Raw genomic sequence first — 60948 nt, 5'->3', positions numbered from 1 at the left:
TACACTATCTTCGTATTTTTGGATTCTTTTTTCATTTTGCTTTTCCAGTTGGGTATTTTTTTGTTTCTTCATATTTCAAATCTTTGACTTGATTCTTGTTATCCTCTTGTCTGCTGTTGGATCTCTGTATATTATTCTTTATTTCAGTCAGTGTATGCTTAATTTCTAGTTGGTCTTTTTTCATATCCTCCAGGGTCTCACTAAATTTATCGGCGGTTTCTAGAAAATTCTTGAAAAACCTTATAACCATGGTTTTGAACTCTATATCCAGTCGTTTGCTTTCCCCCATTTCTGTCATTTGTGACCTGTTTCTTTGTCTCCACATTTTTTATGCTTCCCTGTGTTGGGAGAGTGGCTTTGTGTACTAGGTGTCCTATAGGGCCCAGGGGCTCAGTCTCCCCAATTACCTGAGGTGGACACTCTTGGTGCACCCCTTTGTGGGCTTTGTGCACAGTCTTGTTGTAGCTAAGCCTTGATTGTTGAAGGGATCACTGGGAGGAATTGACCTCCAGGCCAATTGGCTGTGAGAATCAGCTGTGTCTGCAGTGGGAGAACTTCTGTGCTGAAGATACCCTTCTGAGGCAAGACTTGCTTCAGTGGGGCTTTGGTGCTCTCTGAGTCTGCCCCCTGAGTGTGTCCCTTATGGATCTGAGGAGTTGTAATCTGGATGGTCCCACTCTGAACACTGGGTACACTGGCTCTTGGGTTTAAGGAGGTGCTAATTTAGCCTCTTCCTGAGGCTACCCAGCAGGAGCTACAAAGAGATCTGCAGATTCCCCTTCCTTTTTTGGGGTTTGGAGGTGCCTAGAGGAGGCCCAGCTGTGAAGCAATGCAAGCTGCTGTGTGGCCTTGGGCCTTCTTTTGGAAGTTCTGGGTCTGTTTGGCCCAGCTTCAGTTTGTTAGGTACTTTTCAGATTGCAAAGGGCCAGGACATTCATATGCAAAAGCCTCTGCTAGCAGCCTGGGTGGGGTGGGGTCTCAGGGAATCAACAGGGCAGAGCAAGCAGCTATGGCTGATCCTCAGCCCTGCCCTAAGGGGCCCCATGTCTCAGTGTCCCGGTAATCGCTGCAAGCACCTCTGAGAGAAAGCCACCCGCGAGTTCCAAGTTCTGCCCGCTGCCAGACTGTCCAGTTTCTCCCCGTATGATCCTGGGTCCCCAGAGACCTCCTGGAACCAGAGTTCAGAGCAGTCGGGAGCTTGTGACTCCCTCCCGATTCAAAAAGACAGCCGCATCCTCAGGTGCCAGCCCCTTGCCGCGCGCTCGAGCCTCCGTACCTCTGCACTTCCGCTGCTCCTCTGAGTCTCAGTGTGCTTTTCTCTTTCCTTCTGGTTGTAGAATTTCCACTCAGCCAGCCTTCCTTTGGTTCTGGATGATATCCGTTTGTCTTTTAGTTGTATTTTTGAATTTGTTGTGGGAGGCAGCAATTTCCGATGTTTACCTATGCCGCCATCTTGATTTCTCCTTGTTATTCCTCCACTATGCTTTAATTATGTTCAATTTGTAACAATGAAAATACATCCTGCATATTAGATATTTACATTATGATTCGTAACAGTAGCAAAATTACAGTTATGAAGTAACAACGAAAATAATTTTATGGTTGGGGGTCACCACAACATGAGGAACTGTATTAAAGGGTCGCGGCATTAAGAAGGTTGAGAACCATTGGCTTAGGAGGAAGAAAGCAAAGATATGTGCCTGAGTACAGAAGTGGGGCGACCCCTAGCTGGTTTGGTTCAGTGCTAAGAGCATTTGTCTTTGGATTGAGGGTCTCAAGTTCGATTCCAGTCAAGGACACATACCTCAGTTGCAGGCTTGATGGGGTCAACCAATCAATGTATCTCTCTCTGTCTCTCCACCTCAGTTCCACTCTTTCTAAAATAAATGGAAAAAATATCCTTGGGTGAGGATTAACAAAAAAATAAATTAGTTAATAAAAAAAGTGGAGAGGGGAAGAAGGCACAGGTGTGCTCCTTTGTCTTTATGCGTTTTTACCTGTTTTCCAAAGGCTGGAATTTTAGGGATGGTCTCAAGGGAGGATCTCAATAGAATATTCATTAGCTTTCCAGGCGTGTCCTTGAATATGCTCATGCGTCAAAATTAGCATGTAACTAGGATATTCTCTGGTCATCTTCAAAGAATGCCACCCAAGGGGGACTGGGACTGAGGCAGGTCGCCCCAGCACAGTAGTGTGTAAGCTGAGACCTTGCAATTTATTATCTGGCCATAAATTGCTCAGCCAGTTTGTTCAGCTGTCTGCCCAGGTTTCCCCATTCCACTAGTCAAGGAATTTCCCGAGCTTCTTACAATCCTGCCTCAGACTCGCGGTGGCGAATGGTCTCCCTCATAACCACAAGTTCTGATTGAGAGACTGAAAATTCACTCTGATGTCTGCTTTGGGTTGCGTTCTCGCTCCCATTCCGCACTTTTTCATCCTCAATTTCACACTCTAGAAATCAGGAAACTATAAGGTAAACCGATGGTCGTCGCTGGGCTTCTGTGGGGGCCCGGACTTCAATGGTCGCTCTTGCAGAGGGGCAGACCGCTGACACACCTAATGTTTGGGGACTTCTTTATCTTCCCATCCCTTATCACCATTTATTGTTCCCACATGCATTAGTAGGGTTGGGGGACAGGAGAAGAGCTGAAAGTGCTCCCCAAAACCTCAAAGACCCCCCCGCACGATCTGACCTGACGCCCGGAGCATCCAGGGAAGAACAGCATCGCTCTGGCTCCTCCCTTTGGCTCCGCCCCTTCGTTCCCAACTCCGCCCACCGCCCTCGGGGTCACGTGGCCTCCGGGGGCGGGGCGGAGGGGGAGTGGGCGGCTCAGCGCCGCCATCTTCTGGGCCTGGAGGCGGGGCGTGCGGAGTGCAGGTCGCGCGCTTCGTGTCCCCTCCCCTCGCCCTTCCTCGCGCCCGCTCCCGCGCTCCTCCCCACTTCTGGCTCCTGTGGCCGCTCCCTGAGTGAAGAAGCGGGGAGACGGCGGGGGGTGTGTCCGGCGTGTGCTCGCGCCCTCCAACCGCCAGCCGCGGCCGCGCGCTCGGCCGGCCCCCCCTGGACCGTGCGGGGCGGAGGGGAGGGGGCGGCTCCGGCTGAGGGGGCGGCGCGCGGCGGCCGTGGCGGCCGAGGCTGCAGCTGCGGCGGTGCGCAGGGTCCGCGCGTCTGGGGCGCCCGCGCGTCAGACCCGCCGCCGCGGCCGCCGCCGCCGGAACCATGTACCGCAGCGGCTCCCGCTCCTCCGCCTCCTCGCACCGGCCTAAGGAGAGCGGCGGGGGCTGCCCGCGCTCCGGCCGCAGCTCCGGCGCTTCCTCGGGCCCGGGTCGCCGCACCTCGCCGCCGCCGCCCTCCGGCTCCTCTTCGCGGACCCCGGCGCGCCGGCCCCGCTCGCCTTCAGGGCACCGCGGCCGCCGGGCCTCGCCTTCCCCGCCCCGGGGTCGCCGAGGCTCCGCGTCCCCGCCCCGCGGCCGCCGGGCCTCGCCGTCCCCGCCGCGGGGTCGTCGCGGCTCCCCTTCACCGCCGAGAACTCGTCGCGGCTCCCCGTCGTCGCCGCGGGGCCGACGGCTCTTCCCGCCGGGCCCGGCGGGTTACCGAGGCAGCAGCCGGGGGGAGTCCCGCTCCGACTTCGCCCGGGACGGCCGCGGAGACCATCCAGGAGACAGCGGCAGCCGGGTAATCCCACCCCTCGACCGGGACTCTCGCTGCCCCAGCCCCGTCACCCCGGGTTCTCGCTGCCCAGACGCCCTCCACCCCGGCGCCGCCAGGCCTCCAGGCCAGGTCCCCGAGTCGGGGGTCCTCCATCCCCTGGGCGGCGCCGGACCCGAGGCTCCCTGCCCGCCGGAGCTTCTGTGCGCCGTGAGGACTCGGGACCCGCTGGGCGCCGGGCGGGCGGGCGGGAGGAGCGCCGTCCCCGGGGAGGAGGCGGCGGGCCGCGCTCGGGGCGGGGGGAAAGTTTGCCAGCGGGGCCTGTCTGCCGCCCGTGCCGGTGCTCTCCCCGGAGCCGGTGCTTCCTCGGAGCTCCGCGCTTTTGTGTCCCCTCGGACAGGAGCTGCCCCCCGGGCGCAGGAGGGAGGCGGTGATGTCTCTGGCGCTAGGGTCGCCGGAGCGGCCCGGTGGACCCCGGCGTGGAGCGGCGGGCGTCTGAGCGGGGGGCGCTCCGAGGGGGTGCGGCCCGCCCGCCCCTGGCTGTGCGGTGGGGACTCGGCCGAGCCCCTACCCTCACCTCCTCGGAGCGCTCCCAGCCTTCGAGGCGAGGGAGGCGTTCACGGTGGTTCCCTCCGAGGAGCCGCTGCGGAACCCCGGGCTCCGCTCGGAGGGGGCGATGCTGTGATGCGGTCCCCGCTGCCCGGCGCCCGTGCTTTCCGCCGCCCTGTTCCCCGGCGAGGGGGCCGGGCGCGGGGGACAGAGTTTAGGGCGGACACAGCGTCGCGCTTCCACGCGAGCACCAGCTCGGGAGCCGCCGGGCAGGGTCCGGTCTCTGGTAAAACCCCGCCGCGGGCCTGCTCTGTTTTGTCGGGGTTGGGGGGGGCCCTGGCCGGATGCGCTCGGCACCCCCGTCGCAGGTGAATGGACTGGCCACCGCGTTGAGGTGCTCACAGATGGGCAGCCGTGGTCCGGGTGTTAGTTACTGCAGGGCAAGCGAGGACAACGGGACCCTTTTCCAAACTGCCCCCTTCTCCGTGCACCGCCTCGGCGGAGCACACTGGGTTTGCTGGGGCTTTTCTGTGTCAGTAAGTGCCCTCGCTCACCCATGGCTCGCCCGCCATCTCCCTCCTCCCAAGCGAATCTGTCAGATTAACTCCATCTGGCCCACCTGGCCGCTCTCCCTCCGAAACGCATCCCCCAAACTGTCCTCCTGCGATGACTCTCGTCTAAACCCTACCGTGTCCTGCCTGGAGTATTACACTCGGCTCCTTACACGCCGTTCTTACTACCTTCCAGTTTATTCTCTACCCGACAATCAACATGATTTTTAAAACTTTATTTTATACGTTTGAGAAGTATTTATTGAACATCTACCATGTGTTAGGCGCTGTTCCGAGTACTAGGGGCATAACTGAGCAAACCAGTTAAAAACTCTGCCTTTGTAGAGTTTATATGCTAGCAGAGGGAGTTGAGTAAATAAAATAGAGAAAATGTTTGGCATGTAAAATGCTTAAGAAAACAGAAAAACAGAGAAGGGAGTTAATAATTTTTGATAGGGTAGCCAGGGAAGGCTTCTGGGAAGGTGATTTTTTAGTAAATACCTGAAGGAGGTGAGGGTATGAGCAGTGTGAGCATCTGGGGGAAGAATGTAGTCAGATCATATCACTTTCCTGCTTGAAACTCTTCTGTGGCTTCACATAAATCCAGCTCTGGTCAGTGTTGGTCAGTGGTTAGAGCGTCGACCTGAGCACAGAAGGGTCACAAATTTCATTATTGGTCAAGGGCACTTACCTGGATTGCAGGTTTGATCCCCTGCTCCAGGGACCTGTCACCTTGATGTGTCTCTCTTTCTCCCTCTCTCCCTCTCTCCCTCTCTCCCTCTCTCCCCCTTTCAATCTATAAAAAAAATCAATGGAAAAAATATCTTTGGGTGAGGATTAACCACAAAAAAGGAATAAAATCCAAATTTCATGACTGGTTTCTCCTATCTTCTGTCACTCTTATGTAGTCACAGTGGTCGCCTTTCTGTTGTTGCCCAAAACATGGTGAGCTCATTACAGAGCTTGTTCTTTTTGCCTGAAACATCCTTCCATCTGTTCTTTGCAAGACTGGCATCTCATCACTCAGGCCTCATCTTAAATGGTATCACCTCAGAAAACTCTGTAACCATCCTATCAGAAGCAGCTCCCTTTCTCCAATCTCTCTTGTGTTGTGTTTAAATGACTTTATAGCACTTACTGCAATCAGAAGTACTTTTCAACTTGCCTTGCCTCCTTCACTAGAAATGTATAGGTTCTGTGAGCAGATGTAATTCACTTCTCTAGTCCCATGCCCAGTACCAGTAAATGAAAGAATGAGAAGTCACTGATTGGGAGGGTTGGAAGTGTGGGCTTTCATTTAAGAAAATGATATTTTTTTGAAGTGCTTTACTTTTATTTATTTATTTATTTAAATATATTTTATTGATTTTTTACAGAGAGGAAGGGAGAGAGATAGAGAGTTAGAAACATCGATGAGAGAGAAACATCGATCAGCCGCCTCTTGCACATCTCCCACTGGGGATGTGCCCGCAACCCAGGCACATGCCCTTGACCGGAATCGAACCTAGGACCTTTCAGTCCGCAGTCCGACGCTCTATCCACTGAGCCAAACCGGCCTCGGCTAAAGTGCTTTATTTTTAGAGTGGTATCTTACTATAGCCATTTCTCACCTTGTTGATTCACAACTTTGTGACTAAGCAGAACATTTTTGGGCATAGGGATGTATTGACCTAACTGTTATATTATCTTTTACTTTTGTAGAGACGATCTCCTGGTCTTCGTTCTGACTCTTCTTTGGAACAGAGCTTAAGAATCACTGTTGGCAATGATCACTTCTGTGTCGGCATACCAGAACGGCGGCGGCTTAGTGATAGATTGGGTTCACCAGTGGATAACCTGGAGGACGTGGACAGGTGGGCTTCATCTGAGGCAGTGTTATAATAGTGGTGGAAGGTAGAAACGTTGATGTTTTCTGAATGGTATATTTGACAGAGTGATGCCAGAAGTCAAGTTAAGCTTGATAACTTTCCTCTATGAGTGGGGAAAGAATACTCATGTAGACTCTGTTGTTGAAAGAATTATATAAAAAAAAAAGACTTTAAAGGTCATCTTGGTCCAACTGGAAAGGGGAAGGCTGAGGGGACATAAACAGTCCCCTAAATTTAAAAACAGATGAGAGGATATGGATTCTAAAATACTGGTACTAGGGGTCTCTTCTGCAAAAGGAAAGTTCTGGACAAAATAGGAAATCATTGATAGTGTTATTTTTCTGCTTTTCCAGGCTGAACTATAGATTCAGAAAGCATTTAGATAAATTCATGTGTAATATATGTATTTATGTTAAATATATAAGCATGAATAGAAAGCTACGGATCTTTAACAATGTTATTATTTTACAACTATTAAGTGCTGAGGAAGGGCAAGTACACTCCACAGAGTTTTAAATATAGATCTCAGGTACTAGGAACTTAACTATATATGGGAAATAAATAATCATATTAGGTGTTTTTCGCCTCACAAAAGTAAAAAAGTAAGGACAGGAGTGCAGGGAAAGCACTCAGTTTCTGAGATCTGAGAACCAGATCTGATTCCCCAATCAGATCAAGCATTTTGGGGAATCTGTGATGGTCTCTACCCAGCACATTGGGAGTTTTCACAAATGATTAGCTGTAGCAATAAATCAATGTAATGTTCTTTCAAACTAGACTTCCATGCAGTGATATACAGAGCATGGGCAGGCAGGTGGAGGACAGCTGGCAGGAAGTCTGAGGACCAGAGCTGCCCTTTGGTAATATTTACTTCAAAGTTCCAGTGGCTATTTGATGCACTGAAGCAAGGCAGTCCAGTCCAGTGTCATATAACACTGAAGCTTCTGAAGATAGGGCTTCAGGGTATGTGACTATATCACTTAATTGAGGAAACAGCCCTTGCCCCTCTGTAATTTCTATTTTAGGAGATGATTGAGTGGGTGGTGCATAATGTGATTGTCTTCCTTCCTTGCTGAGGTTTTGAAGTAACTTTAGCATTTCCTCTTGTTAGGCCTAGGCTGTCACCTCCTTTTCTATGAGCGTCATTATCCATGTGTTCTTCAGATAGCCAATTGTCTGTTTTTAAATTATAAAAATTAAAAATTTCCTCTTAGGGAGTTTGGGGCAGTAATCTTTCCAGAATCATATATTTCATAGAGAAAAGTCTATTTTAGAGAAAATGAGATTAAGGTGCTAAAAGGAGGCTATTCTTTCGACTTTTGCCCCTGCACTCTTGCGTAATATGGTTTGTGTGAATAATTACTGTCCACTAAAACCAGGCTATAGGACCATTGGCAATCTCAGGATATCTCCTGAAAGTGAGTCCAATTTTCAGCTAATGAAACAGGCCATGTCCATCCTTTGTATGTAGGTTTTTAGTTATTTTTTTTCCTGAGATCCCAAAATTCTTTCTCTTCCCTTATTGAAGCTGTTAAATTTTTATCAGGTTTGGGTTACAGATTGCCAGGGTTATCAGTATCTTCACCCTTGGCGGCTCTGTATGTAGGACTGTAACTTATTCTGAAAAGGGAACATGATCAAGTTGTGTGAAGACAGTTTCTAAAGACTTGTGGATGTGAGGTTGATTTCCCCTGGTTATCAAAGTACTCTGCATGTTGTAAGTTCCATTCTTGAAATTACTATACCCTAATTCCTCCTTGCTCTGACATACTTTGAAAGAGTAGGGTTTTTTCTCCCTCTGATTTGCCTTAGGGAATGACAGAAGCAAACAGCTTTCTTTAGGCATTTTGGGGAATCAGAAGAAAAAAGGAATGGAAAGTTTGGGCTCTGAAGAGCCTCTTTTTTTTTTTTTTTTTTACTTATAGCTTTATTGAGCCATAATTCATGTACCATACAGTTCACCTATTTAAAGTTTCCAGTTCAGTGACTTTTAGTATATTCACAGAGTTGTGCATCCACACCACTATGATTAATTTGAGAACATTTTTATTACCTGCATCCTTAGCTACTAGTCCTCCATACCTTCTGCCCTAGCCTATCACCAATCTACTTTCTATTTTTATGGATTTGCCCATTCTGGATATTTCATATAAATAGAATCATATAACATATGGTCCTTTGTGACTGCCTTTTTCACTTAGCATAGCAGTTTTTCTCATTATTACTGTTTTTTAATTCTCACCCAAGGATATGTTTCCTCATTGATTTTTTTAGAGAGAGAGGAAGGGAGAGAGAAACATTAAACGGTTGCCTCCTGTACATACCAACCAGGGACTGAACCGACAACCTAGGTATGTGCCCTGACTGGGAATCTAAACCACAGTCTTTTGGTGCATGGGATGACGCTCCAACCAACTGAGCCACCTGGCCAGGGCAGCATAGCAGTTTTTCAAGATTTAGTCATGTTGCAGCATAAAATTGTACTTCATTCATTTTTATTGCAGATAATATTTCATTGTAGGTGTTTTGTTTATCCATTTAGTAGAGATGAATGCATGGATAACATTTGGGTTGTTTTTACTTTTTGGCTATTATGAACAACTAGAGGCCTGGTGCACGGATTCGTGCACTGGTGGGGTCCCTCAGCCTGGCCTGCACCCTCTCGCAATCCAAGACCCCTCAGGGGATGTCGGACTGCTGGTTTTGGCCAGATTCCCGCTGGCCACCTGCAGGGAACAGGTGAAAACCGGCAGTCCAACATCCCCCAAGGGGTGTAGTAGTGCGCCAAGTGGCAGGCGGCAAGGGAGGAGGCCGGGAGCCTGAGCTCCAGCTCATCCCTGCCCCACTGCACCTGCCGCTGCTTGGTAGGCTCACTGTGGTTCCGCTGCAGTCTCCGGGCTGCAGCTGTGTGGAGCATCTGCCCCCTGGTGGTCAGTGTGCATCATAGTGACCAGTTGTTTGGTCACTTAGGCTTTTGTATATATAGATAGTGCTGTGAACATTGGTGTACAAATTTATTTGTGGACATAAATATGTTTTTATTGATTTTTAGAGAGAAAGGAATGGAGAGAGATAGAGAGGTAGTAACATCAATGAGAGAGCAACATCATTGATTGGCTGCCTCTTGCATGCCCCCTCTGGGTATTGAACCCACAACCCGGGCATGTGCCCTGACCAGGAATTGAACTGCAGTCTCTTGGCTCCTGGGTGGATGCTCTACCACTGAGCCATATTGGCTGAGCTGTATATGATTTTTAAAAATATATATATTTTATTGATTTTTTACAGAGAGGAAGAGAGAAGGATAGAGAGTTAGAAACATTGATGAGAGAGAAACATCGATCAGCTGCCTCCTGCACACCCTCTACTGGGGATGTGCCTGCAACCAAAGTACATGCCCTTGACCGGAATCGAACCTAGACCCTTCAGTCCGCAGGCTGACGCTCTGTCCACTGAGCCAAACCGGATAGGGCTGAATTTTAATTTGTTTAATGGAATTTGTAAATGCAAAAATAAGTAGAGAGCCCTGGCTGGTTTGGCTCAGTGGATAGAGCGTCGGCCTGCGGATGCAAGGGTCCCAGGTTCGATTCTGGTCAAGGGCATGTACTTTGGTTGCAGGCACATACCCAGTGGGGCGTGTGCAGGAGGCAGCTGATCGATACTCCTAACTCTCTATCCCTCTCCCTTCTTCTCTGTAAAAAATCAATAAAATATATATTTTAAAAAAACCAAAAACAAGTAGAGAGAATAGTACAGTGAGCCCCATGTGTTCATCACCCACACCCAACAATCAATTTTTTTAAATAGGTAGAACTTACTTTAGGAAAGAATTGGCCTTAACCAAAGCTTTTATAGAGAGTATGTCACTGGACTATCTGAGCTATAGGGCTCACTTTTATTGCAGCCAGTTTTTTTTCACTTATCCTTTGGGAGATCTAGGGAAGGAGGATAGGAACGTCTAATAAGCAACTTGATTTCTGCCTATATTTACATGAAAAATTTTTTTACTCTTTCTGTGCCTTCATTCATTGTTTTTTGCCTCCTTTTGCTGGAGATTCCAAGTCTTGACTGAGACTTTCTGAGAGTCATCTCATTATTTCTAGTTTCTTGGTATTTAGTGCTGGATTAGATCTTGGGTTAGTATGCCATTTGATGGTGACATGTAATAGTTCTAGTGGGGAGCTGAATGTGGGAGCATGGATGGCCTTGCTACTACTCATGGAGCCTGTGTTTTTTCCCCCTTCACTAATATTATCAGAGACTTTTTTGTATGAGGTGGTAACTCACCTCATGGACAATACTTTCTGGAAATAGGGGGTTCATGGCTGACAAACCTACAAAGTAAAATATTTTACTTTAGTTAAATTTGATTTCAGAGATTGTCCTTGGTTTATTCCCATCCTTCCCTATTTCATTCTATATTGAGAATTAAAAATTCCTCAGATTATTGTGGAGGAGGTGAATAACAGGAACCTGTATTCCCACAGGTGACACTCTTTTAGAGGAGGTGATAAAGTTATTTATAGCTGTTAACCAGGTCTAAAACCTTGAATAAAGGCTGGGCTGGTGAATAAGAAAAGTCAGCTCTTAGAATGATATTCTAACTTAGTCCCAGAGGCAGGAAAGCAACTATTAAAAAAAGAAAAAGAAAAAGTAAGTCATTTCTAGAAACACAAAAAACAAGAGCAGCTACCAGAAACTATAGAAGACACCAATAATTAACATCCTTTGGATGGTAATTCACTCTGGAAATGTGAGTGAAGTAAATTTTTCAGTCAGATTACTTAAAAGTCATATGCTTAAAGTGCTAGGGGATCTTTATTTCCATCTGTGATTTAAATCATAAACTTTTTTTTTTTTGGACAGTAGAAACTCTGTGACCATAATGCCTAAAAAGGTTAGGACTCGTGTGGTATAGAGCTCTGAGTTGAAAGGACAGATGTCCCCTCCTGTATTTCGTACCTTTATGTCACAAAGTTTATTTCTATGAAATAAAAATATATAGTGAGCCAAACCATCACAAACTCTTTCCTGGGCCCAAGATTGGCAGAGTGCTTGTGGCTGTCCAGGCAAGGCAGGGAAGAGGATAACGAAACAGGCTGTGAGGGAATTTTATGAGCCAGCAAAACAAAGCATTGGAGAGCCTTCTAAAACTCATGAGAAAATCATGCCAATTAGATAGATCAGTAGTTAAAAATGTTTTGTTTTTTCCTTCTCACAGTGAAATCTTTCTTTTCCAAGTGAAATATACAGAACTTTACTAGGTAAACAGATAAAGTTGGGGCTAGTATGATTCAATGAGGTGAGGCCTAGACTCTGTTTTCCTAGTATGTCCTTTTTTTGGGTAGCTCCTGAGCACTGTTCAGAATCTCTGTGGAGCACAACTTAAAAATCAATGATCTGAACTGGTGTGTTTTTTTAAATTTTAAGGTGCATATAAATCACCTGGAGATCTTGTTAAATGCAGATTCTGATTTAGTAGGCCTCAAAGGAGCCTGAGAATTTGTATTTCTAAAAAGTTCTCAGGTAATACTGATGCTGCTAATTCAGACCACACTTTTAGTAGCAAGGAGCTAGAATTTACCTGTTGTGGAGTTTTGTAATCCAGGGCTTTTTGTAGTCTGGTAGTGGTGTTTTCACGTTACCCAAAACCTAGCATGATACTCTGCACCCCCAAAGTCAAGTTAAAGAAATCAGCCTAAGAGCTCTGTTTACATAGATTAGTAATATCTTGCCTGGCCAGTGTTGCTAAGTGGTTGAGCCTTGACCCATAAACCATGAGGTCACAATTCGATTCCCATTCAGGGCACATGTCTGGGTTGCAGGCTTAATCCCCAGTAGGGGGCATGCAGGAGGCAGCTGATCAGTGATTCTCTCTCATCATTGATGTTTCTATTCCTCTTCCCCTCTTCTGTCCTCTCTGAAATCAATAATACCCTCCCCCCCCCGCCCACACACACATATTTAGATTAGTAATATATCCCCTTGGTTAGAGGCTGAAGTTTCTTGTGTCTGCCTCAGGGGAAAGGGAGGGAAAATGTTCCATGTATATATAGAGATTTGTTCTTGGACTTCATGATTACAGTGGGGCCTTGACTTACCTGTTTAATTCATTCTGAGACCGAGCTTGTTGAGGAGCTCGTTAACTCAAATTACTCTGTCAACTCAATGCAAAAAATCTGCCGGAGAGATAGCTGGCATCTCAAAAAACTCATTAGTTGGGACACTCGTAAGCCAAGGCCCCACTGTATTGTCTTTTGTCCTAAGCATTCTGTAGCATCCTTGTGGAATCTCAGTTTCTTAGCCTTGTCTGGTCTTGCTCTTTCCAAGTCTATTGTATTTAGTAAGTCTTGTCTCTTTCCTCAGGGATGACTTGACTGATGATTCTGTCTTCACTGGAAGCTCCCAATGCACTCGAGGTCTTGAACGATATATTTCCCAGGAGGAGGGGCCTCTCAGTCCCTTCTTGGGACAGCTTGATGAGGACTACCGAACAAGAGAAACTTTCCTGCATCGTTCTGATTATAGTCCCCATATCAGTTGTCATGATGAGATGTTGCATGGAACAGAACGGAGTAGAGACAAATTCAAAAGCTCCTATTCTATGCGACCTGAGGAAAGGAACCGGGAAGCCAAAAGGCCCCGTTATGATGATACAGAGAAGAAGCACAGCATGGGAAATGATCACCCAAATTTTACATCAGGGACCCGCAGCTATCGACAGCATAGACAGAGCCCAAGCCCTAAGTTTCTAGACCCTGAGTTTCGAGAGCTGGATCTTGCCAGGCGAAAACGAGAGGAAGAGGAGGAACGAAGTAGGAACTTGAGTCAGGAGCTGGTGGGAGTTGATGGTGGTGGCACAAGCTGTCCCATCCCTGGATTGTCAGGTGTCCTAACAGCATCAGAGCCAGGATATTCTTTACATCGGCCTGAGGAAGTATCTGTGATGCCCAAGAAGTCGATTCTGAAGAAGCGGATTGAGATGGACATGGAGTCTTCTATGCAGGTCTCTGCTGCGTTTCTTCTATGGCCTCTTGCTAGTTACTTTATATCTTAAAGCCTGGTTACTTAGGTGGGGGCTCTGTCCCTAGGCATCTTTGTATGTGCTGGACCAACATTGTTATGCCTATGGGCTGCATCTTCCAGAACTCTCCAAAGGAAACTGTATGTCTCATAGCGCATCAGTAGAGCGCTCTATTGTTATATATTTCTAAACAGACATTTTGGAGACTATCCATTGTATCTATTTCTCTAAATTGGGTAGCCCTCTAAGAATCTTTTAACTTTTTTTTTGGAAATGAAGTTTGAGGCAAAGGGAGGAGGTGATCTGAATTTTCCTTATGTTTTTTATTTTTTAATTGATTTTAGAGGGAGGAAGGAAGAGGGATAGAGAGAAACATTGATGAGAGAGAGAGAAAGAGAGAGAGAGAGACATTGATTGGCTGCCTCCTGCATGCCCCCTACTGGAGATCAAGCTCTCAACCTAGGCATGTGCCCTTATTCAGAATCTAACCGTGACCTCCTGGTTCATGGGTCAGTGCTCAACCACACCAGCCAGGCATCTCATCTCTGTTTAGAGAGAAGACAAAATACATGAGTGGTAGGACACTAAGCCAAAAATCAGGTGATTCTGAACCCACCTCTGCCACCAATTTGCTGTGTGATTTTTAGACAAGTTCTTCTCACCATTCTGGGCCTTGATATTTTTTCTTCACTTATAAAAAGATGGTCAGGCATAAGCACTAGCTTTTAGCTGTCAATTTAAGAACTAAAGGTTTTTGAAGAGGTGCCTAAGGGCACTTAGGGAAGCAAGGGAGGCTGATCAGTTAGTGTCTCAAAGTTTCCTAACTCCACTTAAACCAAAGCAGCTCTACTTTTATGTGTTTTTTCTTTAGGAATTCATAGAAAACAAGTAAGCTAGGATATCTCTAAAGTTTTTTTGAATTCAAATTCCTTGATAACAAATGAGCAAAAGGGAGAATTCAATCCAATCTGCCTTATTTCCTATTTCTCCTTGTCATAACAAACATCTGGAGAGATGGGGACCCAAATCTTGAACCTGGCTAAGGATACTGTACCTCCCTCATCCCCTATTAATTCAGGAATAACCAAGCATCTGAGCATTTCCCTCGATTGCTGGTTCTCTGAGTTTCTGCATATTGGCCAAATTCATTGTGTTTGTCTTTGCAGCTTGAAAGCTTTTCGAGCAGTACCGGCTCTAGCGAGGATCATCCTCTCTTCTCTGGACACCCATCTGTTCCACTGAGTGGTGCTATTGCTGCTTTTGCTTCAGAGATTGAAAACAACAAGGGGACTATGGTAGAGACAACCCTGAAGGAACCTCAGGGCAATCTTCACCAATGGGGTCCTCTTCCTGGGATGTCCAAGGACAACAGTCCTCTCAGAGAGAAGTTTGGAAGTTTTCTGTGCCACAAAGAGAAATTGGATATGAAGGCTGAGGGACCTGAGCGACACACAGACTTCTTGCTGCCCCATGAGAGAGCTAGCCAGGATGGCAGTGGTTTTTCCCGCATTCTGGGCATGTTGGCAGATTCTACCAGTACACAGGAAAAAAGGCGACATAGCTTCCCTGACATTGAGGATGAGGAGAAATTTCTCTATGGAGATGAAGAAGAGGATTTAAAGGCAGAATCTCCACCAAAGCCCCTTGGGAGCTCTGATAGTGAAGTTATGAGGCAGAAGGCAAGCTCCCTGCCCTCTTCAGCTCCAGCTGTAAAGCTGGAATCAGTAGAAGAGACCAATCCAGAATATGCCAAGATTCATGACTTGCTCAAGACCATAGGCCTGGATATTGGGGTAACAGAGATTAGTCAACTGGCTGCACGCACCCAGGAACGACTTCATGGCAAGAAACCATCACGTTCCTCCACTGACCGCCGTTCCTCAGTTGACCGGCACTTTTCAGCAGACCGCTGTTCCTCAGTTGACCGTTGTTTTTCAGCTGATCAGTGTTCTTCAGAACCTCACAAATTGGGGAGTAGGGAGGCACACCATAGCAATACTCATTCCCCAGAGGTGTCCTATCCACATCCAGTCTCCCCTGTGGATCCTTACCTGTTTACACAAAACAGTCCCCCATTCCTAAAGTCTGACCATCCAATGGGTCATATTGCAGGACCAGAGGTGGTTGGCAGTGGGTTTCAGTCATCTGTTGCAGTCAGGTGCCTGTTGTCATCAGCCCCGTCTCCCCCAATTAGACTTCCACACTCTGCTTCTTTATCTCAGTTTCATGTGCCAAGGACCTCTCAGTTTGCTGCAACTCGGATACCTTCAAACTACCAGGGTCCTGCCATCGCCCCTGCTTCCTTTGATGCCTATAGGCATTACATGGCATATGCAACCTCAAGGTGGCCCATGTACCCCACCTCTCAACCATTAAAGCACCTTCTACCTGAGCCACACAGAGTAATGCCAGTTACCAAACAAGCTACTCGTAGCCGTCCCAATCTCCGTGTGATCCCTACTGTGACTCCTGCTAAGCCCAAGAAGGAAAAGTCAGTGTTAGGCTCACTTCCTGTTGCCCAAGTGCCTGTCCAGGTGTCCATCCCACCGCTCATAAGATATAATCCGGAAAAGATCTCTGATGAGAAGAATCGTGCTTCCCAGAAGCAGAAGGTGAATATTAGCTTTGGGGAACCTGTGCCTGAGTCTTTTATTTTAATATAAATTTGTATTTGTCTTTTAGAAGGAGCTGAAAAAAACATAAGGCCCTTTTACTTTAAGTTCTTTGGAGACTGCTGTCATCACCCTGAGTAATGTATATATCCCCTCTGTTTTTCTCACATGTTTTCTCAGTAAGACTCAACTAAAGTCTGGTCCTAGGTCTCACTGTAATTGCTAGACTACTTTTTTCTATTTTAAATTTATTTATTTCTTCAAATTATTTGCCTTAGAACACTTAGGGATAGGAGCCGGGAGCCTTGAAGTCTTCAATATGACCTCATCAGGGAGTGAGGAACCAAAATTGGGTTGTTTGAAGGAGAATCAATAAATCTTATGTTTCAGCTGTTCTGTCTGTGGAGTAGCCACTCGCAGTCTCACTGCTTCACTAATAAACTCTTAAAAAACCCCAAAAATAGATAAATCTATTTTTCATCCCACTAAGTTTTGGATCCTTTTCTTGTAGTGATTATGGGTCAATATCTAATAAATAGTTGTTCATCAGTTAAACCAAGAAATAAATTTTTCTTGTTCTGGTTTATTTTAGAGTCTAGGAATCACATTTTTTATAACACTTTTTTTTAAAAGCAGTTTTTTTTTTATACTATCAGGTTCATGGGGTTCCCAAGCTGTAAGAAGGGGTCAGTGGCTGTGGTAAAGATATAATTCTATATGTTTTAAGGGAGTAGGTAAAAATTTTGTAGGGACATACAATTCTAAGTAGAAGAATTTTGAATGGAAAAATTGATACATATTGTTAATTTTAAAGGTCCTTAAAAACTAATAACACACTTTGATTAGGAACATAAAAATGTAATACATTTGTATACATTTGATTTGCTAATAAAATAATACCTGAGAAGAAAAAATTAAAAAAAAAACGAGGGCCAATCTCATTTTTTTTCCAGTTTAGAAGAAATTTAGCTAATCCTTGAGAAGACAAAAAAAAAAAATCTTAATTTTCCATTGTAATTGGATACCCTGAATTTTTATTTTGTTGAAATCTTTTGGGTAAGGAGGGTAGGTTCAAAAAAGACAAAACTTAAGACTGCAGAAACACTGTTTGGAGACTGAGTGCTTTTTTTTTTTTTTTTTTTTTAGTTAATTTTCACCTGAGGATATTTTTCCATTGACTTTTAGAGAGAGTGAAAGGGAGAGAGACAGAGAGAACCATCAGTGTGAGAGAGAGACATCAATTGGTTGCCTCCTACACATGCCCCGACCAGGGGTCCTGCAACCAAGGTACATGTCTGGCCCTAGGTCCCACTAAATCGAACCTGGGACCCTTCAGTCCACAGATTGATGCTCTATCCTCGACCCAGCTAGGGCGAGACTGAGTGCTTTCATTTAAGAACCTAGCACAGCCGTGGGCAAACTACGGCCTGCGGGCCATATCCGGCCCGTTTGAAATGAATAAAACTATTGAAAAAAAAGACCGTACCCTTTTATGTAATGATGTTTACTTTGAATTTATATTAGTTCACACAAACACTCCATCCATGCTTTTGTTCCGGTCCTCCGGTCCAGTTTAAGAACCCAATGTGGCCCTTGAGTCAAAAAGTTTGCCCACCCCTGACGTAGCACGTAAGTCAGGGTTGATAACACAGGTGTTTCACACTTGCCCATTATGGACAAGCCATATTTGTTTTTTTCCATTAGGTGGTAGTAAAACAGTCGAAAGATCATGAGCTTTAGGTCATTTATACCTAGATTTTAAATACTCTTACTATATGACCCTGGATATGTTACTTAATCTTTCACAACTTCAATTTCCTTATTGTAAAACAGAGATAATGTCATGAAGATTAAATAAAATGGTATATGTAATGCAACTAACAGTGCCTCACCCATAATGCAGATTAGTTTCCTTGATGGTTCTTTTTGCTTTTAGAGCTACTATCTAGCAGTTGCTGTCAGTAGTGTTAGGTTAAAATTAATAGTGTAATGCTTCCTGCATAAAAATAATACTTTTTGGGCAATGTAGCTCTGGAAAGGCTAATTCAGTTCTGGAATTTGGATTGGAATAAAACCACCTTTACTATAAAGTCAGAGCCTCTGTGTGCAGGCATTTAGATGATCACATTCAGATACTACCTAGCATGCGGGCTATGGATGAGTGCAGTAGGAAAGGGAAGATGTTGGAGGCTGAAGCACTTACCATTTTGTACTTTGCAGGTTATTGAAGAGAGGGAAAAACTAAAGAGTGACCAGGAAGCTCGCCAGAAGAAAATGTACTATCTCAGGACTGAGTTGGAGCGACTTCATAAACAACAAGGTATCAGACACTCCTTTGTATGACTGCCTTTTTGTAGTAACTTGAGTAGGAGACCCAAATGAAGCTCTCTGGGGACTCTCAAACAGGTTCAGTGACCTGAAGTCTCACTTAAAAAATTTTTTTTAGATAATTAGACTTATAGAAACGATATAATTGTAGTATAAATAATTGGCAGGTATTCTCCATGATTATTAGCATTTTACTGTATTTGCTCTATCCTTATTTCCCTTCTCTCAAACTATGTGTGTGTGTGTGTGTGTGTGTATGTAATTTTTCCTGAGTCAGCATGTATCTCCTAACAATAAAGAATTGATTTGCATAACCATAATACATTTAACAAAATTAGAAAATTAGCAGTAATACTAGTCTACTGATATTATTCATTTTTCACCAGTTGTCCAAATAATGTCCTAAAGCAAAAGAATATGCAAGTTTATGCATTGCATTCCGTTGTCATGTTCTTTTAGTCTCCTTTAATCTGTAACAATTTCTGAATCTTTTTATTTCATGACATTGACATTTTAGAAAAGGTCACATTTTGTAGTCTGTCCTTTAATTTTGGTGTGTCTGATGTTTATTTAATTCAGGTTGTGAATTTTAGGCAGGAACATCACAGAAGTGATGCTGAGTTCATATCAAGTGTTGCTTTGTCCCATTACTGTTGATATCAACTTTGATCATTTGGTTAAGGTGGTGTCTGCCAGGTTTCTCCACTGTAAAGTTACTATTTTAACCTTTTTTTAGTAAGTATCTTATAGGGGAAATACATTGAGACTATGTAATATTCAGTTGCTCCTCAAACTTCTGCCTGCTAGTTTTAGCATTTATTGATGTTCTTGCCTGAATGAGTTGATATTATGATAGTTGTTAGTGATTTTCTAATTTCATCATTCTGTCTTCATTAGTTGACTTTTTGTTGTTAGGAGGAGCTTCCCACCCACCTCTCCTTCTCCATTTATTTATCCATTCATATCAGTCAACTCATGGATTCTCCATTCAATAAATTATAATAAAATGCTTTCAATATTTGTTTTTATGCTCAAATTGTCCCAAATTTGGTCAGTGGGATCCCTTTAGGTTGACTCCTGTGTTCTTTTAATATGTCCCTATCATTTTTTTGAGTACTTGCTCACTTTTGGCCCCAAAAGATGTTACATGATACCTCTTTTTTTTTTTTTTTCTTTTCTTTTCTTTTTTTTTTTTTTGGTAATCCTCACCCAAGGATATTTTTTCCATTGATTTATAGAGAGAGTAGAAAGGAATGGCGGGGGGTGGAGGGTGGCAGCGCGGGGGGCGGGGGGCGTGGGGAGAGAGAGAAACATCAGTGTGAGAGAGACACATCAATTGGTTGCCTCCTGCATATGCCCCGATGGGGGCCAAGAATCGAACCTGCAACCCAAGTACGTGAACCCTGACCCTTCATTGCATGGGCCAACACTCTAACAACTGAGCCACACCAGCCAAGGCCCATGATATCTCTTTTGATTTTTCTCTTCATCTATGCTTTTAAGAATTAATATACACCCCAAGGAAAGGACATAACAAGGTTTCTAAATACTACAGCTTGGTGATAATAATGGAAAATTAGAGTGTGAGAAGGTATCATTTCTTCTGTTTCGGTTTGGACTATTTAGGGATAAGAATCTTAGTTACTAATCCTGTGAGGATTAATTCATGAGGACCTGCCATTTGGATAGGAGATAACATTAAGTGAGCCTTAGGCAAAACTTAAAACTCAATGTAGGCATTGGTGAAGGGTCCCTTAAATCAGACAAAGTCAAATATGTGACTAATTTTTGCTCTCTGAATAATTCTTTCCTTCTTTGGAGATGACAGCCTCTGGATTCATAGTTACATCATTTATTAACCTTTTTAGAGACTCATGCACACAAACTTGTATATACCATTTTGGGGATTCATGGAGCCCCTGAAGGCAGTCTGTAGGTTCCTTAGCTAATAAACCCCGTATGAAAGATAATGTACGCCCTAACCGGTTTGGCTCAGTGGATAGAGCGTCAGCCTGTGGACTCAAGGGTCCCAGGTTCGATTCCGGTCAAGGGCATGTACCTTGGTTGCAGGCACATCCCCAGTGGGGAGTGTGCAGGAGGCAGCTAATCGATGTTTCTCTCTCATCGATGTTCTAACTCTCTATCCCTCTCCCTTCCTCTCTGTAAAAAATCAATAAAATATATTAAAAAAAAAAAGAAAGAAAGATAATGTACTAGTAATCACTCTTCCTTTACCTCCATAGAAACTTCACTTCAACCAGCCCATGTGGAAGGAGAGTTTCACTTGCTTTTTAAAAGTTTTATGGGAGAAAATGTCGTGACCATAAAGTCTTGAGAGTTTACTACTTATGACTGAAAAATAATGTCTTAACTTACTTTCTTCGTGTTTCTTTCTGTTGACATTTGACTACTCAGGGGAAATGCTGCGCAAGAAACGAAGGGAGAAAGATGGCCACAAAGACCCTCTCCTGGTGGAAGTGAGTCGGCTTCAGGATAACATTATGAAGGATATTGCAGAACTTCGACAAGAGGCAGAAGAGGCCGAAAAGAAGCAGTCTGAACTGGACAAAGTGGCTCAGATCTTGGGAATTAACATTTTGGACAAATCCCAGAAGTCTTCAAATGACTATAAAGAGTCTACCGAGAAGCCTGGGAAAACAGAAAAATCTAAGAGCCCAGAAAAAGTATCAACGTACTCAAACTCCTCTTCGAAAAGCAAGGTAAAAACTCAACTTTTTCATTTCTATTTTTTTTAATTTTCATGGCCTCCTAAAGAAGCTTTCTAATTAACCGTTTTCTTAGCTTCCCTTTCCAACCTGTTCTTACTCTTGTTAGAGTTTTGTAAAGCATTGATCGATCAGATACTCTCCAGAATTTTAGCAGTTCCCCATTGCTGACAAGGTAGAATCCCAAACCCTTAGTAGTCAGGGCCCTCCATGTTCTTGTTCTAGCATTTACTCCAGTTTTAGCTTCTGATCTTACCATAATATATATATCATTTTGTGGGTTCATATTTTGCAACAAGGTTGTACATTTCAGTTCTCAAATCAGTACAGTAAAACCTTGATGTAATGGGCTAATTTGGGCAAGGGGGTATCTTTTAAAGCCAAGAGTCTGTTATATAATAAAGTAGGTTTTCAAAATGCATGTTAAAATGTTGACAAATTAGTTAATCAGTTTTTACTTACGTAGACATAGTTGTGTAATTAAACTTAAGTGTGTATGAGGAGAAACCAAGATGGTGGCATAGGTAAACACCTGAAATTGCTGCCTCGCACAACCACTTCAAAAATACAACTAAAAAACATAACGGACATCATCCAGAACTACAGGAAGGCTGGCTGAGTGGAAATTCTACAACTTGAAGGAAAGAGAAAAACACACTCAGACTCAGAGGAGGTGTAGAAGTAAAGTGCAGAGGTACGGAGGTGCATGCGGAAAGGGCTGGCAACTGAGGACACGGTTGTATTTTTCAATCAGGAGGGAGTCACAAGCTCCCGACTGCTCTGAACTGTAGTTCCCAGCGAGTATCTGGGGACCCAGACTCATATGGGGAGAAACTGGACTGTCTGGCGTTAGGCGAAACTTGAGGGCAGCTTTCTCTCAGAGGTGCTTGCAGTGATTATCGCGGGACACTGAGACCTGGGGCCTCTTAGGGTAGGGATGAGGATCAGCCATAGCTGTTTGCTCCGCCCTGTTGATTCCCTGAGACCCACCCCACCCAAGCTGTGCGCAGAGGCTTTTGCATATGAATGGCCTGGCCCTTTGCAATCTAAAATTACCTAACAAACTGCAGCTGGGTCAGAGAGACCCAGAACTTCCAAAAGAAGGCCCAAGGCCCCCCAGCAGCTTGCATTGCTTCACAGCTGGGCCTCATCTAGGCACCTCCAAACCCCAAACAAAGAAGAGGAATCTGCAGATCTCTCCATAGCTCCTGCTCCCAGTGATACCTAAAACAATCAAGGCTTAACTACAACAAGACTGCACACAAAGCCCACAAGGGGGTGCACCAAGAGTGTCCAACTCAGGTAATTGGGGAGGCTGAGCCACTGGGCCCTATAGGACACCTAGCACAGAAAGCCACTATGTCAACACAGGGAAGCAGCCAAAATGTGGAGACAAAAAAACAGGTCACAAATAACAGAAATGGAGGAAAGCAAACTACTGGATATAGAGTTCAAAACCACGGTTATAAAGTTTTTCAAGAATTTTCTAGAAACCTCCAATAAATTTAGTGAGACCCTTGATAAATCTAGTGAGACCCACAAGGATATGAAAAAGGACGAACTAGAAATTAAGCATACACTGACTGAAATAAAGAATATCATACAGAGATCCAACAGCAGACTAGAGGATAACAAGAATCAAGTCAAAGATTTGAAATACGAAGAAGCAAAAAATACCCATCTGGAAAAGCAAAAAGAAAAAAGAATTCAAAAATATGAAGATAGTGTAAAGAGCCTCTGGGACAACTTCAAGCCTACCAACATCCAAATTATGGGGGTGCCAGATGAAGAGAGAGAGCAAGATATTGAAAACCTATTTGAAGAAATAATGACAGAAAACTTCCCCCACCTGGTGAAAGAAATAGACTTACAAGTCCAAGAAGTGCAGAGAACCCCAAACAAAAGGAATCCAAAAAGGACCACACCAAGACACATCATAATTAAAATGCCAAGAGCAAAAGACAAAGAGAGAATCTTAAAAGCAGCAAGAGAAAAACGGTTAGTTACCTACAAGGGAGTACCCAAACGATTGTCAGCTGATTTCTCAACAGAAACTTTGCAGGCCAGAAGGGAGTGGCAAGAAATATTCAAAGTGATGAACAGCAAAAACCTACAACCAAGATTACTTTACCCAGCAAAGCTATCATTCAGAATTGAAGGTTAGATAAAGAGCTTCACAGATAAGGAAAAGCTAAAGGAGTTCATCACCACCAAACCAGTATTATATGAAATGCTGAAAGATATTCTTTAAGAAGAGGAAGGAGAAGAAAAAGGTAAAGATAAAAATTATGAACAACAAATACATATCTATCAACAAGTGAACCTAAAAAGTGAATAAAAAAATCTGATGTACAGAATAAACTGGTGAATATAATAGAATCAGGGGCATAGAAAGGGAGTGGACTGACAATTCTTGGGGCAAAGGGGTGTGGGGGGTGCAGAAAGAGACTGGACAAAAATTGTACACCTATGGATGAGGACAGTGGCGGCGGGGGGGGGTAAGGGCAGAGGGTGGGGTGGGAACCGGGTGGAGGGGAGCTATGGGGGGAAAAAAGAGGAACAACTGTAATAATCTGAACAATAAAGATTTTATTTTAAAAAAAATTAAGTGTGTATGAAATGTTTAATTTCACATAAAAGTTTTTTATATGTATTACTATAATTTTAAATTTAGCCCCTTTTAAAAGCACTCGTTGGGCCTCTTACTGATGACCCACTGAGCCGTCAAGAAAGGGCAAAGGAAAAATACCGCTTTTGGGTGAAGCGGCAGTGTGTTGTGTTGCTTTGCTTCAATCGGTGGTGTGACAAGGAAAAAAATAAAAATAAATAAATTTATACTGAATAGGTCTAATAAATGCGTGCATTCACCAGTCACCACGAGTAAACAAATGCACATAGCTGGGGCATGGCTTAACGTGTATCAGAATATCATTGGCCTGAACATGTTAAAACTGTTGCAGAAAGTCCTATTACATGACAACAGAACCAGTTACCTCCCACTCAATGCACAACCTGTGATCAAGTGATAATCATTCACTGAACACTGTTTATGAGTGATGACTCTTGGATTTAAATATGTAGACATTAGTTGTATCTATGTAATATTTATTTATGTCAGCAAAATTAACTACAGTGTTTTTTCCAACATATGGCCTATTCACTAAAATTTGTTAAAAATAACAGTGAATTAGCCCTGGCTGGTGATCTCAGTGGTTAGAGTGTCGGCTCATGCACCAAAGGGTCTTGGGTTCAATTCCCAGTGAAGGGCATGTGCCTGGGTTGCGGGTTCACTCCCCATCCCCTAGTTGGGGTGTGTGTGGGAGGCAACCAGGCGATGTGTCTCTCACATTAATGTTTCTCTCTATTGCTCTTTGTCCCTCTTTCCCTCCCTCCCTTCTACTCTCTCTGAAAAGCAATGGAAAAAATATCCTCTGGTGAGGATTAACAAAAACAAAGAAACAAATAAAAACATTGAATTAACAACAACAAAAATAACCTGTTAATTTAATTATAAGTAAATCTTGGTTAAAGGCATTTTAAAATTAACAAGGTGTTAATTTTCACATATAACATACAGACCAGAAATTTTGTCCATTAAATCTGAAGTCCATTATATTGAGGTCTGCAAAATGGAGGGTTTGCTGTATTTGATAGAGGAATCACTGACTCTCAGAAATGCTTCTTTCCTTGCCTGCTATCACACTTCTTTCCTTCCAGGTATGCTGGCTGCTGCTGATTAGTCTCCTTTACTGCCTATTCTCTTGTACCTGATCTTTAACTAGTTTAGTTCTTCTCTCCAAAATTCTGCTTTCTCCTTAGGTCATTTTATCCAGTTGTACGCTGAAACACCATGCTGACATCTAATTTTATAATGATTCTTTTGAGGTCCAAATCTAAGAGTCCAAGAGACTACTCATCATTGATTTCTACTTAAATGTCTCAGACACGTCAACATATCCTAAACTACACTACTGATTGTACTGAACCTCTCTAACTTTTTCTCCCTCTGGTGTTACCCAACTCAATGAGTGGCACTACCGTCCAACAGTTTTCATGACAACGACCTGAAAGGCATTCTGAGTGCTTTCCTCTCCCTTGCTGCTTTATACCAAATTCTACCTGCTCTCCCTCCAAAGTAAATGTTAATTCCATCCATTTCACTATCTCCATTGCCATCCAAGTTCAAGCACCTTCAATTCTTTTTTCTTTTTAAAATATATTTTTATTGATTTCAGAGAGGAAGGAAGAGGGAGAGAGAGATAGAAACATCAATGATGAAAGAGAATCATCGGTCGGCTGCCTCCTGCATGTCCCCTACTGGGGATCAAGCCCGCAACCTGGGTATGTGCCTTTGACCAGAATCAAACCTGAGACCCTTCAGTTCACAGGCTGACGTTCTATCCACTGAGCCAAACCAGCTACGGCCACCTTCAATTCTTGCTTGTACTGCTACACTCCTTTTTCTTTCTCCAGATACAGCCAGTGATTACGGTACTCCCTACCTACCTCTTCACCCTCATTTATGCATCTTTTCTCCCTGGCTCACTATAATTTCATTACTAGCCTTTTCATTCCGAAAATTTGTCATTACATGAAATGTCTTTACATCTTCTCTTCCCTATGATTATCATGCAAACCCCACTCTTTCCTTATCCCTTCTAACTAATTCATATTCATCATTTCAGGTTGCAGCTTAAATAAATTCCAACTCCCTTCCTTGATTTCCCAAACTGTTAAAATTGCCTGATATAGACTCACAATAATTCCAATTTTTTGCCTTAGCATTTTTAAAATATATTTTTATTGATTTCAGAGGAAGGAAGAGGGAGAGAGAAAGATAGAAACATAAATGATGAGAGAATCATTGATCAGCTGCCTCCTGCACATCCCCCACTGGGGATCAAGCTGCAACCTGGGCATGTGCCCTGACTGGGAATTGAACCGTGACCTCCTGGTTCATAGGTTGACACTGAGCCATGCTGGCTGGGCTGTCTTTGCATTTATGACAGTTATAATTATATAATTGCATGTGTTTCCCCAATTAGATTTTAAGGTGCAAGGGATAGGGACTATATCTGTCTTATTCTTCAGTATAGTCCCCAATATGTAGCTCAGTGCCTGGCACATAGTAAATGAGTAGTGCTCAATAAAAATTACATCTTATACTCCTACTACCTCAAAATGCTTGCTCTTTTCTAGATGTTCAATATGCTATTTGCCCCTCTAATTTTGCATTAATAATCCTCTTAGTCTAGTGTAATCTTTCTCCCAACCTCACTCATTCACTAAAGTCCAACTTGAATACTGCTTTCTCCATGAAGGATTCCTGAGTTCTACCCAGATTTAGTCAGCCCTTCTTTAATACTTCTATAATATATTACTTTGTTTCTTTGTAAGATGTATTACATCCTATCATATTTAAAACATGATCTACAGTATGTCTATTCTCATGCCTGTCTCTTCTAGTAAATGAGAACTTCCTGAGAATACAAGAGTATAACTTATTTATCTTTGTGTTTCCCATGGCATCCATTATGTCTAGTATATATAGATGCTAAGTTCATGTTTGGGGTATAGAGAAGAGGATATTCTGTATACTATATTCACCAAAACCTAATTATTCTGTATCTTCCTGGGAGAGTTCTCTTACTCAACCAGGTAAGACTATGTATACTCTTTTATACCAGGGTCATTAAGTTCAGAGCTTTTAATGGGAGAAGAGCTTAAATGTTCTGGCCCTTTGTAGTTGAGTTATACATTGTTTGTGGTTCTGTGTATTCACCAACCTCATGATAATCTATCATCTTTGAGTCTTCATGTTCTCTGAAGCTAACAGGCATATGTTGCAATTCAATTTTCATTTCAGCAGTAAGGAACATTATATCTGTAACCTCTTTACTACCTGTTTTTGGTATTTCTTCTTTCTTTGCCTCTCTTTAAAATGCATATTTGGTTTTCGATTTTCTATTCATTTCATAAAAATAAACACATATTTCCATAATTTTATTCACCTAGACCACTATTATTAATACCTTGTTGTGTATTATTCCAAATACTCTTCTTCTGTTCATTAATTTCACAAATACTTACTGATCTCTAAGAAAGTGCCAGGCACTATTCTAGATATGGGAAGTATAGCAGGGAACTGTATAGACAAAGTTCTTGTTCTTTATTCTCATGAAATAGGAGCAGATAGACAATAAATAAACAAGTTCAGGTTAAGTAATGACAAGTGCCTAAAAAAAGGAAAACAGGAAAGGGATATAGAGTAGTTAGGGAAAGTTTTTTGGATAAAGTAACATTTGATATTCTATGCCTATTCACATATCTATTGATTATTCAAATGTATTTTGTTACAAACTTTTCTCAGTAAATAATGAACACCTTTTCATGTCAATAAATACACTTCTTTGCCCTAGTCCAGTGATCGGCAAACTCATTAGTCAACAGAGCCAAATGTCAACAGTACAATGATTGAAATTTCTTTTGAGAGCCAAATTTTTTAAACTTAAACTATATAGGTAGGTACATTGTTATTAACTTAATTAGGGTACTCCTAAGGCTTAGGAAGAGCCACACTCAAGGGGCCAAAGAGCTGCATGTGGCTCGCGAGCCGCAGTTTGCCGACTACTGCCCTAATCGGTTTGGCTTAGTGGATAGAGCATCGGCCTGCTAACTGAAAGGTCCCAGGTTTATTTCTAGTCAAGGGCACATGCCTGGGTTGTGGGCTCGATCCCCAGTGGGGGACTTGCAGGAGGCAGCTGATCCATGATTCTCTCTCATCATGGATGTTTCTAGCTCTCTCTCCCTCTTCCTTCCTCTCTGAAATCAATAAAAATATATATTTTTTAAAAATAAAATAAATGTCAAGGAGTAAAATTGCTGGGTCAAAGAGTATAAAGAATTTGAGGTATGTAATATATATTTCTAGATTATCTTCCAGAAAGATGGTGCCAGTTAATACTCACCAGCAATGTATGCAAATGCCCAACCCTTACCTGCTGGGTGTGATTTCTCTAGTGACTCTCAAATAATACTCTAGTAGGGAAAGATTATCTTTGGCGTGCTAATTGCTTTCGTTTCTCAATCCTGTCCTTTTCCCACCAGTCAGTATTATAGGTGACGAGTTCCCTGATCTTGTCCACTATGGAACTGCATGTATACTTAACCCATTCTGTGTTCCAAAATTATCTTAAAAAAAAAAAAAAAATATATATATATATATATATATACACACACACACACACATATATATACACATATATATGTATATATGTGTATATATGTATATATATATATTTTTTTTTATAGATTTCAGAGAAGGAAGAGGGAGAGAAAGATACAAACATCAGTGATGAGAGAGAATCACTCACTGATTGGCTGCCTCCTGCATGACCCACACTGGGGATTGAGCCTGCAACCCAGGCGTATGCTCTCACTGGGAATTGTACCACGACCTCCTGGTTCATAGGTCGACACTCAACTACTGAACCACGCTGGCCAGGCTCCAAAATTATCTTTTTTCTTTTACTCCCCAACATTAACCAAAATTCTTATTTCCTAAGTGTCTTGTTCTCAGCTTACTGACAAATGAATTTATACTAAAATATTTATTATTGATAACTTAATGTTTGGGAGTGATATATTTTAAAAGAGGATTCATGTTAACTGAGAGATGTTAAATTGGTGGTATATAATACCAATAGTGGTATTTTAGGTGGTTAGAACTATTTTACCCAGCCCTAGCAGGTTTGTCTCAGCAGATAGAGCGTTGGCCTACAGACTGAAGGGTCCTGGGTTAAATTCCAGTCAAGGTCACATGCCTGGTTTGTGGGCTCAATCCCCAGTTGGGGATGTGCAGGAGACAGCCATTTAGTGATTCTGTCTCATCATTGATGTTTCTATCTCTCTCCCTCTCCCTTCTTCTCTGAAATAAATAAAAATATATATTTTTTAAAAAGATATTTTACCCAGATTCTGTTGTCATCCCACATATAGACTACTATCTGCTTTGTGTACAACATCAGCCCTGCTCTCTCCAGTGTTCCATACCAGTAAGCATCTGTGATAAGTGAGTTGACTGTCATCTATTCTCTGCATTTGCGTAACCTGTCAGTTACCTTTTCCATTTGGGTTTTCTTCCCTGCATAGTGGTCATTATGATTTTTAAATTTAACTGTTATATTTAATTGCATAGGTAACACTTTCAACATTTACCAACGGGTATACAATAAAAAGATTCTTACCTATTCGTTTTCTCTACTTCCCCTTCCAAGAGGCAGCCAGCATTCCAATAATCTTGAGTATTCTTCTAGATGATGTAGGATATATAAGTAAATATATTGCCATTGTGATTTATTCTCCATGAGGAGATAGCATTATGGAGTCTAATTAGTTATGTTTGAGCCTTACAGACTTCTTGTGGACTTTACCCCAGTTTATGGAGCTTTAGGTACTGGAAATATGATCATACAGGCCTATTTCTATAATTGTGATAGTCGACCTCTTTTCTGAGAGAAGACAGATCTAGACTACCTTGAATTCCTTCTAAGTGCAGGGTTTTTTTCCCCTGTAGGAATCAAAGGTAAACAATGAGAATTCTTGTACTAAGAGCCCCAAGCCTGCAGAGAGCCTCCAGCCAACTACTAAGCAATTTGATCAGCCCATTGCTGCCTATGAGTATTATGATGCTGGCAATCACTGGTGCAAGGACTGCAACACCATCTGTGGGACCATGTTTGACTTCTTCACCCATATGCACAATAAGAAGCACGCACAGGTAGGTACTCTGTCCTCTGTTATTTCTATTCTCACCCATCTTCCCCTCAAACTTCTATACCCCCATCTGCATTACAAAGCTGGCAAATGAAACATTCTCATATGGGCAGGAGCCCCAATATGAAGAGCCAAGAGATACCAGCAAAGGAGACACCATCCCCAGAGCTCAGTCTAGGGGACCTGCCTGTAACTAAACACCATGACAAGTGTAAGTGAGGCTTCAGTCTCTTTTGATTCCTTGAGTACCTGATTATTTGTTTCATTTTATCCATTGCTGGTACTTGCTCTAACATTTGTTTACCTTTTCCACAGGTGATTTCCATTTAAACAGTTGGCAGAGCGGGTGGGGGTGGGTAGCTGGGGACGTCTGGTCCCCCCTGGTGTGTGGGGAGAAAGAAAAAGAAAAGCGGGTCATTGAGTTTTTAGTGCTGTTGTGTGAGCACCTCTGCCTCTTGCAAATAGACATTGGATCCCTACAACAGACCTTGGGCTTCAAAGACCCAGAATGAGGCCAAGCAAGATGCTGTAAAGCGCACTGACAAGATAACTGTTCCTGCAAAAGGTATGTTTCCTCTCTACCATTTTTGTGATTTCCTTATATTCAGCCAAGGAGGTATCCCTGAACTAAAGTGTTAGGAAGCAGCATAGGGTGAGACATAAATACTTTTGATAAAACTGTAAGAATGCCTTATGCGTGTAAAGCAGTCTACTAAGTCATGAAGAAATATAGAACTATGTTAGACAAGAATGCTCCCTATCCAAATGGCCAAAAATCAAACTGATATTAAACATGTAGACGACTTAAAAATATAATTTACTTTGTCACTGGATTATGCACTAAAATCTTACTTATTTGGAATCCAGATGAAAAAGAACAATAAGGTGCAATAATTTAACTGCCTTTTCAGCTAAGTTATATTTTTGAATGGTCATTGGTAAGGGAGTAAAATGAGAAATAGAAAGTTTCTTTATCTTTAAATTTCTCGATTTCATTCCTTCATAAGTAGTCAATGCTGCTACATCCTTTAGATCTGAAGGAGGTTGATGATTTCTGAGTAATTAATACCAATATGACAGATCCTCATACAGATGGTACTAGGCTAACTGTTTGGGAGTATAGTTTTTCAATCTCCTAAAATACTTAGTGCTGGTTGGAGTTTGAGAAGAATTGGCAATAGAAATGTGTCTGGCACAGGAAACTCCTGAATATACCAATTAGGTATATACCAAGAGGTAGAAGGCATAGATCCTGAGTTCAAGCTTTAAGTTGGAAAGACTGTGCCATTGAAATTCATCTAAATACTGCTACTTACTCAAAGTGGGTAAGGTCCTCTGTATATTAACATTTTACTGTAAAGGGGAAGTGGGATTTCCCTTGGTTGCTGTCATCCTGGGTGGAAATAACTTAGTTTCTTGACTTTCTTCCACTTCCTCCAGGCTCTGAGTTTCTGATTCCCATCACTGGATATTATTGCCAGCTCTGTGAGGAATTTTTGGGGGATTCAATTTCTGGAGAGCAACATGTGAAGGGTCACCAACACAATGAGAAATATAAGGTTGGTTTCTGTAATTGCCTGTGGAGTTTCCCACTTTCTGCAGTAATCCTTTTGCCTTTGTCAAACAAGTTGAGAGCCAGAAAAAAATCATTAACACTTCAAATTCCATATGATCACTAGGAAATTCTCAATTCTAATGAGAGATGCTGACCTGATAGAACCATCTATATCCTTGAGGAAGATGATGTCTAGGGATTAGTGGGGTCAAGATTTTCTCTCTTATAGTATTTAGACCAGTTGTTGAGCCTTTATCTTTTCTCTTCCCAGAAATATGTGGTTGAAAACCCATTATATGAGGAGCGACGGAATCTGGACCACCAAGCTGGCTTGGCTGTGGTCCTAGAGACAGAACGCCGACGTCAGAGTGAGCTAAAGCGCAAACTCACTGAGAAACTAAAGGAAGAGAAAAAAGAAAAAAAGGCAAAGATCATGAAAGATGTAAAGGAAGATGACAAGGTCTTTGAGGAATTAGAGGACCAACTCTCTGAGGACAGTAACTCCCCTGGAAAGGCTGAAAACAAGAGGAAGGGTAGCATTAAACTACAATTAAAAGAAGAAGTAAAGAAAGAATCACCAGCATCTTCCTCTTTTGGAAAATTCAGCTGGAAGAAGCCAGAAAAAGAGGAGGAAAAAAGTTCAGTGGCCCAAAGTATGCCCAAGGAAGAGACCGTGGAAAGCAGTAAGGACAAAGAGGATGGCAAAACTGAAGCTGGGAAGGCAAAGCCCATCAAAATCAAGCTATCTGGGAAAACTGTTGTTGCACATACTAGCCCTTGGATGCCTGTTGTGACAACTTCAACCCAGACTAAGATCCGACCCAACCTGCCTATTCCATCCACAGTTCTCCGTAAGTCAGGGTTAGCCACAGTCAGCAAGCCAGCTCCTCTTAACACCTTTCTATCCATCAAGTCCTCTGGAACCACTGCTAAACCTCTGCCAGTGGTTAAAGAATCTTCATCTGATCTCCTCTTGCCTCCTGATATCATCTCCAAAGCATTTGGAGGGGAAGAAGTGATTCTAAAAGGGTCTCCAGAGGAAAAAATGATGCTGGCTGAAAAGAATGAGCCATCCCATATACCTGAACAAATGCTTCCACCTCCACCACCACCTCCTCCACCCCCACCCCCACCACCCCCAGTTATACCTCATCCAGCTGCAACTGCTCCTTCTGCTCAAGCAAAGTCTGTTTTGGCTCCAGTAAAATCAAACCCAACTGTATCTCACACTCTCAGCCCTGGCTTGCTGGGTCCTAACATTTTGAATCCAGTGTTGCCGGCAGCCATCATGGTCTCAGCACAGCCAACTGCCATTCCTTCAGATGAGACAGCTCCTGGGGTGAGTGAGAGTGACCGGGACCAGACCCTATTCTCTGTGTTAGTGCGTCCACCACCTCCCCTCTCAAGTGTGTTCAGTGAACAAGCCAAAAAATTGGAAAAGCGAAATTCATGCTTAGCCACAGCCAATGCTAAGGACCTGTATGACATATTCTACAGTAGTGGTGGAAAGGGGGGCCCTGAGACTAAGCTGAGTGGTGGTCCATTGGCCAATGGGGAAAATAACAACTTTTCTAAAGCCGAAAGTTCAGACACCTTTTCCACTTCTACTTTGAACAGCAGTGCATCCCAAGAGGAGTTGCCTCGAGATAGAAGTTTGGTTTCTGCTCCTTCATTTGGAAACCCTAAAAAACCCATTGCAAAAACTCCGGTGTCCCTAGGGAAATGGTCCGTTGTAGGCTCAAAAAGCAGAGGCAGCAGCTTTGGTTTCCTACAGCCTCTGACAAGGTTGTGTCAAAGCAAGCCTTATGAAACTATTACCCCAAAGACAGACACTTTGGCTTTGTGGACTTCTAGCTCCTTCCAGGGTGTCACTAATAGGGATATAGCTCCAGAGGGAAAAATTGAGGTTGACCTGGGAGAGCCAGGGCCACCAGGTGTAGAGCCATCCCCTAGGCTGTCAGATAAACACTGTAAAATCATGGAATCTCAGAAATTGGTAGAAACCCATCTTATGAAATCTGGTAACATGGATGAGGAAAGCCAAAAGCTTCACCAATCTAAGGACTGTGGAGAAAGTCAGATAGAGGCAAACACTGAACTAAAAGAAAGGGGAGCAAAGCTCTCTGAGAGGATGGTAGAAAAGGGAATAGGCATCAGTGTTGGACCCAATAATATAGAGGATTCTAATTTGAATCATAGGAACAGATACATGTGGGAGGGGAAAATAGAACAGCACAAATTGCAAATGACTGACAAAAAGATGGAACACTCCAAGAAATTGATGATAGGAAGTGAAACTCAAAGTAAAGTAGTGATTGAATTGAGTGCACAGACTCTCTCTTCCACAAAGGCAAAAATAGACTCATTTCCACCGAAAGCTAGGTCTTTACTCCAGAACCCACAAGACACAACTGTGAAAATTTCTACTCCAGAATTGCTTCTTCAGTCCCCAGCCAGATCAGATACATATATAACAGATTGTGCACAGGAGCAAGGAGTTTCAACTGGTAGTGAGTACCTAGAAAATTCAACTCCAGAATCAGCTTCTAGAGCTTCAAGGTACAGAAGTCTCAAATTCAAGAGAGAAAGATCGAAAGATTTTCAGGGTGAATTGATTTGTGAACTGGCTGGTTGGGATGAGAACAAGAAGCCAGAGACTGGGGAGAGCCAGGAGAAACCAGAAGCAGATGCCCTGGAGCTACGAGATATTCACCCACAATTAACAGTGACAGTAGAGAGCAAGGCCTTAGAAGACTTAGAAGTTACAGACTTGAAAGTAGAAAAGCTTGCTGCCCTCGGGAACCTTGGGGATTTGGGTGTTGATTTCTGCAATACTCAAGGAGACCCAGCACATAGATCCCCAACTGCCCTGTCTCAGAAATTGTATGAAGAAAATACTTTGTCAACTATAGGATGTAATGCCCCACTTCTCACTGACATTGAACCAATCCAATCCTTTTCTGAGTTTCCATTAGATTCTCCCCAAAACCCGGTGCTTAACTTTGAAGCAGAGGGTGAACAAACCTCATCTAATCCCAGAAGTGGGAGGATCACTCCCAACATTTTGAAAACTGGACATCCTATAGAAAATGTTGACTTTGGCTTGGGGAGTCTAGAGGGGACACATCAGGCCCTTGACCTGTTAGCAGGAGGAATGATGCCTGAGGAAGTAGAAGGAACTTCTCAATTAGAGAAACAAGGTTCACTCTGTTTGGAATCAGAAACAAACCCCGCAGGCCTTGGGCCATCTCCTTGCCTTCCAGACCTTGTTGACTTTGTCGCACGGACATCTGGAGTTCAGAAAGAGAAGTTATGTTCTCATCTCTCTATGCCAGGTGACCCTTCTGAGTGTAGTTCCTTAGACATGGTACCACTACAGCCAGAAATAGTGAATGCATCCATCACAGGGGTAGCAGTTCCTCATGTAGATGAAGATAATGAAAACCCTTTGAATTTGGTAAAATCTTTGGCTTCCCAGTCCTCTACAAGGGATCAGGTAGTTGGAGGCAATATTGTCACTCAGGAAATACTTGCACGAGAAGCTGCAGTTGATGCCATCCAGAACAACACAGAATCCAGTGTTCACAACTAGTAAATATCCAGAGCTGCTTGTGGATGAATCAAATTGACTTCTAGAAATCCAGTGCCCAAATGATCCAGGACTATTTGGCTATCTCATCTGGAACCTACACCATGATGTGCAGTCAGCATCTAAATGTTCATGGAAGAAAAAAATATTTACCTCCTTTCCTTCTTTCCCTTTCTCCTTAAGATATCAGACAAAGCAATCATAATTTCTATACATATCTGTAAAAAAGTATTTTCTGTTAAAATTTTTTGCCAATTTATTTTCTCCTACTTTGTCATTAAAATCAAATGTCTATCTGGCTTACCACATAGTGTGCTTTGATTATATTTTTGCCTTTGACTCTGCCATTTCTGAAATGTGGGGGAGGAGGAAGAACTGACTTCTCCAATTGCTGTGTTGTATCCCCACCCAATTTTCTGGGCAGCTTGATGGGTCTTTGGGAGAAACACAAGAAAGCCTACAGAAATGGAAAACTGATGAAGGAAAGATTGTTCCTCTATTAGGCTTCCATTTGGATGGGCCTGCCTTAAGTTTGTTTACTGTTTACTTCCTTGTGGCATGTCAACCCCCATACTCTCCTCATTCTGTTGCTTTTGCTTGAAATGGTCTTACTAACTCACAAATCTGTTTGGAAATGGCCTCAGTAAACATGGAAGAAAATCTAGCAGGCTCACTTTTGGAAGACGACAAATCGGTAAGGCTTATTCATAGCTTAGTGCCTGAAGCAGATATGCTTTTGGGGTCACTTTTATTTAGAAAATGGCCTTTGTTTATTGTATTGTGATGCAGTAATACTTTGTGTTAAATTGCGTAGCAGTCATTTCTGTTCTGAAGAGGTAGAAGATCTGAAACTTGTTCTGGGATTGGATTTATTCTCTGTTCCACAACCCATATGTATTCCTTTCTCTACCTCTCCCAAGTTATTTCCACCATAGTGTGATGTTTTGGGTTGTACATTTTGTTCAAAAGATTAAAGAATTTATGAGTTGGCTTGGATAAGTTTAACTTTATTTTTAATGTGTTAATTACTTGGAATAAATGTGTTAATCTCATGTTTCTTTCTGGATTTTTGTTTTGAAACCACACACATTTGACATCCACAGGAAAACTAACTCAATGAATCCCCACTGCTCTATTTTCTATACTCCCTCCAGTTTTTTAGGGCTTTCTTTATGTCAGATTGTTAGATTATAGTCTGTGCTCCAGTGCTGCCTAGATGGGTAGTAAATAGTGGACAGTGGTCTAGTTTTGGCATCTTCCAAAACTTGTGAAACTTTTTATATAACCTTGTGTTGACTCTCCCTATGCTCCTCTGGGAACTGAGCTTCCCCAAGAACACTCATGTTCTTGCTGAGAGTGCTCTTGGGAATCAGGGAGCTTGGTCCTCAGGTATTCGAACATCAGTTGTCAGCAGTCTATAAACTCTCAACAGAGGCTTCAGAGTCTTGTTCTCCCCCAACCTCCCCTACCCCAACTTTCAAAAATAATGCAAAGTTGCTAATCTTTTTTCTTAAGAATTCTTTTTGTCCCTATTTCCTTGTGTGCAGAGCTGTAGAATCCCTACTTTGAGTTTGGGGGACTATTTGCTTTTTCTAGAGCCTTGACTAATATTTATTTCGAAGTTGTCTTGGCCTCTCTTCATGTTGTGGAAAGGGCACAGTTTAGGTTCTTTAATGTTCCTCAGCCATTTGCCTTGCTATGATTTGGGACATGTTACTTCACCTCATGATGCCACAGGGAGCCCCCTCCCCCCTTCTTTAAGATGAAGATTATTATCTCCATCTCAGCACCAAATGTGTACACTGGTCAGGCCTCCTGAGTAGTTGTTTAGGGCTGCTTTTTTAGGCTGAAGCCTGAATTCAATGCACTTTTCTGGCCTGGAAACCAGACTGATTCAGAAGGCTAGCTATGAACAGCTATCTTCAGAGAAAATAAAAGTTTAAGATGCCAATTGTTACTGATTTTCAGCACTGATCCCTTAGTAAGTTCCACCACCCTTTGGGGAAAGGTGGGTAAGTTTAGAGAAAGAGTGACAGAATATACTCCTAACCTCACTTCATCTCTGAGGGAGGTAGAATGTTTTTCCAGGTCAGAAGGGGACCACTTGGGAAGGGAAGGGAAAGGAAGGGAAGAGAAGCAAAATTTAGGAAGGGCAGAACTAATTCAAGTAGCTGGGACTGGAGTACTTTGAGCAACTCCTCTTATACTCTCTTGATAACTTAAAGCTTTATGCTAAAGGCATCTGCCATTCTCAAAGTTTTTCTAGAATAATGCTCCTTATAACAGCTGAAGCAACAGTATTCTTCATATCTGCCTTGAAACCAGCAGAGGGAGAGCTTTTAGGATTCTGTGGTCTGAGCAGGAAGTGTTGCTGGCTTCCTCTAGTCAGTGGGATCTGCTTTGAAGCCCATCCAGAGAAGCCATGTGAAAGAAAGGGCAGAACTCTAACCCAGTCACTAGCTTCTAGAGCAGCGGTTCTCAACCTGTGGGTCTCGACCCCTTTGGGGGTCGAATGACCCTTTCACAGGGGTCGCCTAAATACATCCTGCATATCAGATATTTACATTATGATTCATAACAGTAGCAAAATTAGAGTTATGAAGTAGCAACGAAAATAATTTTATGGTTGGGGGTCACCACAACATGAGGAACTGTATTAAAGGGTCGCGGCATTAGGAAGGTTGAGAACCACTGTCCTAGAGTTTCAGTACCATCATGATATGGAATACATTTTTACCTTAGTAGACAAAGGCACACACAGGGAGTGTCCCTAATCTTAACATGTGGCTTATGGAATATAACTTTTAAATATCTGCAAACATCAGAAGCAGTTTTTATTGGATCCTCTCAACTGTGAGAACAATTGAGCAGTTAGGTTTAAATTTGGTCAAACACTTAATTTTTACTTAAGTTGTATAAATAACTCTCTAAAAATTTCCCTTGGTTTTGTGAATGGAGACCTCTTGTTTTATAAGCCATCTTTCTCCTATTCACAGCTAGCTTCAGGGCACATAATACTCTTAATAACCTTTCTATTAAGTATTCCCACTTTACCGCATGCCACTCCATCTCTTTAAAAAAATCTAAAAAGTAAAAAAGTTATCTAATGTTTTGGTAGTAAAGCATGACGGAACATATGCCCATTTACCAGATTACCAGGTTCAGGGATTGAGGAAGAATGGGGAGAGGTGTGTGTGTATTTAGGGTTGGAGTGGGGGTTGGAGTTACAGTATACAGACATCCAATGGGGACGTTAAGTATTTATATTTTAAAGGGTAGAGGTGAGTTCAGAGAGGAAATGGCATAAAAAGGAAGTGAGGTGGGGTTTTAAAAATACATCCCTAAAACTTAGTTCTCACTTCAACAAAGCTTACCTACCAAGACCAGGATGAGAATCTAATGAGCAAGATTTTCATTTATTAACAATTTTTTGAGAAAATGGACAAATGAAAATTGTTTGGGGTTGTGAGCACATTTCTTCTATGTGGAGTTTAATTTTGCAATAATGTTTACATAATTTTAAATAGAAAAATATGCATACAATGACAATATTCATTGATAAGCCAAGCTGTTGAACTTACAATGAAAATCTTTTGCCCTTAAAAAAAAAAAAATCGCCGAGGCTGGTTTGGCTCAGTGGATAGAGCATCGGCCTGCGGACTGAAGGGTCCCGGGTTCGATTCCGGTCAAGGGCATGTACCTGGGTTGCGGGCACATCCGCAGTGGGAGATGTGCAGGAGGCAGCTGATCGATGTTTCTCTCTCATCGATGTTTCTGACTATCTCTCTCCCTTCCTCTCTGTGGAAAATCAATAAAATATATTAAAAAAAAAAAAATCACTGCCCTGGCTGGGTAGCTCAGTTGGTTGGAGCATTGTCCTGATTTTAGTCCCCAGTGAGGGCACATACAAGACTCAACCAGTGGGTGCATAGATAGGTAGAGCAACGAATTGATATTTCTCACTGCTTTTCTCTGTCTAAAATCAACCAATACATTAAAAAAAAAATCACCATCCTGATTTGCCCTCAACCCTTAAACATTTTCAAAAGACCATGTACATTTTCATTGTAGCACTTAATGTGATTGTAATTTGACATTTATGTGTTTCTTTGATTCATATTGCCTCCCTTCCCCTCAACTAGATTACTAACTCCCCAAAGTAGTCTGTCATTGCTTACTGTTTTTTACCATTGTATTTACAGTGCATAGTTGCCTGGCACAAAAGAGTGCGCAATAAAAGTTCATTTAAAAAGTCAGTGTGGGGCCCTGGCCGGTGTTACTCGGTGGTTAGAGCATTGTCCTGTGCACCGAAGGGTTGTGGGCTGATTCCCTGTTGGGGCGCGTAACCAATCAATGTTTCTTTCCCATACATGTTCTCTTCCTCTCCCTTTCCCTTCCTCTCTCTAGAATCAATGAAAACAAACAAAACAGTCCTGGGGTAGGATTTAAAAAAAAAATAGAAGCAATGTGGTAATAGTAACTATTTTTTATTAACTGATTATTAATACTTAGCAATTTATAAGTGGGTAAAAGCTATACATTGATTGTATTTGTTGGATGCTTAGTACTGCACAAGCCAGCTGTCTGTCCTCTTGCTTCTGTCCTGGATCTCTGTATACAAAGCACTGTCTATTACAATGAGTGCATGTCAAGGCTGCCAGTGACCCCTTCATTTCAATAGCATTCTGGAATAGTGGTGTCAGGCCAGAAGGGGGACACACTGGCCCTGAAACTCCTAGAAGAAAAATTGAGGATGGGAAATGGGGGTAAACTGACCTTAGAGTTAGCAATAAAAGGCTTTGGGGACTCTGATTTTCAGATGACTCCCTTTCTCCTTCCAGCCAGATTTTATAGGCATGTTGAAGTTAGTTGGTCAAACTCCAGATCTCTCTGATTTGGCTGAAGGAATAATTCAACCCTTTATGGCTCAACATCATCTTGTCACCTCATCAAAACTACATCAAGCTGCCAATTTTATTCTGTAAGGAAGCAGAAACATTAACCAAAAAAGGTTGCTTTTGGAAGAGGGATGCTTTCACTTTTTATTTTGTATCTTTTTTGTTTCAAACATTCTGACCATGAAATGCATTTATATAAAATAAAATATTCTATACACAAAACATGTACACACACATATAAAATATGTAATATTTATGTCAGGAAGTGTTTTTTGGTGCTGTGGAATGATAGACCAGGTTTTTCTTTTTCCTTCTATATACTTTATATATTAAAAAATTGTTTTGTTTTTTTAAGTTGTGTGTCTCCCACTCAGTGCATTCCTGTCTTCACTCCTCTTGTCTGTTTTCCATCATTAAAAATAGGTCTTGCTGCTTTTCCCTCAAGACTCCCTAGATTCCTCTAACTCCCATCAAGGCTGGGCAAAACACACTCTTTAAGAATCTCTGTTCTTGATGAAAACCATTTTTTTTCTTCTTCCTCTCTTCTGTTCCCTTTCTCTTGCCCTGATATCTGTTGAGCTGGTTATGTATTTCCTTTCATGCTGTATAAGCACTTGGATTTATATTACATAAATCAAGATTCCTTTTTTCACAAAGCTTATTTTAATAAAGGTACTCTATATATCACAAAGTCTTCGTTGCATGCAAAAAGACAACTCATATCCAGATGTATTGATTGGAAGCTTAACCGGCTTTTCCTTCTACTTGTTGAGGATCAGGCAAGAAAGGAGTTTTGTAGACAATAAGGGAAATGAGCATGCTTAATGGAAGTGAATGAGCAGGGTAAAAATGGAGTCAGAGTTAAATAATGGTAGAGGATGTAGAGAAAGAAAGCAAAGAGATAAAACCAACCATATTAAGGTATTATTTTTCTCTTATCTCTCTGCTACTTTGTCCTTGCTAAAGTTCTATCCAGCCCTCCTATAGCATACCTACATAAGGATAAATTATGATGACATTTACTGACCCTTCACCTACCTATCCTCCTTTCTTTTCAGGAGTAATTGCAGAAGCCTTCAGATTTCCAGAAGGAAGGACTACTGAAGACATCTCTGCCCCAGTGATAGAAGCCACAGGTACCACAGAAATGATGAGTGTCCTTGGGGCCAATAGGCAGTCACCTCTAGAGTCTGACTTCCAGAAGGTGGGTATGGCTTCTGGGGCAGGAGTGGGTTGTGGAGGAGGTCCTGTCATTTTAGCTGCTAGTAAATGGTGAATTGGGTGAGCAAATATGTATGTACTAGAGGCCTAGTGCATGAAATTTGTGCACTCGGGTGGGGGGGCCCTCAGCCCAGCCTGTGCCCTCTCGCAATCTGGGAGCCCTCGGCAGATGTCCAACTGCCGTGGAGGTGAGAGAGGCTCCCGCTACTGCCGGTGCACTTGCCAGCCGTGAACCCGGCTCCTGTGTTGAATGTCTGCCTCCTGGTGGTCTGTGTGCATCATAGTGACCGGTCGTTCCACTGTTTGGTCGATTTGCATATTGGCCTTTTATTATATAGCATGTCAGTAGAGGAGGAACAAGATGAAGAGAGGCATAGGAGAGAGATGTTTTAAACTTGCCACTCCTCATCTCAAATCATCTTCTAACTTCCATCAATCATTTTGTGCCATAATACTTATGTTAAAGATGTGTAGTTTAGATTGCCTCATGCCTCCTGGGCCTTGGATCCAAGTGTTCCCAGCAAGGAGAACATCTCATATCTTGATTTCAGACTTCTTTACTGGTCCATACAAGAATCAAGGTAGAAAATTGGTATATCCTTAGAGGAGGAGTATGAGTAGACAAAAGGGGCTCAAGGAAAGGCATACAATCACAAAGGAGGTGTTTGAATAATCCTTGAACTTCAGACTTCAGCTGTTAACCAGTTTCCAATCAGTTTTACTATCTCTCCTACATACATTGAAACATTTGGTACACAGAAGCAAGCAGCATCATTTCAAAATACCAAGGAAATACCTTACTCTCTCCATCTAAATTGCCAGTGGGTCCTTCTTTTGTGCTTTGGGATTGTAGGTTTAGGAACACAGTGAAGATGAGAACCAGAACCAAATAAAATTTAGCTGAGCTTTAAGTCCTTTATAAACTCTAGATTCATTTATGTCTGAGCTTCTCCTGCTCCAGATTTACCCTTAAAAATAGTAGCCTAGTTTTGTTCCCTATATATAATTCCAGGCACTTTCAGTGTCTTGTAAGTCTAATTTTTGCCCAGATAAGTATATGGTTTGGGTAACTTTTGGGAATACTCATCACATTACAAATATTTAAAAATGTACAAACAAAGGCATCAATAGAATAAGAAGTAAAGGGTAAGAAGTATCTTGGGGCCTCTTGCTGCTGAACTCAATTAAGGGCTACTCATTCCTAAAGCATGACCCTGTAGATGAAGCAACAGAAAACAGCCTAGTGCCAGGCTGCCAACACTTTGTCACCACCACTTTATCTCCCGTGCTCCAGCCCAAGATAGGCTTCTCATCAGCTACCACATTCCTCGGGTCAGGGGCAATCAAGGGAATTGGTCACAGCTTTCATTCCTCACTATAACTCACCTACTAACCAGTCCCTGGTTTGCTGCTTAGACCTCCATTTTCCAGTTGTGTCTGAAGCCCCGCTTTAAGAGGTGCTGACCTGGGGGATGGGCAAGAGGAAAGGGAACATTTTTTAGAATAATGTTTTTCTCTTTGGGTTTCTTAAAAAAAAGAGAGAGATAGTTTTTATTGATTTCAGAGAGAGGAAGGGAGAGATAGGAACATCAATGATGAGAGAGAATCATCAATCAGTTACCTCCTGCACACCCCCTACTGGATATTGAGCCCACAACCCAGGCATGTGTCCTGACCGGGAATCGAACTGTGACCTCCTGGATCATAGATCAACGCTCAGCCACTAAACAACGCTGGCTGGATAGTAATAACTTTAAAAATAAAATGTTATGTTAAAGTATAAGGTGCATATAAAAAAACCCCACAATTTGGATGCCTTTTATTTCTTCTTCTTGTCTAATCGCAATGGCTAATACTTCCAGTACTATGACGAACAGGAGTGGTGAGAGTGGGCATCCCTGTCTTGTTCCTGTTCTTAGGGGAAATGGTTTTAGTTTTTGCCCATTGAGTATGATGTTGCCTGACAGCTTCACTTTTTTGATAATGTCCTTTGATGCACAAAATATCTTAATTTATCTATTTTTCGTTTGTGGTTTTGGTCTAATATCTAAGAATCCATTACCAAATCCAAGGTCATGAAGAGTTACCCCTATGTTTTCTTCTATGAGTTTAATAGTTTTAGCTCTTTGTTTAGGTTGTTGATTCATTCGTAGTTCATTTTTGTATATAGTATAGGGTCCAACTAAATTTTTTTGCATGTAGATATCCAGTTATTCTAGCACCATTTTTTGAAGAGACTGTCTTTCCTCATTGATTGGACTTGGCATCCTTGTTGGAAATCAGATGGCCATAGATATATGGGTTTATTTCTGGACTTTCAATTACATTTCATTGGGTTATATATTTGTCCTTATGCTAGTACCACTATTTAGATTACTGTAGCTTTGTACTAAGTTTTGAAATTGAGAAGTATGAAATTGGCTTCTTTTTGAAGATTGTTTTGCTATTTGAGCCTCCTTGAAATTTTATGTGAATTTAAAGATTGGCTTTTCTCTTTCTGCAAAAAAGGGCCAATGGAATTTGGATAGGGATTGCATTGACTCTTTAGATCATATTGGATAGTAGTGCCATCCTAACAATATTAAGTCTTCCAATCTATGAGCATGGTATGCTTTTCCATTTACTTAGGTCGTCTTTAATATCTTTCAGCAGTACAGTTGACCTTTGAATATGTGGGAGTTAGGGGTGCCAACCACCCACACAGTCAAAAATCTGCATGTAACTTAAGTCAGCCCTCCTCATATGCATATTCCCAACCTCTGATTGAAAATATAGTTGACTCTTTTTTTTTAAAATATATTTTATTGATTTTTTTTTTTTTTTTTTTTTTTTTACAGAGAGGAAGGGAGAGAGATAGAGAGTTAGAAACATCGATCAGCTGCCTCCTGCACATCTCCTACTGGGGATGTGCTCGCAACCCAGGTACATGCCCTTAACTGGAATCGAACCTGGGACGTTTCAGTCCGCAGGCCGACGCTCTATCCACTGAGCCAAACCGGTTTCGGCTATAGTTGACTCTTGAATGTGGGTTTGAATTGCCCAGGTCCACTTACATGTGGATTTTTTAGTGGGTCAACTGTATTTTGTAGTTTTTCTGTATGTTTATTTTTATTCCTGTATATTTTTATTTTTAAAATATATTGTTTTATTGGTTTCAGAGAGAGAGAGAGAGAGAGAGAGAGAGAGAGAGAGAGAGAGAGAAACATCAATGATGAGAGAGAATCATAGATCAGCTGCTTCTCACATGTCCCACACTGGGGATCGAGCTTGGCATGCCCTGACTTCCCAGGAATTGAACCCTGACCTCCTGGTTCATAAGTCGATGCTCAACCATTGAGCCTCACTGCCAGGTGCTTTTCTTGTATATTTTTATTTTTATTCCTATATATTTTAGGTTAAATTTATTCCTATATTTTATTATTTTGTATGCTGTTATAAATTGAAGTGTTTCTTAATTTCCTTTCAGATTATTCATTACAGTTATATAGAAACATAACTGACTTTTAAGTGTTGATCTTATAACCCTGCACCTTTGCTGAAAGTGTTAATTTGTTCTGGTGTCATTGTTTTCATTCTTTGGGAATTTTTTATATTCATAGGGTCATGTCATCTGGGTATTGGTAGTTTTACTTCTTTTCCTCATTGGATACCTTTTATTTCTTTTTCTTACCTAATTTCTTTAGTTAGAATATCTAGTACAATACTGAAAAGCAGTGGTAAAAGTGGCATCCTTAGTCTTGTCCCTAATCTTAGGGGTAAAACTTTTAGTCTTTACCCTTATGATGTTAGACGTAGGTTTTTCATAAATGCCCTTAACATATTGAAGGAGTTTCCATATTTTTCTATATTTTAAAAGTTATTTCCTTAATGGTTACTATGAGGATTACAATTAACACAATAAGTTTATAGCAATCCAGTTTGAATTGATACCTATTTAGCTTTGAAAGTATACAAAAAATCTACTCCTATATGCTCTGTCTCCCTCCTTAGGTTGTTTTTATAACAAATTACATCTTTATATATTGTGTGCCAATTAACATATAATTATAATTATTGTTTAAACATTTGTCTTTTGAATCATAGGAAACAAAAAGAGGAGTTACAAATTAAATACAGAATAATATTGGCTTTTATATTTACCTATGTGGTTACCTTTAACACATTTAAAATTTTTCTTTGTATGGCTTTGAGTTATTGTCTAGTGCCCTTTTTATTTCATCCCAGAGGGCTCCCTTTATCATTTTTGGTAAGGCTGGTCTACTAGTAATGAACTCACTCAGCTTTTGTTTCTCTGAAAAGATCTTAGTTTCCCCTTTGTTTTGGAGGATAGTTTTGTTGAATATAGAATTCTTGGTTGAAAGTCCTTTTAACAGTTTAAATATGCCACCTGACTACCTTTTGGCCTCCATGGCTTTTGAGAGCGAGAGAGAGAGAGATAGACATTGATGTGAGAGAGACACATTGATTGGTTACCTCCTGCACACGCTGTGACTGGGAATTGAATTTCGACTCTTCCATGCGCAGGATGACTGACACTCCAGCCACTAAGCCACACTGGCCAGGGCCTGTTCATTTTCTGTGTTCTTCTTTCTTTCTGCTTCTCAGACAATAATTCCAATAGTTATATCTTCAAGTTTACTCATTTTTTTCTTCTTCCAGGTTGAATCTACTATTGAACCTCTGTAGTGAGTTTTTTATTTCAGCTACGGTACTTTTTAGCTCTAGAATTTTTATTTGGTTCTTTTTACAATTTATATCTCTTTATATTCTCTATCTGTTCATTTTCCTGGTTCCCTTTAATTTTATGTCCATTGTTTTCCTTATTCTGAGTATATTTAGGACAATTGATTTAAAATATTTGTCTAGTGAATCCAATATTTGGGATCCCTTGGTGATGGTTTCTATAAACTTTTTTAATTTATTTTTTTAATTTTGTTTTATTGCTTAAAGTATAACAAAGAGTATTACATATGTCTCCTTTCCCCACGCCCCACTTCACAGTCCCCCGGCCTCCCCTACCCCCCAGTGTCTTATGACCATTGGTTATGCTCATATGCATGCATACAAGTCCTTTGGTTGATCTCTTACCCCCTCCCCTTCCCGCCCCCCAGCCCTCCCCAGCCTTCCCGCTGTAGTTTGACAGTCTGTTCGATGCTGCTCTGCCTCTGTATCTGTTTTTGTTCATCAGTTTATAATAGTCTTTATTATCCATAAATGAGTGAGATCATGTGGTATTTTTCTTTCATTGACTGGCTTATTTCACTTAGCATAATGCTCTCCAGTTCCATCCATGCTGTTGCAAATGGTAATAATTCCTTCTTTTTTACAGCAGCATAGTATTCCATTGTGTAGATGTACCACAGTTTTCTAATCCATTCATCTGCTGATGGGCACTTAGGCTGTTTCCAGATCTTTGCTATGGTAAATTGTGTTGCTATGAACATTCTATAAACTTCTTTTATACCTGTGAATGAACCATATTTTTTCTATTTTAAACTTGTGACTTTTTGTTTAACATTTTTAATATTATATCTCAGTCTGGAAATGAGATCCCTCTCCCCTGGTTTGCTGTTGATTATTCAAGGCTGTAATCATTCATTTATTGACTTTTCCAAACTATTTTTGCTAAGACTATATCACTGAAATCTCTGTTTCATTATCTTAGCAGTCAGTCAGTGACCTGACAGAGATTTCTTTAAATGTTTGGAGTGAAAAACAAAACAACAGAAAAAAAAACACACCAAAAATCATCTCTCCTGGTTTTTGCGGATTGGCTCTGAACTGGAGCAACTTCAATGCTAAGTCAGTTTGTATAAAATGCTTCCTTAGCCTTTACCTCTTGGTTGCATGGATCACAAAGATCAGCCAAAGGTGCAAGCCTAGAGTCCTCTCAAGTCTTTTCTGAACATGCATCAGTCTTGGGCATGCATTTTGCTTGCCAGATTTCCCCATAGCCCTTCCAAGTCCTTATTTTCTCATGTATCTTGCTCCTCAGTCTCCTACTTTCCAGGCTTTTAGATCTGTCTGCATTTTTTTGTCCATTAATTGTCCCTTCCTCTAGGCAGCCACAGATAGTATATATCTTTATATGCTTTCAGCAGATGCCACTTGGAAAGCTGCTCTAGCCTGAGAAGGGCAAAACAGACAACCTCAGCACAGGTTCCTCAGGGAACCACTAGACAGGGCAAAATTCTCAGCCACAAACTTCTGAGAATAAGGTACATATTGCCTCCCCTGGTACCAGTAAACCATACCAGAAATGTGGCTGCTGTCCCCATGGCTGGCATCAAGCTCTGGAAGTAGGGGGTGGTAGACAGGTAAGTACAAATATCACAGCGCTTTGTTACTAAAGTTTAGCTGCTGCTTTTTTCATTAAGCACACCACTGGTTGCACTCCATTGTAGTTTTTTTTAAATTAGATTTCAGAGTTCTAGACAAGTTGATTATCAGTTTTTGCCAGCTTAATGATGCTTCCGTGGAGGAACTGATTCTTGGAGCTCTCTAATTTGCCATTTCTGTGACATCACACTATGTTTAACTTTTTGAGGAACTGTCAGATTATTTTTCACAGCAGTTGTACTGTAATGGGGCGACCCGTGGAGACAACCACCAGGGACTCAGATCAAGATTTAGGAGCCTTTATTAAGCTGGCCAGCGACTACAGTTACAGCACCCTGCTGAAGCAAAGGCTGAACTGCAGTGCCGACTATAGGAGTTACAGCGTTTTTATTTGCAAAAACCACAAAGTTAGTTACAAAGCCTTGTTTACACAATTTTTTCCTGACACAGTACAGCATCAGTACAGTGACCACCTTCCTATCTATGTGTTCTAGGAACAGAGAGCACAGCATGCCCCGCCTGGCCGAAGCACCAGATATGCAGCCCAGCACACCTACCAGAAATGTGTTTCATTTTCTCTATAGTTTTTCCAGTAATTGTGTTTTCTGTTTTTCTTTTTTTTCATGTAGCCATCCTAGTGGGTGTGAAGTGGTATCTCCTTAGGGTTTTGATTTGCATTTCTTCTAATGATGTCGTGCATCTTTTCATGTGTTTATTGCCCATTTGTCTATCTTCTTTGGAGAACTATCCAAATCCTTTGCCCATTTTTTTTTCTTCCAATATATTTTATTGATTTTTCAGAGAGGAAGAGAGAGGGACAGAGAGCCAGAAACATCGATCAGCTGCCTGTTGCACACCTCCTACTGGGGTTGTGCCCGCAACCAAGGTACATGCCCTTGACCGGAATCGAACCTGGGACCTTTCAGTCTGCAGGCCGATGCTCTGTCCCCTGAGCCAAACCTGTCAGGGCTCCTTTGCCCATTTTTTTTTAATATATTTTATTGATTTTTTACAGAGAGGAAGGGAGAGAGATAGAGAGTTAGAAACATCGATCGATCAGCCGCCTCCTGCACATCTCCTACTGGGGATGTGCCCGCAACCCAGGTACATGCCCTTGACCGGAATCGAACCCAGGACCTTTCAGTCCGCAGGCCGACGCTTTATCCACTGAGCCAAACTGGTTTCGGCTCCTTTGCCCATTTTTAATTGTACGGTGGGGCCTTGACTTACGAGTGTCCCGACTAACAAGTTTATTGAGATACCAGCTGTCTCTCGGCCAATTTTTTGCATTGAGTTGACAGAGTAATTTGAGTTAATGAGCTCCTTAACGAGCTCTGTCGAGGAATGAATTAAACTCGTAAGTCAAGGCCCCACTGTATTACTTATCTAAGATCCATTTCTTAGATCCATATTATTTTATAGTCTTTTTTTAAAATATTTTTTTATTGACTTCAAAGAGGAAGGGAGAGGGAGAGAGAGATAGAAACATCAATGATGAAAGAGAATCATTGATTGGCTGCCTCCTGCATACCCCACACAGGTAATCTAGCCCGCAACCCAGGCATGTGCTCTGACTGAGAATTGAACTGTGATCTCCTGGTTCACAGGTTGACACTCAACCACTGAGCCATGCCAGCCGGATTATAGTTTTTTTTCTTAAAGGTTATTCTGAAAATCATGCATTAAGAAAATATGTATGTTTAAAAAAGAAAATATGTATACAAAGCTATTTACAGTGTCAGAACTTCACACAAAATGATGTAATGCTAAAATACAAGGAGTACTTCTACCTGTGTAAAAGTGCATACTGTTTTAATTAGAGTCTTTTGGTTGTAACAGAAATCTAATTCAAGCAAGCTTAAGACAAAAATGGATAGAGGTTAATTTACACCTTGGTGACTAACTCATGTGGCTCAGTGGTTGAGTGTCAACCTTTTAACCAGGAGGTCATGGTTCTATTCCCGGTCAGGGCACACGCCCAGATTGTGGGCTTGATCCCCAGTAAGGAGCGTGCAGGAGGCAGCCGATCATTGATTCTCATCATTGATGTTTCTATCTCTCTCTCCCTCTCCCTTCCTCTCTGAAATCAATTATCTACACTAATAAAAGAAAAAAATGGTAATTGGCATACGGCGCTACCCTTTTCATTGGCTAATTAGGGCTATATGCAAATTAACTGCCAACTAAGATGGCAGTTAACTGCCAACAAAGATGGCGGCTAATTTGCATATGTAGGCACAATGCAGGAAGGCAAAAGGGAAAGCAGGAAGAAGCTCCCTGCCACTGACAGTGATCGGAAACCCAGGGGGGAGCTAAGAGGTGGGGGGCAGGGCAAAAGCGGCCCCAGGGAGAATCAGGCGCCTTTGCCGCCCTGGCCAGTGATAGCAGGAAGTAGGGGTGGAGCCAGCGATGGGAGCTGGGCACGGTCGAAGCTGGCAGTCCCGGGAGCTAGGGATCCCTTGCCTGGGCCTAAAGCGGAGCCCACGATTGCGGCGCCCCCCGCTGCCACTGCGGGTCCCCGCTGCCCGGGCCGGATGCCTCGGCCAGAGGCGTTAGGCCTGTCCAGGGGCGGAGCCTGCAACCGCGGGGAGCTGGGGGTCCCCTGCCCAGGCCTAACGCCTCGGCCAGAGGCCTCAGGCCTGGTCAAGGGGCCGATCCGGTGATTGGTGATCGGAGGGTGATGAGGGTCAACTCCTCTGGCCAAGGCATCAGGCCTGGGCGGGGGGCGGAGCCGGGGATTGGAGGGATATGATGGTCCCCTTGCCCAGGCCTGAAGCCTGGGTCAGAGGTGTCAGGCTTGGGCAGGGGGTGGAGCAAGCGATCAGAGGGAGATGGGGGTCCCCTGCCCAGGCATGATTCCTGGGCCAGAGGCCTCAGGCCTGGGCAGGGGTCAGAGCCAGTGATCGGGGGGGGGATGGGGGTCCCCTGTCCAAGCCTGACACCTCTGGCGGAGGCATCAGGCCTGGGCAAGGGGCCAATCAGGCGATCGGAGGGTGATGTGAGTCTACGCCTCTGGCCGAGACATCAGGCCTGGGCTGGGGGCAGAACCAGTGATGGGGGGAAATGAGGGTCCCCTGCCCAGGCCTGACGCCTCTGTCAGAGGCGTCAGGCCTGGGCAAGGGGCTGATCCTGCGATTGGAGGGTGATGGGGGTCAACTCCTGAGGGCTCCCAGTATGTGAGAGGGGGCAGGCTGGGCTGAGGGACACTCCCCCCCCCACCCACACACACACCCAGTGCACGAATTTTGTGCACCGGGCCCCTAGTATATATATATTAAAGGATTTAAAAAACTTACACCTTGGTAACTGAGAAATTGAGGTACAGTTAGATTCAGGAGGTTAGAGATGTCATCAGGACTCTCTTTATTCCCTCAGCTCTGCTTGGCCTCATTTTCTCTCCACTCAGGGGCAAGATAACCCTACAGTCTCAAGCTACCATGGTCCTTATAGGCTTCGCTCTAGAAAATGAGAGTGTATTTTTCCTTATAACACTAGAAAAGTCTCAGGGAGGATGTTGATTAGTGTAACTTGAGCCACATTTCTATTTCTGAACAATTACTGTGGCTAGGTAGATGAAGCACTCAGACCAGGCCCAGGTCATAAGCTCACCATGGGAAGGCAGAGTCTACCCTACTGAACAATCTAGACTAAGTTGAATTAATGTGGAATGTGGGGAGACTAAGTTCTCCAAAGGAATTGCTTCTAAGTAGAAAATAAAATGTCGCCTATAGAGCTACAAAGATTCAGTGCCTTCTTTGTAGCCATTTTCTTTGTGGCTGCTTATCAAGAGATGGGTGCTCAAGTCCTTGTCCCTACTGAGATACTGGTAATTGCTGTCCTCTTCTGTGTGTGTAATAGTTGGGGTGGGGGATTTGTAAGAGATTAGAAATAAAGTTCTTATAGCTCTGCCTGTTCCAAAAGTTCAGGAGAGAAAAAGATCAAACATTTTGGAGTTGGCAAGAGGCTGGAAATTGACTCCTGATTCTGTGACCTTGAGCTTCATGAAGAAACTGAAAACTCTATAAAGGTAAGCATTTGTACTTGCCTTAATTAATCAGATTAAATTGTTTTAGTTCCATTAACATAGTCTCATGACCTGGAAGGACTATTCTTTTTTGGTGGGTGGGAGAAGAGGTAGTGGAGGTGATGATGGTGGTGAGGACTATTTTTGTATATTGTAAAAAAAATTACCACCAAGACCTTAATAAGAAGATGAGGAAATTGCTGGTAGGGCATTGTCACCTTTGATAAACAAGCTGACCACCAAATCTCACTTCTCTTTTTTTTATTCTCAGTTTCCAGCACATGGATACATTTTTCATGCTACAAATTATTTATAGGTAGTTATTTTTATATACTTTAGATGAAATATGCATTTCCGAGTGATAATTGAGAAGCCAACTACATCTTTGCATAGAAAACACTTTTTATTTTATTTTTTATTTATATTTTTATTGTCTAAAGTTTTACATAAGTCTCCTTTTTCCCTGATTGACCTCCCTCCCACCACCCCAGCCATTCCTACCCCAGGCAAGCCCCTACCACCTCAGTGTCTGTGTCCATTGGTTATGCTAATATGCATGCATACAAGTCCTTTGGTTGCTCTCTAACCCCACCCTCCACCTCCTCTGCCATTTGTCTCTAGATCTATTTTTGTTCATCAGTTTATGTTGATATTTATCAGTTTATGATATATTTATCTTTCTCCGACTGGCTTATTTTGCTTAGCATAATGCTCTCCAGGTTCATCCATGCTGTTGCAAATGGTAAACGTTCCTTCTTCTTTTATAGCAGCGTAGTATTCCATTGTGTAGATGTACCACAGTTTTTTAACCTACTCATCTGTTGACGGGCACTTAGGCTGTTCCCAAATCTTGGCTATTGTACATTGTGCTGCTATGAACATAGGGGTGCATATATCCTTTCTGATTGGTGTTTCTGGTTCCTTGGGATATAGTCCTAGAAGTGGAATTACTGGATCAAATGGGAGTTCGATTTTTAACTTTTTGAGGAAACTCCATACTGTCTTCCACAGTGGCTGCACCAGTCTGCATTCCCACCAGCAGTGCATGAGGGTTCCTTTTTCTCCACATCCTCGCCAGCATTTGTTTGTTGATCTGTTGATAGCCATTCTGACAGGTGTGATATGGTATCTCGTTGTTTTAATTTGCATCTCTCAGATGATTAGTGACTTTGAGCATGTTTTCATATGTCTCTCGGCCTTCTGTATGGAAAACACTTTTTAAAAGCTGTTGTTGATTTTTTTTCATGAGCATAGGTAGCCATGGTGAAGGGTCAGGGGATCCTTTTCTGTAGTCTTGATTCTGAATTAGTCCAGCTGATGTCACAAAATGTAGTCAACTCAATAGCTAACCACAAGTAGCTAGCTATATACAAAGTACTCTCAACAGGTTCATGTGATGGCATGTTGATGCTGGAAAAAAGGGAAAAAATCAGACTCTTATAAGAACCATAAATAATATGATTATACAGCAGCAATTCTATGCAGGTGGGAGGATTAGTATGTGTTTAAGAAAGCATTTCTTTTGTGTGTGTTTCTATTTTTATTGTTTGTGTTTTAAAGTAATATAAACTACAGAGAGTAAAGCTTTTTACTTGGAGGTTATATTCAGAAGATAGAGTGAGAAAGCACAGGGTTATGGATTATAAAAATTAAGAAACACAATAAAGAGGTAAGGCTGATTTTTATTAATATACCAGAACCAAGTAAAACCTTTCAAAAAAGTCATGTAAGAACAAAGTTTTTGATAATGCCTTAAAAGTCACAAGCATATAGCCATGTATTTGAGCAAGCCTACAAAGATATAAAATGAGCAGAATTTATAGTTGTCATAATAAGCAGCCATATTTGTAAGATGCTTTATAGCTTACATGACACTTTCCCACGTTCTCTCATTTGCCATGTATTTAATTATAGACTTAATTGTACTTCCTGCTAATTGAGCCTAATTAGTAAGTTCGTGTGAATTACTGTAGTTAGTGGGGCTGGTTTCCTGCCAAGGCAAATTTTCAGTTCTCTTTTTACTTTATTAGTTACCTAGTATTTAAAACCAGAATCAGTTTAAATCATACTCCATCATACATGCAGATCTTTATGTATATTAAGAAACAAACTTCCGAGTCCTTACTTCAAAACAACTGAGTTTCGCTTGCTCCAGGGCTTTTGTTGTAAAACTCTCCACCCCTACCAGTCCCCTCCTAATCCCACATCTATCCCATCAGCCCTCATCTGCTCACACTTGAGAGAGACTTGTGTATAACATTTAACGTTCATTCACCAGCAAGTATTTACTGAACACTGTCCCAGAGATTGAACAAGGCATGGGAAGCATACACAGTGGTTGGCAAAGCAGTCCTGGTCCCTGCTGTCATGGAGCACATAGACTAATGGGATAGACAAAGCCTAGATTTGGGGGACAGGAGGTTGGGAGGCCTGCTTTACTCTCCCATTAATCTACAAACCTAGCCTTTTATCATAGGTCTCCATCTGCCTTTTTCCCCACATTTGGTTCAGCACTCAGGGAAAATAAATTGTCATAGGTTGTATGCACCCGTTGTATGCACCCTATGCTCCAGCACAGGATGCTAAATGAGAGTGTGCCTGGGCCAATATCCTGTTATTGAGTAGATGAGGAGACGCTGAAGTTAGGCAGGAATCAGTGAGGTGAAGCTCTTGGGAAGTAAGTTCCCCAAAAGAGACAGGAAAGAGCTTTGGCAGCTCAATTAGTGTGTTTGGAGGAGTTATGCAACAGGAGAAATGACTAGAAGACTAAAAAGGTGGATGGTCCTGGAGCGAAGTTAAAAACTTTTATCATAAGGGCACTAAGAAAGTCTTAATGACATTATTTGCCAGAATAGGCTCTCTTCAGATATAGACGTGCTGTGCAGACCAGAATAGTCTTTCAGACTGAAACACATGGGCAACTTAGCAGAAACCATACTTAGGAACATAAAGCGCAAAGTATGAGCTCAAGAATCAGAATGCTTGGTTCTATGTGATATTGAACAGATTTCTTAGCTTCTCCATTTCTTTTCTTACTTTCCTTTATGGTACAATTGGTAATGTAACATATAACTACCTCATCAGGTTGTTGTAGGGGCAGAAATAACGGGTACAGTGCCTATGACTGGCACTCCATAGGTGGTAGCTGTCACTATTTTAGCAATGCTTCCTTGGTAATACAAATTTCAAACTTCTCTTTGGGAATGGAATTACAAAATCATATATTCTCAAGTTGTGACAAAACCTTAAAGGTTCGTCTGTCTTGCATCCCTTCTGCAACACTGATGATCAGTTGGTTTGTTGTCCATTGCTACTTATGACACCCAGAGACAGGAAGCTCACTGCTGTCTAAAGCAGCCACTCCATGTTTGGGCTCTATTAGAAAGTTCTTTTTCGGACTGAATCCAAATCTGCTTTCCTGTATTTTTCTACTAAGACCCCTCTAGCCAGGGGTCTTGGTAGTGCCCTAATGCCTCTTCCATGTGATGGCCCTCCAGGTGTTTGAAGTAATTCTCCACCACTCACCTGGAGTGAAACGCTTTTTTCTTGCCTAACAACAAAAGTAAAGGGATTGATTCATCAAGAAAACATAACAACCCTAAAATATACATCTACCTAAAAACATGAGGTAAAAAGTGTTAATGGTAAATTTTAATAATAATAAGGATCATTTACTGAGCACCCATACCATACTTAGTGCTATAGGTACACAGATTAGTTGGTCAATCCTGTTAATTGAAGAAAGTCAGGCAAATAAATAGTAAGTGTAATACAGCATTTACAGATACTGTGACAGAGGTCTGTGCAGGAAAAGCAGGGAGTGGGGGACACCAAGAGAACAATCATCGTTATGAAAGCGGGGGCTGCCTCCCTATAAGGGATGACACAGCCCAGCTGTTGTGGCTCAGTGGTTGAGCATCAGTCTTTGAACTAGGAGGTCATAGTTCAATTCCCAGTCAGGGCACATGCCCAGGTTGTAAGCTTGAACCCCAATAAGGAGCATGCAGGAGGCAGCCGGTTAATGTTTCTATCTCCCTCTCCCTTCCTCTCTGAAATCAATAAAAATATATTTTAAACAAAAAAAGGGATGACAGAAGCTGCACCCTGACAGTTGAGTAGGTAATACAATAGTCCCCCCTTATCCGCAGTTTCACATTCTGCAGTTTCAGTTACCGGCAGTCAACCTAAAATACTAAATGGAAAATTCCAGAAATAAACAATTCTTAAGTTTTAAATTGTGAACTGTTCTGAGTAGCATAATGAAATCTCATGTAGTCCCACTTCATCTGGCCTGGAATGTGAACCATGTCTTTATCCAGCATATCCACATTGTATCTGCTACCTGTCTGTTAGTCACTTTGTAGCCATCTTGGTTATCAGATCAACTGTTGCTGCATCTCAGTGCTTGCGTTCATGTAATCCTTACTTTGCTTCTATTATTATAATTGTTCTGTTATTAGTTATTGTTACTATCTTATGTATCTAATTTATAAATTAAACTTTATCGTAGGTAATTATGTATAGGAAAAAACAAAGTCTATACAGGGTTCAGTATTTGTGCTTTCAGGCATGCACTGAGGGTCTTGGGGCATATCTCCTGCAGATAAGGGGGGCTACTGTACCTACACTCAACTGGACTTATCCATTTGTGGTTTTTGTTATAATATCATTTTAGAGGTTTAGTCACACATAGTATTCAAAACAGCCATTGTCAGCAACTGTAAGTACATTCCTATAAGAAATGTTCATTTTCCCTGTTAGCATTCTTTTTTTAATAACATTTTTAAGTATGTTTATTAAAGCTGGGGGCAGTTAAATAAGGAAGGGCTTAGGATAGAAGAATCAATAGGAGAGAACCTAAACAGAGCTGCTTTTGGCTCTAGAAATGTTATAGGAAAGAAATGAACCTAGGTGGGGCTGCTCACTGCAAAATCAGAGAAAAGGGGCCTTGGAGACAGGTTAGCCCAGGATTAACTGCTGCTGCCCATTGCTCCCTGGATTGCAAGTCTAGTGGGGATCCTTAGAGTTTAGGAGATGCATGCCTGAGAGGGAAGAAAGGCCAGGGTGCCAAGAGGGAGGGCACCCCTATAAGCATTCTTTTTTAAAAAAAATATATTTTATTGATTTTTTTACAGAGAGGAAGGGAGAGAGATAGAGAGTTAGAAACATCGATCGGCTGCCTCCTGCACGCTCCCGACTGGGGATGTGCCCGCAACCAAGGTACATGCCCTTGACCAGAATCGAACCTGGGACCCTTCAGTCCGCAGGCCGATGCTCTACCTACTGAGCCAAACCGGTTAGGGCCCTGTAAGCATTTCTTTACAAAGCCTCTTTTAGAGTCAGAATAATGGAAACCAGACAAGAAGAATGGAATATTGTGATTTGCTGTACCTGCATATAGATGGCAAACATTTAGAAAGGAGGAGTCTCAACTAGTCTTTCCTAAGTGAAGAAATAGAAGAGATGAGACATACTATGTTTGTCATGACATACAATATAGTAACGCCACAGAAGATGGGGAGCAGTAAAGCATTTGTCCCTCTGACATTGTAAGTTGTGTAGAAGCAGCATGGTACTCACACTTTGATGCCTGTTTTTTCTAGTGGGGCCCTGTGCTGGATGCTAGGATAAAAATGACCTGTCTAGGAGGCCAGGGCATGTGTATAATATGATCCAAAGCAGAAAGAACTAGGCAGTCTTAGGAAAGGATTAACTGATGTGCCCTGGAAATGCTGAAGATGGATTCTTGGGCAGATGAAGCTAGCCCTTACTAAAGGAGGCAGCATATCTAAGAATAAATACAAGTCCTCCCAATCTCCTGAAATGGGACCTTCTTCATTAGTGCCATAGAGAGCAAAGGCACCGAACCTCGAGCTACCTTCTACAAGAAGAAACAAATGAGAGAGGCAGAAACATAAGAGTAAAATATCAGTGGAGACCAAAACTAATATTTTTCAAGTTTATTAAAAAGAAGCCCTTCAAGAAACAGTTATAAATCTAAGGATCTTGAAATATTCCCCGAAACAAGAAACAAATAATGAGAAAGTATAGAAAAGTTTCTTTCACAGTGTGCAAGACTTGTATGTTTAGAAATCAATGAGGAATTATGATCAGAAAGTACTGATGAAGACAAGTGAGGGAAACAGGAGTGCTAAGTGGAAGTTTGTAGACACCAGTCCCATCCCTATGGCCCAACTGAGGAGACTTAAGTTCAGAGAGTGACTCTTTTTACCCAACAGGGCACAACACTGCAGCCCAATGATGTGTGTGTACACACCCACCCACACACCCTTAAGCCCTTCTGAACTGACTTTACAAAACAGGAACTTAGCCCTGGCCGGTGTTGTTCAGGTTGAGTGTAGCCTGTACACTGGAAGATCCCTGGTTTAACCTCCCAGTCAGGGAACATACCCAGCTTACGGGTTTGATCCCCAGGTGGGGTGCTTATGGGAGGCAATCACATCAATGTTTTATCTCTTTTTCCCTCACCATTCCTCTCTATCTCTAAAATCAGTAAAAACATATTTAAAACAAAAACCCACAGAGGAACTTACTCCAGAAAAAACTTCATTTCACCATGATATTTTATCAAGCTGGTCTGCTCTGCTGGTGTACAAAGTAATCAGCTCTCTCTTAATCCCTCATTTGCTAGGCTACCATTTTTTTTTCAGTAGTTCACTTAAGGCATTATTATTGTTATAATCATCATTATTACTGAGAAACTGAAACATTGAGACATTCACATACCATAAAGTTCACCCTTTTGAGGTGTACAATTTATTGATTTTTCATATATTCCTAAGGTTGTGCAACTACCACCAATATCTAATTCCAGATCATTTTCATCTTCCCCTAAAGAGATCTCATACCCGTTAGCCCTTTCCCAAAACCCTGAGCAACCACTAATCTCTCTCGGTGGGTTTCCTACTCTGGACATTTTATATCAATGGAATCATAAAATATGTGGTGGTGTTATATGTCTGGCTTATTTGGTTTAACAATGTTTCTATCTTCTTTGGAAAAAATGCCTATTCAAATTCTTTGCTCCTTTTTTTAATTGGGTTGTCTTTTTATTATTGAGTTGTAACAGTCCTTTATATATATTCAGGTTACTAGACCCTTATCAGATACATGTTTGCAAATGTTTTTCTGCCATTCTGTGAGGTTCCATTTTTAAAGTGTCCTTTGAAGCACTGCTGAGCTACTTTTTTAAAAAATTATTATTTCAGAGAGGAAGGAAGAGGGAGAGAGGGATAGAAACATCAATGATGAGAGAGAATCATTGGTCAGCTGCCTCCTGCACATCCCACATTGGGGATTGAACCTGCAACCCGGCATGTCCCCTGACCAGGAATCGAACCATGATCTCCTGGTTCATGGATCGATGCTCAACCACTGAACCACCGTGCTGGGCTGTTGAGCTACTTTTAATAAATATTAAAACATCTTAAACTAAATTAGGAATATGTAATTGGTGACTGAATTATAGTTTAAATTTAATAAGCATAATTTTACAAGCAAACCATTGTTTGCAGAACCACCCTTTGAGGCTTCCAAACTAAGAGTTCATTATGGTAGAGATTGCTTTATAGCATTTAAATGCTAGGTGCTGTTTGAGCACTCTGCATGTATTAACGTAAATAATTCTCACAACAATGCTATGAGGTAGAGACTTATCATCATAGTATTGTACAGAACAGAGGCAGAGGATGGTTAAGTAATTTACCTGTAGCAGAGATGGACTGCAGACTCCGGTGCTCTTAATCGCCTGTGAGACTGCCAAGATGGAATTAAACCATTTCAAAGAACCCCTAACCCCTCGCTTTGGGTTTGAAATAATAGTGCTTTCATGGTGTCTACACTCAAGGCATTCTCCCTCTCCGTACCAAGCCAGAAACTAGTACCAAGTGTCTTCATTGCTCCCTTTTCCCAGTCTGGCTTCAGGACCTTCTCACTTCTCGGAGGGTGAGAGGCTTTAGTGTTTGGAAGTAATTGCGAAGGCGCCAGCGTCCCCCAGGTGGAGTAGTGCTAAATTTCTGGCAACTAATGGGCTTTGAGGAACAGGGGGTTCAGCCCAATGAGGCTCCAAGCTGAGTCATGGGTGGAGCCAGTGGAGAGGGTGGAACGGAGTCCCTGCTGGGTGCCTACTGTGTGCAGCAACCAGCTTACCTGAGCGGAGCCATGAGTTGGACCTGCCCACGTTGCCAGCAACCCGTTTTCTTCGGTGAGGCCCGGGCTGAGAAGCGGGAGAAAACTGGGCGAGTGTGAACCGCTGGGTTCCCTGAGGACAAGAGGAACAGGCGCGGGTGCAACCCCAGACTCCCTTCTAGCTGTGGGACCGGCACTCTGGCGGGATGGAGCTGGCCTCCTGGAGACACTCCCCACCGTCTCCCGGAAGCAGGATGGGGCTGAGGGGGGAAAGGAGGGCGATTGGCAGCCTGGTTCCACCTTGTTCCCTACAGCGGAGAAGGTGAGCTCCCTGGGCAAGAACTGGCACCGCTTCTGCCTGAAATGTGAGCACTGCCACAGTGTCCTGTCCCCAGGAGGGCATGCAGAGGTGAGACCTATCTGGGGCACACCACCCTATGTCTGTTACTGTCCCCCAGGCACCAGCCACACTGTGGCCCTGTCAGCTCACCAAAGGCAACCTCAGTGCCAACTCCCAAAACCACTTCCAGGGTGGGCCCCACACCAGCCAGGATTTGGGGACCCTGAGTAGTACTGGTGAGCCCCATGCCATTTGAGGGGGAGGAGAAGGCAGCAGCACTGCTTCCTGATCTGCTCTTGCCCTTTTCCCCTGACCACAGCGGCAATTCTGGCATGCCAGCCCACCCTTGCCCCTCCCAGCCCCACCAGCCCAGGCCAGTAGGCAGACACCTGGCAGTGTGTTTGGTAGGAAGACCTGTGAGGCACAGGAGAAGCCCCCTTATCCCTGAGCAACCCCTTTTCTTCTGCTTGTGCCTAGCACAATGGGAGGCCGTATTGCCACAAGCCATGCTATGGGATTCTCTTCGGACCCAGTGGTAAGTACCAGGTTGGAAGGGGACAGAGTGCAGCGGAAACCCTCTCTGTGGCAGGGACTTGGAGACTCAAGTCTGACTTACCCTCTTCTCTCTGCAGGGGTGAACATTGGTGGTGTGGGCTCCTACCTCTACAACTCTCCCATTCTCACCCGTGCCAACACCACCCCCCTCGACCCCAGCAGTTTCAGCCCCCCAAGACCCAGGACTGGCCTCCCCCAGC

General features: G+C 42.5%; 2 protein-coding genes across 3 annotated transcripts in view; both read left to right on the top strand.

Annotated features, from left to right (window-relative positions):
- Positions 1-6367: 6367 nt before the first annotated feature.
- ZNF318 (zinc finger protein 318) lies at positions 6368-41325 on the top strand. 2 transcript variants are annotated; one of them, XM_081093929.1, is made up of 9 exons: positions 6368-6599; positions 12981-13620; positions 14805-16250; positions 18471-18570; positions 20994-21298; positions 29880-30083; positions 30545-30644; positions 31520-31638; positions 31906-36275. In XM_081093929.1, the coding sequence occupies exons 2-9, from the start codon at positions 13168-13170 to the stop codon at positions 35224-35226; spliced, it is 6048 nt and encodes a 2015-aa protein (XP_080950055.1). In that variant the 5' UTR covers positions 6368-6599; positions 12981-13167; the 3' UTR covers positions 35227-36275. The 2 variants fall into 2 exon arrangements, with proteins under 2 accessions (XP_080950055.1, XP_080950056.1); XM_081093930.1 differs by lacking the exons at positions 30545-30644; positions 31520-31638; positions 31906-36275 and adding an exon at positions 41180-41325.
- An 18477-nt stretch (positions 41326-59802) lies between these two features.
- The window catches only part of CRIP3 (cysteine rich protein 3), a gene marked incomplete at its 5' end in the record, with an annotated part of 2725 nt that continues 1579 nt past the window's right edge, over positions 59803-60948 (top strand). The window contains 5 exon segments of the mRNA XM_081093931.1: positions 59803-59970; positions 59974-60037; positions 60168-60262; positions 60671-60728; positions 60826-60948. The exon segment at positions 60826-60948 is cut by the window's right edge and continues 9 nt beyond it. Coding sequence (XP_080950057.1) covers positions 59803-59970; positions 59974-60037; positions 60168-60262; positions 60671-60728; positions 60826-60948 — 508 coding nt within the window.

This window comes from Myotis nattereri, assembly GCF_964212035.1.
Source record: "Myotis nattereri genome assembly, chromosome: 6".
In the NCBI taxonomy this organism is placed as follows: Eukaryota; Metazoa; Chordata; class Mammalia; order Chiroptera; family Vespertilionidae; genus Myotis; species Myotis nattereri.
This window is presented reverse-complemented; position numbering and strand designations above follow the sequence as displayed.

Coding starts and splice junctions, on each gene's coding strand:
- ZNF318 (XM_081093929.1), top strand. CDS start 13,168: ATGTTGCATGGAACAGAACGGAGTAGAGACAAATTCAAAAGCTCCTAT. Junction 16,251..18,470: donor GTGCTTCCCAGAAGCAGAAG/GTGAATATTAGC, acceptor TGTACTTTGCAG/GTTATTGAAGAGAGGGAAAA. Junction 31,639..31,905: donor AACACAATGAGAAATATAAG/GTTGGTTTCTGT, acceptor TTCTCTTCCCAG/AAATATGTGGTTGAAAACCC.